General features: G+C 44.3%; 1 long non-coding RNA gene across 1 annotated transcript; it reads left to right on the forward strand.

Moving 5' to 3' along the window:
• Positions 1-19471: 19471 nt before the first annotated feature.
• On the forward strand, positions 19472-27794 carry LOC307221069. Its single transcript, XR_013841310.1, has 2 exons — positions 19472-19781; positions 27200-27794. It is a non-coding gene; the product is annotated as an uncharacterized lncRNA (long non-coding RNA).
• The last annotated feature ends 44295 nt before the right edge of the window (positions 27795-72089 follow it).

The following is a 72089-nucleotide window of genomic DNA, read 5'->3' on the forward strand; positions in this document are numbered from 1 at the left end:
AGCACCTTTACTCAGCTTCTTTTTTATACCAGTAATAATAATAACAACAATAAATCCCAGCCACTCTGGGTGGCTTCCAACAAATTAAAACACAATATGGCATCAAGCATTAAAAACTTCCCTGAACAGGGCTGCCTTCAGATGAATGTTGATTGCAGCATCTGGGTTTGATGAGGCATGTGGCCCTCACCTGTTCTGAGCCTACTCCAGCCGAGGAATCTCACACCTCCTCCCCAAGCTAACAAGCCTCACCTGGGCTGTGGGTCCTTCCTGCCTCAGCCTCCCAGAGTGCCTATGCCTTGTTTGTGGAGACACAGGCATCTCTGGCTCTGAGGAGGGGTCCTGCTCTTCTGGCCCCCATCCCCTCACCACCCTCTATCATCCCATGTGTACTTTCCACAACCCCAACATCTCCTTTCCCATCCCCGTCTTCCCCTGGTGGGTCCCAGTTGTGACTGCACCATTCGCTAGGATCCTCTTCCTCCTTTCCGTTGTCCTTCCAGTTCATGATAGTAGATCAGGCCAATGGCCCCTATAGGCCAGCTTCCTGTTCTCACAGTGGCCAACCAGATGCCCCAAAGGGCAGCCTGTAAGCAGGACCTGAGCACAACAGCCACTGTTCCCTCTTGTGATTATCAGCAGCTGGTATTCAGAAGCATTACTGCCTCCAACTGTGGAAGCCAGTGTTTCCCAGACTTGGGTCTCCAGCTGTTTTGGGACTACATTTCCCATCATCCCTGACCACTAGTCCTGTTAGCTAGGGATCATGGGAGTTGTAGTCTCCAGCTGGAGACCCAAGTTTGGCCAACATTGGTGGAAGCAGAGCAGAGCCATCATGGTTAGTAGCCACTGATAGATTTCTCAACTATGCACTTGTCCAATCTTCTTTTAAAGCCATGCAAGTTGTTGGCCATCACTCCCTCCTGTGGGAGTGAGTTCCATAGTTTAACTATGTGCTGCATGAAGAAGTCCTTTCTTCTATCTAACCTGAATCTTCCAACATTCAGCTTCATTGGAGTTCTAGTGTTATGAGAGAGGGAGAAGAAGTTTTCTCTATTCACTTTCTCCAGTTTCTTGTTCGCTCCCCCACCAAACTTCAACATTTAATCAGTTAATCAGTAAGATAATTTCATTAAAATACTTTTAACCAACTAACCCACACTCTCAATTAATCAGGCAGCAGATTCTTTTAAAAATGGTTTTAAGTAAGACTGCAGGTGACACGTCTTGTCATAAAAGGCTGTCCTTTTCTCTCTTATGAAAGGTTGTGACACAGACATGCATCATCTGAAAGCACAAAAGGGGACGCCTCTTGCTTCAGTACTACTGTTTTGCCCATATGCAAATTTATGCAAATTTAAATGGTTGATTAATTGGAAAGTCAGATCTCTTTTAATTAGGTGGCAGAACTACAAAAAGAGGATTACTGGGTGGGGTGGAGTGGTGAGTAACAAGCAGTGGGAAATTCACAAGGTATGCCTTTTATAGATTGTGGAAGAAGTACAGGAGAGGTGGAGCATGAGAAGTGAGCCAAGTCCTACTCAACGGGGGCAGAATCCATGTCAAAATGGAGCCAGACACTTTGAGTAGGAGGGCATTGCATTATGATTTATTCCCTTGCCCAATTGAAGTCCCTAAACGGCAAATAGGACGCAGGTGGCGCTGTGGGTTAAAGCCTCAGCGCCTAGGACTTGCCGATCGAAAGGTCGGCGGTTCGAATCCCTGCGGCGGGGTGCGCTCCCGCTGCTCGGTCCCAGCGCCTGCCAACCTAGCAGTTCGAAAGCACCTCCGGGTGCAAGTAGATAAATAGGGACCGCTTACCAGCAGGAAGGTAAACGGCGTTTCCGTGTGCGGCTCTGGCTCGCCAGATGCAGCTTTGTCACGCTGGCCACGTGACCCGGAAGTGTCTCCGGACAGCGCTGGCCCCTGGCCTCTTGAGTGAGATGGGCGCACAACCCCAGAGTCTGTCAAGACTGGCCCGTACGGGCAGGGGTACCTTTACCTTTACCTTAAACGGCAAATGGAGAGAGGCCTTTAAGGAGCCAGGTCCTTCTGAGATGAGTCCACACCCTCCAACACTTCATAGAATCAAATAGGAGTGATTTTGTGTGTGAGCCTCCCTACTCTGTACTCCCCAAAATAAACAGGAAATTACATGCAGGTAATCACCGAAAATATTTGCACATCTCCCAGTTTTGAGATGCAGGTGTCCAACTCAAAAAAATGTGCCTATCCCTCGGAGCAGCTCAAGCTGCAATTTTGACCATGCCTACTCAGAAATAAGTCCCGCTGAATTCAGGAAAGTGGGATTAGAATTGCAGCCCTTCCTGAAGAAATACTTGCATTTTCTCCTCTTCCTCATTACCTCCTAATGCTACACTTCACCTTCAAAGCAGAAGTCCAGAGGAAATGAAATCAATAAAAAGGATTTAGCCAGAGCGCAGAGAACATTTCTGAAAAATAGTCAAGAGGACGCAGTACTGGCAGGAAAACAGCAATGAGATTGCAATGAAGGCGGGGGGGGGGTTCTTTTTTCACACTCAAACGTTACTGTTTGGGACACAGAATTCATAAATTGAGCCAGTCTAAACAGGCACATCACTGTGCACCTAAGATCATGGGAAGAGCTCATCAGAATCAGGCCCAAAACTTGCCCACTCAAGCATCCAGATTTCAAGTGCAACCAGCCAGAGGCTTCAAGGAAACTCAAAAAGAAGGTTACTGAGACAACCCACTCCCTTGTTGTGTGACCTCCAGGATATATCCTTCCTTTTAGGATACAAATCCTCCTTCTGACCCCCCCCCCCAATCAGTATGGTGGAATACTACAATTGGGAGGATGAAGAATAGCATAATAATTACATAAGAAAAATAGTATAATAAGTGCATCAAATTGCATAAATAGTTTACAAGTTACTTTGAAAATAAATCCAGAGAGGGAGGGAGGAAGGGAGTGGTTCAACTTTAACTTTAACAAATCCTTTTAAGGCAGCTTACAAGTCACGTAGAGACATATGAATAAAAGAGACATGAGTAAAATCACAATAATGATATTCAGCTTCAACAAATCACAGGGCAGTTGATGTTGTGTGTCTGGAGTCTAGCTAGAGCCAGCTTTGCAACTGGAGGTCATCCTACACACAGTTCATGCTCTGGGCTCTTTGGGCTACAAATGCAAATGTTCGATTTCCACTAGCAGGATGTTTTAACCAAAGAAGCCTAAAAGCCATCCTTGCCCCCCTCTCCTTCCCCCATATACTAAGCAAACTTTTTCACTTAGTAAATGCTTCTGTGTTTCTGGGGGAAGTTTAGAGTGAAAGACAGGAGTCTGTTGCTAAGGATTCTGGGTCCAGAACATCTACATGGCTCTATTAATGTTGTCTAACCAAGTACGTTGCACCTGAGTAGCCCTGTCATTTTCCAATAATACAGACAGAGACAAGCCAATAAATCATCCACATCCTCCAATCAGGAGCCGCCCCTTCCAACAAAAGATAAGGACTAAACAACAGCTGACATTTTAAAAGGTTGATATATTAATGCGGAATTGCAAGAGCTCATCTTTCAGAAGAGGACAGTGAGGTTCTGCTGGTGGCTGGGGCACCAACTCCCCGTGTGACCTTCCTTAGTCTTTTTTCATTCCACCAAAGCTTGCCTGGGCCCCCACCTGCATTACACATTTAAAGCAGTAGCTTAGAATCACGGAGTTGGAAGGGACGCTGAGGAATATGCAGCTGCCCATATGCAGATTGAACCTGCAGCACTGGTGTTATCAACACCATGTTCTAACCAACTGAGCTATCCAGGCTGCCTGCCACTTCCAACCAGCCTGGTTCCACCCCACCACCACCCAAATTCTAAGAACTGTAGCATGTTAAGGGTTCTAAGAGCTGTTAGCCTACTCTCCTTCCAGAGCTAAAATGATCATTAAACCACTCTGCGAACTCTGGGAAGGGGATAGAGATGTCCTAACAATACAGGTTGCCACTGAAATTTGAGAGCCCAATGTCTGCCACTGTTCCTGGGATCCTGCTTAAAATGGTATGATGCTGCTTTAAATGTGTAGTGCAGATGAGGACTTAGTTGCTGACTGGTTTACCAACTGGAGTTGTGCTGAATGGTCTCCAGTTTGACGCCAGGCTGAAACTAATGATATTGAATGGGATGGAAGCTTCTACTCTCCAAAAATGCCAAAATTCCCCCCGATTCTCTTTGCTACCACCTGGCTAACCCAATCTGCTTATAAGCCTTGCCCCTTTTGTGGCTTGTTCACATGAGAGATTTCTACCACTTCACGCACTTGGGAAGGGCTCTTACATATTTAAACACTGCCTGCCCCCCCCCCAATAAAACTCTATGTATTAGAAAACTGGCATGCCAGACATCTCACCTTCTCTCTGACATACTAGTTTTCTGTGTGCAGGGGTGCTGTTTGTCCATAGAAAGGGGGCAAATGTGCAGAACACCAACAGCTAGTTGAGTTTAAGGTGGGGGGAAACTTCACTGTTTGATTCTGTTGGTTGCATAAAGTGGATGGATAGATCCTTGGAAACTGAGGCAAAATGCTACCCATCCATATGTGCTGTATACCAAAATAAGAGTACCAGTTGGCCTTCTGAATTTGGACCAATGACCTTCTGGATACAGACACAACATAGCTTTGGAATGAAAGCCACACTTTCCTGTTGTAGAATTATCCCAGGGAGAGTCCAGATGGGTGGCCAATATGAGATGGGTCTCAGGAGTTGGTTTTTTCATGTCCAGTCTTCTGGAAACCCAGGATCTGGAAACCCATGCAGAGGATTTCTTTTTTTTTTAAAGGCCTTGCAGTTTTAAAATCGAGATTTCAAATAAGGAGCAAAGCAAACCCACTGAGCCAGGGCAGAGAAGCTCTCACTGTAGCTGCACTGGGATGGAGGAGGCTTGTGTCTCCTTATCAATCAAGCAGGAGAGTCAAAAGACATGTTTGCACATCACCAGCAGAGTCATTATCATTGTTAGAGGTCATAGGAAGGGGAGGTGCAGCGGTGAGTGGCTGAGAGCTTAATAAACTTGGGGAACAAGGAAAGAAGAAGCCCTTGTTTATCAGGATGCAAGAGGGAAGGATGTTTCTGGAGAGGAAGGGAGGGCAGCCGTCAATTGTCTTGAGCAGAACATCTCTCTCTCTCTCTCTCTCTCTCTCTCTCTCTCTCTCTGTGTGTGTGTGTGTGTGTGTGTGTGGATTCTGCGTGTCTGGTTTATGTTGATTAATCTGACTGGGTCTTTGCTCAGGGAGCCTCAGCCCTACATAAGATTCCCTTCAATTTTGAGGAAGTGGAAAATTTCCACTTAGCTCTAATGAAGAAGGGGCTGAGTACTGCTTTAGAGGGAACTTAAACTTTTATTTATTTATTTTTAAAACTCTTTGCTGGTGTGCCATTTCATATGTGCTGCACATGTGTAGGTGTGCGGTGGACAGAATTCAACCATATCTGTCAAGTATTTAATCTGACCCCAAGTGGAAGCAGGTTCACATGGTGAAGTAAACTGCCATGGCATTCACACATGTGTGTGTCTACTCTGAGAAGGGCTAGCATTGGATTCAACCCATTGTCTGTAGTTTGGGGGTCTTCCTGGATCCACCCAGCTGCATCTTTAAATGCCCCATCCCTAAAATCATGTATTATAATAGGTGTAGGTAGGGATGGGGGATTTGGTTCAGTTCTCATTTATTGGCAAACTTATCTAAGTCACACTTCCTGAAATAACATGTAACCCAAAACTCAGCCATCCTTCAAAATTCACACTTATAAGAATTTTGCTAGGGAGTTCCCCAACTAACTCATGCACATGAAAACACATATATATGGGGAAAGTGTGCATAAAAATGCATATTTTAGTGAAAATAAGATAAAGAAATGTATTATAATAGGGGGAATTGATTTGTCTAAATGTGTAAGCAAAACTGAATACAAAAATAAGTGCTGGGGAGAAATTCACACTATAATACTGATTAATTTCCATGAGGACTTTAACAAATTATATTGCAGACTGATGTGGAAATGTAGAGACTGGGGAAAGGAGAAACAGAGAGAGAGACAGAGAGCGCATTTGAGCCCTTGTCTTCAGTCAAAAAGGCTTCCAGAGCAGTTTGCATATGATCAAAAACAAGGCATTTCCTATCCACATGCTTACAATCTAAAAAACGCAACACACAAGGGGAAAGGAACCAGGAGGGAAGAGGAAAACCAAAACCAAAACTCAGACACCAATTTCTACACAGTTGTTCTTATGACCATCTGGCACAGTTCAGGGGCATGAGGTGCCTCTTCCCCATTGCTGGAATGGCTGCTCCAGATGACAGTGGAGGGATTTGGCCTGCTTGATTCTCCAGGCCTTGGTTATAGGGTGGGCTGGCGCAGTGGAGCTGGCTTGGCCAAAATATGTGAGGATGCCTGCCTGATCCCTCCCCCCACCCCCACTCACCCCATTCTAAGGTGATGTCTACCGGAACCAGTGCTGTATTTATGTATAAGCTAAACAAGCTATAGTTTAGGGCCCCACTTTGTTGGGGGCCCCCCAAAAAATTAAAAGGGGGAAAAACTGGATGTACATTTCCAAAATATAAGATAAAAAACAAATAAAACAAAACCTACATACAGCAACAGTGTTTTGTGTTGTGTAGGTCCACAAATTACCATATAGCATATATTCAACACAAAAAACAGCAACAATTTGTTGTTGACAAAGGACAGCTGGACCTATAAAGGGCCCCATTACCTTCAGTAGCTTAGGGCCTCATCAAACCTAATTCCAGCCCTGACTGCAATGCAGACACACGCAGCAAAGGACATGTACTTCTTAGGTCATAACACTTTTTCTTTTACTCCTCTGCAAATTTATGCAAATTTAATCACTTATGTAAGGACTCAAACTCTTCAGATTAATCAGGTAAGGTTCCTTTGACTGAGTGATCTCTCTAGTTGAGAAGCATCTGACAAATGACAAAGGGAGCAGGTGGGTGGGAAGAGATTTGATGCAACCAGGACTTGATGCTCCCCAGAACCCCCCAGGCATTCCTAGTCCTAGACCTTTCTCCTCCTAGAAATCCAGCTCTTGGCATGAGCTCCTGGTCTGCCTCCCCTCCCTTCTCTCCCCCCCCCCTTTCTTGGAGCTCTTTGATCTGCTTTTAGTTGCTGCCGATTCTGCTGCCACATTTGCTTTAGCCTTCAGAATAAATGTCCAATTTGGGGCTTCCGCAGGGCTCATAAATCTCTGGGCTCTCGTTAATTTCAGCCGACTTCTCAGCCATCCGGGTACTTTGGCGACAGGCCTGCCAGAACTCTCCACTGCCACAGTGACTTCCTCCCCAATTCCCAGCTCATTTTAAGGCCATTTTTAAAAGCTGTACTTTCCTCTCTCTATAGCCATGACAGATGTGGGCATGTCTCTTTTGACAACCCTGAAAAGCCCCAACTCATAATTTCTCACTCTCTCAATCAGTTTGAGGTCATTTGTCAGATCTGGGCTGAAAGCAAAAAATAACAAGAAAAAAGAGTTGAGATGTTGAGAAACTGGAAACTGGAAATCTTTGGGAGCCATTGTCAGCCAATTAGGCAAGGGATCCCAGCCCTCAGGCGTGGCAAAGCAGGGCTTGGGAGCCCAGGAATTGTTGGACTCCAACTCCCATCAGCCTCAACCTGTTTGGCCAGTGGTCAGGGATGATGGGAGCTGAAGCCATTACCTTGCTAAAGTTAAGCAGGACTCAGTCTAATGAGTTCCTGGATGGGTGTTAGCCTGGGTACCACACATAAGTCACCTTAGGTTCCATGATGGAAGAGAGGCAGAATATACATTTGAAGAAATAAGCATGGACATGCACCCCTTCTTTGTTGGCTTTTATTGAACATTCTTGCTGATACATTTGCACAAAACTTGGCATCAGCTGTTTATTGAGCAGTCATCCTGAAATGTTTGCACAGAGATTATAGGACATTGCCAGGTAGTGGTCATTTATCCCCTTCTTTCAGCGCAATTTTCCATCGCGTTTTCTTATCAGACTTTCTGCAGCCAGAAAAGGGACAGAATAATTGCACTAGAAAGGGCAACCAAATTTTGTGCAAACAAACAGGCCACCAAGAAGCTTCCTTAGCAGAGCCCTGAAAGCCTTTTGTTGTTATTACTGATGTTGCTCCAGTATGTTTTGGGGTGATCTTATGGTGTGGTATTTTAATCATTGTTTTATTTATTTCTATTGTTTTAGCTTTACTAAACATTTGCTGTTTTATTGTTTTTGTTAGCTCATAAGTTTATTCTTTTATTTTATTTTTCCTGACTGCTTTGTAAGTCACCTTAGGAGGGTTAGACAACTTTGTGGAGGAGAGGTCCATCAATGCCTACTAGCCAAAGTGGCTGTGCTCTGTTCTCCCTACTTTCTCTGATCTAGCACCAACTGCCCCATCAGACTTTAGTAGAGGAAGAGACAGGACTATAGCATTCCAGGGTTGCCATATGTCCTCTTTTTCCATCCTCTTTTTCATGGATATGTAAAATGAGAGTTGTCATAGCGATCCATAGTTAAAAGTAGAAGTTGGCAATTGTGTCCCTTTTTTTGTTGTTGTTCTTCAAAATATGGCAACCCTAGCATTGGCTAAGCTGTGAGAGATCAGCCACTTTGGTCTCCCCCCTACCCAAAACTATTTCCATCCAAGTGGCTTATTCCAATAACTCTGTAACTATGATCTGGTGCCTGAGTTTGCCTTTTCCCTCCTCCCTCCTGATCCCTTTTCCTTTAGTGTTGTATCATTTAGCCTGCAGACAGGCAGTCTTTTGCAGTGGAAAAGCAGAGTAAAAAGAAAGGAACAAGCAAAACAGTACCAAGAGGTGCTTCACAGCAGTGGGTACCCTTTTGTTCTAAGAAAGAATTTTTGGTGGCAGTGGGGAGGGTGATGCTAGCCCTGAGGAACAGCACCACGGTTTTCAGGCAGGTCTTCTTTTTTCTCCTCCTACTCCCTCTCTGCAAAATGACTGAAATCTCCCCCCGCTGCCAGCTTTACTACCTGTAAAGAAGGCAGTGAAAGGTGGGCATTTTGGCACAATCTTACAAAACACACAATAATAATGTATTTTCAGAGGAGACTCTGCCTTCCCAGAGAAATTGAAAAGAAATGTCTATATTTCACTTGAGCTGAAGCACCCTTCTTTCTTGCAACTTGAAAGGAATGTGCTCTACTTCCTCATCAGGCAGGAATTGGTGTCTGAAAAAGGAGGGGAACATCTTTTCCTTTGGGGTGACTATTTGGAAAAAGGTTACAGAACAGGAAGGAAAGCCAAGTGGGGGGAGTTCAGGATCTTTCCTGCTTCTCAGCATCTGTCTGGAAATAATAATCATGTATAATTCTTGCTATTTAAAATGAGAGGTGCAGCCAGTCCAGAGCAGGGATGGGAGAGCCATTTGATGCAGTTCCCATTTAAAAACAAATCTATCCAATACACATTTTCCAAAGTAATATGTGAACCAAAATATATCCATCCATTGAAATTTACACGCCTCTGAAGTTTGCAAGGTAATGTGCACAAAAATGCATATACAGTATGAAGGTAAACGGTGCGCAATAACACCTATGCTAGAGAAATAAATAAATAAATAAATAAAGGGACACAGGTGGCACTATGGTCTAAACCACTGAGCCTAGGGCTTGCCGATCAGAAGGTCAGCGGTTCGAATCCCGACGACGGGGTGAGCTCCCATTGCTCGGTCCCAGCTCCTGCCAACCTAGCAGTTTGAACGCACGAAGTGCAAGTAGATAAATAGGTACAGCTCCAGCAGGAAGGTAAACAGCATTTCCGTGCACTACTCTGGTTTCGCCAGAAGCGGCTTAGTCATGCTGGCCACATGACCTGGAAAAACTGTCTGCGGAAAAACGTCGGGTCCCTCGGCCAGTAAAGCGAGATGAGCGGCACAACCCCTTAGTCATTTGCGTCTGGACTTAACGATCAGGGGTCCTTTACCTTTACCTTTAGCGAAAATAACATACAAAAATGCATTATGTGGAGGGAAGTTTATTTGCACAAATGTGTGAATTAGGGAAAACTGTGTGCAACAATGGAAACATTAGGATAAATTTTCAATAAAATATTGATGAATTTTAATCAGGACATGGAAAAACAAACTGATGTGGAAATGTGGAGAACCTCAGCGTCCCTTCCAACTCCGTGATTCTAAGCTACTGCTTTAAATGTGTAATGTGGCAAATAAGAGAGAGGAGGAAACAAAATACGATCTGTAAGATAAAGGATGGAGATAGAATCGTAGAGCAACCAAAAGAAATAAAAAAGATATTCCAGAACTACTACAAGAATTTATATAAAAGAGGAAAGGAAACGGACGACGAAATAAATAACTTTCTCCAAAAACAACATCTACCACAAATCGCAAAGGAAGAAAAAGAGCTCTTAGACCAGATGATTACACAAGAAGAGATTAAAAAGGCCATAAAAAAGATGAAAATCGGGAAAGCACCGGGGCCGGATGGCCTACCAGCCAAATATTACAAAACATTAAATGAACAAATATCCCCAATATTGTGTGAAGTGATGAACAATATTCTAAAAGAGGGGAAAATCCCCAACTCCTGGAAGGAAGCATATATTACATTAATTCCTAAAAAAGATGTAGATGCTTTAGAAGTAAAGAACTACAGACCGATTTCGTTATTAAATAACGATTATAAGCTGTTCGCAGATGTGATGGCAGAAAGATTAAAAAAGGTCTTGAACAACAGAATTCACAAAGATCAAACGGGCTTCCTTCCAGGGAGACAACTGAGGGATAACGTAAGAAACGTAATAGACATTATTGAATACTTAGATACCAGAATAGATGTTCAGGGCGCCCTGGTATTCATAGATGCCGAAAAGGCATTCGATAATGTTTCATGGGACTTCCTGAAGAAAAGTCTGACAGCGATGGGGATGGGAGAAAGATTTAGAAAAGGTATAGAAGCTATTTACTACGAACAAAAGGCAAAACTTGTAATAAATAATACAACATCAGAATTTTTTGAGATACACAAAGGAACTAGACAAGGCTGTCCTTTATCTCCCCTACTATTTATAACAGTACTGGAAATATTTAATAAAAGACTGAGGGAAACAACAGAAGTTAAAGGAATTAAGGTAGGATTGAATGAATATAAAATCAAAGCCTTCGCCGATGATATTGTACTAACTCTTCAAGACCCAAAGCATAGTGTAAAAGAAGCTCTACAAAAATTTGAAGAATTTGGCACCGTATCAGGACTTAAGGTTAATAAGAATAAAACTAAGATGTTGGTCAAAAATCTAACCAAGGAAGAAACGGTAGAACTAGAGCAAAGGGTGGGAATAATGACGGTAAAAAAGGTAAAATACCTAGGGGTATGGATTACGGCTAAAAATATTAACCTATTTAAAGATAATTACGAGGTCACCTGGAAAAATATTAAGAGAGATTTGGAAATTTGGGACAGAATGAGACTATCCTTCTTAGGAAGGATAGCAGTTGTAAAAATGAATGTTCTACCCAGAATGTTGTTCCTATTTCAAACTATCCCGGTGCTCAAAGGTCTAAAGCAATGCCAAGAATGGCAGAGAACCTTGGCGAAATACATCTGGCAGGGAAAAAGACCACGAATTAAAATGAAAATATTAGTAGATAAAAAGGAAAGAGGGGGCTTTTCCCTACCAGATTTGAGTTTATACTATGAAGCGGCATGTTTATTGTGGCTAAAAGATTGGATAAGATTGGAAAATAGAGAATTATTAGATCTGGAGGGCTTCGATAATAGGTTCGGGTGGCACTCGTACCTGTGGTACGGAAAGGTGAAGGCACACAGGGGCTTCCTAAACCATATTTTTAGGGGTCCAATATTCCAGGTATGGGAGAGGAACAAAAATCTCTTGGAAAGGAAAACCCCTTGGTGGATCTCTCCAATAGAGGTGTTGACTATTAAGAAAACTAATATGGAAGAGAAGAATGCCACTTATGAAGAACTTATAACTAAATCGGAATACGGCTTGAAACTTAGACCTTATGAGGAGATAAAATCTCTTTTTACAAGTTGGTTACAATATTACCAGGTGAATGGTCTGCTAACTGAAGATAAAAAGAAATTAGGATTTGAAGATAAAAAATCTAGGTTTAATGTGGAGGTAATACAGGGAAAGAGTAAAGCACTGTCCAGGATATATGACATACTACTGGAGTGGTACACTAAAGATGAGGAGGTGAAGGAGGCAATGACAAAGTGGGCGATAGATGTGGGCTATAACATCGATTTTGAAAGGTGGTTAGAATTATGGAATAATAATATAAAGTTTACGGCGTGTATGGCATTGAGGGAAAATATGTGGAAGATGATATATAGGTGGTATCATACACCGGTGAAATTAGCTAAGATTTATAGGTTAAAGAACAAACGATGTTGGAAATGTGGGGAAGCAGAAGGCGATTTCTACCACATGTGGTGGCTATGTAACAAAGTGAAAAAATTTTGGGAACTAATATATAATGAACTTAAAAAAATCCTTAAATATACTTTCCCCAAAAAACCTGAAGCCTTTCTGCTAGGAATGCTGGGTAAAGAGATTAAAAAAGAAGATAAGAATATATTCCTCTACGCCACCACAGCCGCAAGAATCATGCTGGCACAAAACTGGAAAACGGAAATTATACCTAATATAAGTGACTGGCAAGTTAAAATGGTGGAATACGCCGAACTTGCTAGACTAACGGCTAGAATACGAGACCAAGATGAGCAAATATCTCATAAAAATTGGAGTAAATACTGGAAATATACTGAAAATAAATTGTAGATGACACTGGTGGGCTTCGATTAACTCTAACAGAGAATAACTAATATTTAAATTTAAGAGAAAATACGTGAATGTAGGATTATTTGATACTTACCAATAGGGTGGAGGGAAGTCCAGGACTAACTAAAGTCCAAAGGTTTTTTTTTTTTCCTTTCTTTCTTTTTTTTCTTCTTTTTTTTCTTTCTTTCTTTTTTGTATATCTACATGTATGCTTGTATATCTACATGTATGCTTTTGTATATCTATATGTATGCTTGTAAGTTGGGTGATATGATGATCTGTATAGCGTATATTTGTATAGACATGTGTATTTTCAAAACTTGAATAAAAAGTACTTAAAAAAAAAAAAAAAAAAAAAGGAAATGTGGAGAACCAAACTTAAGATTGGAAAAATGAGAAACAGAGACAAACCATAGCTCAGTTGATAAAGCCTGAGATTCTTAATGTCAGGCTTGTGGGTTCAAGCCCCACACTGGGCAAAAGAGATTCCTGCATTGTAGGGGGTTGGACTAGATGACCCTCGTGGTTCCTTCCAACTCTACAATTCTATGGTTCTATGAACCAAAACTGACATATTCACCCATCTGTAATCCCGAGATGGTATCCTAAGGCAGCAGCACAGAGAGAAGCAGCAGCATGTGGCATAGCCTGGTCCACAGACTTCAGCTTCCTAAGGGCAGCACCCTCAGGCAGCCTTGTGGGGGAGAGGAGCTCCTCCTTCCCTTAGAGCCAAGGATGGCTGAACATTTCCAGGCCAAGAGCTGCACTGACTCCAACCATCTGAGGATCACATGTCAAAACAGGTGTGGTGTGTATGGCACCAGAAAATGCAGTTCTCGGTCAAGATTGCCTTCCAAAAGACTTCCCCATCAGCTTTTTGACACTTTTAAAATAATAATAATAATAATAATAATAATAATAATAATAATAATAATGTTTTACTATTCATCATTCGTTATTAAATTCACCCCTCTCACCCACCCTGTTCTCCAAAACCCAAGCTCCAAAATGACATAGAAAGGCCCTAGTGTTTGCAGCCAGAGGCTGTGGGAAATTGCAGACCTCCATAAACTTTGGCTGCAAATGACAGCTTTCTGCAGCCAGGAGGTGGCTGTTTCTGGCCACCTGAACCCTCTCATTTGCAGAGGTTTAAAGGTAAGTGGCTTGTGAGGATGTGTGCAGGTGGGTATCATTCAAATTGGCTCTGAAAGGAGCCAAGCTGTCGAGCAGATCAGTTTATTTCTGAGTCAATCCAAAACACAAATTGCCTGCCCATCTTTACTCTGCACTGTTCTTGGGCTCAGTAGTCACTTCTTTTGGCCTGAGCTTCCCTCATATACACAGGACAGAACTGGCCAGTTCCAAGTACATTCAAGAGAAGAAGATACATTGGAAGTGGAACAGTCTAAAGGTTCAGCTGTGGCAGAGCATTGCATCCTGTCCCTATTATTTGCAGTCTTTCACTGAGGTAGGGGGAAGCATTTTTGTCCAATCCTTTCTTTTTTTTTAATAATATTTATTAAGTTTTGTTTAAACAATAAAAAACATACAAAATAACATAATATTTTCCAATATCCACATTTCCTTCTCATCCTTGGACTTCCTCACAACTCTTGTTCCTGCATTCTAAACTCATAGATTTTACTAGCAAATTATTGACTTGATTCCATTCATATACATATAATATAATTTTCCAATATTAAATCTCAAATTTTGAAATTTAAAATCACTCTTTTAGGGACTTGATTATAAGATACCATTTATCCAAAATTTGTCTTTTCTTCCAATTACATTTAAATTTATATTCTTTATAACTAATTTGTTGAAGCCATGCTATTACTAATCTTACATCTTTCTTAACATTCATACAATTTACAATGTTTTTGTAAATAGTCCTTAAATTTCTTCCAGTCCTCCTCCACCAGTTCTTCTCCCAGGTCTCCATTTTTGTCCAATCCTATGGTGGACGAGGCCAGAGGCAAAAGTAGGGGGAGAGTTTGTGTGACTCTTACCTGTGTACACAAGCCTACATTCCAGCTGCACAAAATGAGAAGTTTCTACACTTTTATGCAAACAAATATATACTGCAAGAAGCAGGGTCTAGACAGCAGTGGCCCCAGAGTCATGGAACTGCCTCCTTTTGGAACTAAGCAATTGTTCTCCTTTGTTTTTGTTTTGTTTTGTTGGAAGGGTTGCAAAACTTCCTGTTCCTACCTGCACAATGCCCATAATACACTGTAAAAAAAGCATGAAAGGCTCGGTTTAAGATTCTGTTCAGATGGCATATATGATTCATAGAATTATAGAGTTGGAAGGGATCCCAAGAGTCCTCTAATCCAACCCTCTGCCATGCAAGAATCTCAGTTAAAGCATCCATGACATTCAAAGGAACACAGAAACCTGCCTTATACCAAGACAGACCACTGGTCTATGTAGCTCAGCTTTGTCAATGCTAACTGGCATTTGCTCTCCATGGTCCCAGCCAGAGGTTCCTCCCAGTTCTATCAGGAGATGCTGGGGACTCAACCTGAGACTTTCTGCATGCAACACATGTGCCACATTGAGCCACACAGCCCTTGCCCGACGAAGGGGAGGAAAGAATGAATAGGATTGATAAGATAATGAACAAAGAATGAAAAGGATTTATCAAATGAATTGTTTTGGGATGCTGGCAATGTGGTATTTTGGATGAAGGCTTATTTCAGGTGTTGTGGAGTTGCCCCAACATCCAAAGCTATTCGACACACTAGATTTCTCATATAATTAACCAGATAACAAGGATTAGACTAGGCTTTCCGTGCTTTGACTTTACTCTCAAAGTACATACAGAATGTATCAAACAATGGAAGTGAAAATGTGATTGTCAATCTTTTAATTGGGGCAAGGATTGTCCATGCAAGACACTGGGAAAATCCAACTATTGCATCTTTAAAGAATGGCTACTGAAAGCATTAGGAGCTGCATGCATGGTTAACCTAGAAGAAGAAATGGACAAATTATATAAAGCAAATCCCCCGGCTGCCCTGCCACATGGCATTCTTTTGTCTTACATTGGAACATTCGTTTGAGTCTAGGGAGATTAAATATGTCTGTATGTGGGGATTCTTGAACTGGGTGTAAATATTATTATTATTATTATTTGACTCTGGTGCAGTGGTAGAGCAACTTCATTGCATGCAGAAGGCATCTCCAGGTATTATGATTGCGGTTATCATTATTATTACTGATTTATTAATTGCCTTCTAAACAGGGCCAGCCCATCCATGAGGCAAGGTGAGGCAACTGCCTCAGGTGGCAGGATTCACCAGGGCAGCAGATCCCAATGTCGATCTTTCTTCCCCCCTTGTTCCTGATGTAAAACTTTCCTCACCCCTTCTTCCGTGGCAGAGAAAGGGTCCATTCCGGGATCCACCTAAGGGGCCAAAATGTCTTGGGCTGGCTCTGCTTGTAAACAACCATCTTAATCCCCACTCAGCCATGAAGCCCCCTGGGTAACCTTGGGTTGGTCACCGCCTTTCAGTCTAACCTAACTCACAGGGTTATTGTGGGGAATAAATGAGGATCGAGGGAGAATCATGTACACCCCCCTGGAGCTCCTTAGAGAGAGAAAGGGGGATAAAAATGCAATAAATAGATAAAACAAATATACATTGGTATCTCGGGTTAAGAACTTAATTTGTTCTGGAGGTCCGTTCTTAACCTGAAAATGTTCTTAACCTGAGGTACCACTTTAGCTAATGGAGCTTCCTGCTGCTGCTGCGCTGCCGGAGCACGATTTCTGTCCTGAAGCAAAGTTCTTAACCCAAGGTAATATTTCTGGGTTAGTGGAGTCTGTAACCCGAAGTGTTTGTAACCCGAGGTACCACTGTAAACAACAGTAAGAAAGATGAGAAACTGAGAGAAGCTGAAACTGATAGGTTTGTCTATTACTAATCATAACTGCTGTCCCCATTGATTTCAGGCACCTACCTTCCCACTCCCTGCCCCTCCCCATTTCATTTCAAGAAGTACTTCCCCCCCCCCCCACTCAATTGCTGCTCCCATTTGGTAGATATAAACATACCAACAACAGCCATCCGCTTGTGAGCCAAGGAAAGCTGCTGTGTCTGAAACCCTTCAATTTTCTCTCTCCCCTCTTATCTCTCTCTGGGCAGAAGAGAGGCCTCCGACAATGGAAGAGAGCACTTCTACTTTTCAACAAAACATTTGAGAAAGCGATTGAGGATGGCGTGGCGAGGGGGGGATGCGAGGAAAGAGAGAAGCTTTCCTTCACAAAAATAAATGTATTGACCTGGAGATAGACAAGCGAAGCTTGGCTCCTTCCATGCTACTGTCTCCGTTTCCCGGACTTGGCAGAGGATGTCTGATGAATCAGACATTCAAACATCAAATAAATAGAATTTGCCTCTTTGGGTGATTATGACAACTCTGCAAAGCGATAACACTTTGTCAAAGCACACACACACACACACACACACACACACACACATGCCGATTCAGAATCACAGAGCACTGGCCCTCGGTTTTCTCACCCCAGCAGCCTGAGACGGAATCAAGGGATTTAAAACAAAATATGGAATAAATGACCTTTCCTCACCCATCCCCCACCACCTCACCAGTTTAGCTTTTGCCTTTTTAAATTCCCTGGGCCATATCCTCAGCTGGCGTCACCCAGCATTGATCTGCTGACTCTTGCGGAAGAGTGGCATGGAGTAAAGCTTTGGCCAACAGAATCAATATGCAGTAAGGGGGCTTATCTCCTTCCCACATCCCTATCTCTCATTTTCAGCAGGTGCAGAGGGCATTCACGCATTGCAGTCCCAGGGAACACTCTGCACTGCTCCCTCAAAGCCCTTTTCTGCCTGCTGCTTAAATCTCTGTGGACTATTGTTCCTACCCGCCCCTTCGCTTTTAATTGACTTTGTATTGGCTTTACCATAAAAATAATATAACCTTATTACTGAGTGAGACAGGCCATAGAAAGCATTCTCGGGAACATCCATTGCTTCTTTTTTACTGCCAAGTGTCACCTCAGAGAGGGGTGGACTAATGGGAAAGCTGCACAGCCAGAGCCAGCCCTACGGTTAGACAAAGGGAGGCAGTGGCCTCAGGCAGCAGATCCTGGGGAATAGGTGGGCAGACACTGGAGGACACAATTGTTTGTGCCACATATGGGTTGCCCTGTGTTCCCTAAGGTAGACTGCTGTCCTTGGGTGTGGTGGACGGTTCTGCTCAGATTCAACTGCCACTCTGGCTGGCATTTGTATGTGGCACCCTTCACCTCAGGCAAACTGACCCTATACGCAGCCATGACCCAGCAATCCAGAAATCTTGGTAATGTGAGGGTTGGGTGGGCATGAGAGGCTGTGTGTGTGGTCCATCTGACAGAGTGATGCTGTTGGGTTTGGAACCAGGAGATGGCTCACCTCTTAGGTCATCCTTGGAATCACATTCTCTCTGTTTCAATACCCCAGTTATAAGCAGGGAATAGTTTGGGTTACGGAAACCCAACCTCTACAGAATGTTGCTAGGCTTGTTTGTGAAAGCTCTTTCAGGTACCTTCAGATAGTTTGCTTGGCCAGGAACCCCCAAACTTAGATAAAATACAGTGGCTAGATAGGCATTCTGTTGTGCTGCAATTCTTTTAGTTCCTCCCAAAATTCATAGCCCAGGCAGGAATTGGCTATGTTGAAATTATCTGAACATGCTGATGGGAGTTGTAGTCCAAAACCCATGGATGACACTCTACAAAGTTTTCTGCATCTGACTTCCCTGCAGGTCTCAGCAATGAGGCGGCCACTTCAGCTCTTGCTGTTTCTTGGACTCCCTTGGCTTCACCCGATTCAATCTGGGTCCCATTCCCAGCAAATTTGGGAAGAGGGAGGGCAGGCAATTAGTAAACGAATCATTGAGCTTTAGCAGCTCAGAGCTGTCACATGGAGATGGTGATAGGCAGCATTATCATTGCTCTGTGGGGCACCTGGGACCAAGAAGGCTTGAGGAGAGACAGAGGAAGAAAGAGAGGGGATAAATATATAAAAGTGAGGGAGATAGCAGTGAACAAGATAAGTGTTTTTTTTTTCTCAATGGGAGGCTGGCAGAGAGACAGATTCTAAACCATAAAGACAACAATGAAGTGTACTGTAGAGCAGCTTGGAATGCTCTCTTTTAATTAGCTGCTGGTACAAAGAAAACCACTTTCCTCCTTGAAAGAAATACTGCTTCTGGTTGTATGAATATCATATAGCTGCTCCATCAGTAATAGTCAGCAGCAAGTGTTTATGAATCTACTCTGTGGCCAGGAAACTTCGGGTTTCCCCAGCACAGACTAGAATGCTGTGCCACCAATGTCACAACTGTCCACAGAGTTTAAATTTGCAGACTGAAATCTGCAGTCCCCATTAAATTTGCAGACTGCAATCAGCCATGTCCACATTGCAAAGCCCAAGCGTTGCATCCCAGCAAGTCCTGCAGCACTGCAAAGGATCCTGGGTAGCCTCTTCCTGAATTAGGCTCCACAGCCAATTCAGCTTGAGAGCTGCATTCCATTCAGGGCTAAATGTTTTTGGATAGATGTAGCTAAGTGGTAAGTAATCCTCTCTCATCTTATCTCCCCAATATGGCCAAATTCTCTGAGGGCTGGAGGTGACTCGCAAGACAGCGCTCATCTCTCCTGGCAAATCAACTGCCGCTCTTGCTCTCAGAAACCTAGGGGCATTGTCAATATTCTCTATCCAGGAAGGGCCGGTCGTCTTGACAGGGCTGCTGGTAACAAATAAAGGCAAACAAGAGCCCATTGTGAAGAGAGGAAGATCAAGAATGTGTGACCCAAATTTATTCTTACTTCCTCTTCCCAGGAAGCCCCTCCAACAAGGTCAGGACTGAGGTCAGTGGTGGGATCTTCTAGCCCACCAGGACCCCATCGTTGACCTGTGAGGTCATTTCAGGTGAGCCACGCCTACCTGTGTGACACCTGACACCACACATGTTGCCAGGTGCAGGGCAGGTAAAGATGGGGCTTGGCTGAAAGGGGTTTGCATACACAGGTGACCAGCTGCTCAGCATTGCTGCAAAGGCCAGCTCAAAGGGCTTTGCAAGGCTCAACCAACAGCAAGAATCTCTCCTGGGGATTCAACCTTCTACATGCTCTCCCACTAAGCTATGGCCCTTCCCCAAAGCACATACATTTATTCATACACATAACCTAAGAGTAATTCTTTTCTATTAATTCAAATGCCCAGGTGACTTACGACTCAATAATCAAGCAGGCCCATGACAGTGAAAACCCCATTTAAACCAGTTCAGGTTACTGAGCAATATCATTTCCAAAGTGTCTGGTTATAAGTTCTAAGGACGTGGTTTTGAGTTAGCTAGGTCCATGAATTTCAGTGGGTCTACTCTGAGTATGACTAACATTGGATACAACCTTTTCTTTTTTAAAGAGACTCTGGAGTCATCCTAAATATTTTGGCTGCTGTGGCATCTGATACTGTTTTTTCACATCATTGTATTTTATTCTGTCGTTGTAGGTTGTTGGGTTGTTGCTTTTTTACTGTGTTTATTGTACATTGCTCTGATCTCCTGAGGAATGAAGATATAAACAATTTTAAATAAATACATTTTCCAAAACTGCTAGTGTTTGGTATTACAACTGGAGCAGGGCAGCTGAGCCTGAGCAGGAGCTTGGGTCTCATATGAAGGCTCTTCTGGGGCTAGGAGCCTAATATTTATTGTAGGCTTGGCCAATCCAGGGGACAGATACTGCCAGCCAATCACAAATGATGATACTGCTCTTTCTTCTTTAACCCAAAGGCCCATTTCTTCACAATCCCCTTTTCTCAAGATTATTTGAGAGAAGTCGTAATTTCACTCCAAATTTCAAGACTCTAGTCTTAAGGCAGGTCTGCTTGGTCTATTTCAGCTGGGACAGCAATTCCCAATGACATCTTTGCATTGGCAATGAATGCAACTGAAAGAGGGGCTAATGCAAATCATCAGCATTAATGATAATAAGAATAGTTATTATTACTATTATAAAAAATACTTGGTGTTGCTGTCAGTGCCTTTTCAGAAGAGGATCTTAGAGTCTTGTAAACATTAATTAATTAGGCAACAAAAGGAAGCTAATGAGGGAGCTTGTTCAGATCAGTTCTTGACTGTTCAGTGTTGTTCCAGTAAGCATCATGGGGAATTTCACTCAGTTTGCTCCATCCTTGATGACTGGCAGCTGAATGTGTGAACCAACTCCACTGAAAAGCACAGGGAATTTCTGTCTGTAGCATTTGACATGTGTTGGCTTTTTCACACATACAAGTGATCACTTAATGCAGCCCTCAAGTGTTAAGCATGTGTGAATGATGGGTCAACCAAGTATTTGCTTGTGTGCAGGAAACAAGGTTGTTTTTCTGCATGTATGAAACTTAACCCTAAATATCTCTGTGAACATGTGCATAGGAAGCATTGGGTGTCTTGTTGAAGGGCTGGGTGGCTCAGTGATAGAGAAGCTGCTTTGCATGCCCTCCCTGGTTCAGTCCCAACATCTCCAGGGAGAATCCAGGTGAAAACTTGATTAGGTAGGTGAATCATGAATGCTACCCTGGACTACAGAGGATAGTCAAAACAAAATAAAAAAATTCCTTCCAGTAGCACCTTAAAGACCAACTTAGTTAGTTCTTGGTATGAGCTTTAGTGTGCATGCACACTTCTTCAGATACACTGAAACAGAAGTCACCAGACCCTTCTATATAGTGAGAAGGTGGGGAGGGGTATTACTCAGAAGGGTGGTGGGATTGGGTGATTGGCAGATAGCTGTGATGAGCCTAAATAGCTAGTTTTTTGCAAATAAAATCGCTCAGATTCGGGAAGAAGTAGACTCCACCGTGGGAGCAGGGCCGGGGTGGGAGAGTGCTAGAGTCCTGTCTAGTCAAGTTGCGTGGGATCAATTCCAATCTGTTACCTCCTAGGATGTGGACAGGCTGCTTGGACGAGTGAAGCCAACCACCTGTCTCCTGGATCCTTGCCCATCCTGGCTTATAAAAGCTACCCGGGAAGGACTGGGCGATGGGCTTCGTGGGGTGGTGAATGCTGCCCTCCATGAGGGAGCCTTCCCAGACCCGCTGAAAGAGGCGGTTATTAAACCGCTTCTTAAAAAAAAACTTCAGATGCGGCCACGATGGCCAACTACCACCCAGTCTCAAATCTTCCATTCTTGGGCAAGGTGATTGAGTGAGTGGTTGCTGAACAACTCCAGGCACACCTGGAAGAAGCAGACCATTTGGATCCCTTCCAGTCGGGATTCAGGCCTCATCATGGGACTGAAACTGCCTTGGTCGCACTGGTTGATGATCTCCAGCGGGCTAGGGACAAAGGTGAGAGCTGTTTCCTAGTTCTGCTGGATCTCTCAGCGGCGTTTGATACCATCGACTATAACATCCTTCTGGACTGTCTTGAGGGGCTGGGAGCTGGGGGCACTGTCATACAGTGGTTCCGCTCCTTCCTCCTGGGCTGTGTTCAGAAAGTGGGGGGGGGGGATGAGTGTTCAGACCCCTGGACTCTCACTTGTGGGGTGCCTCAGGGTTCTGTCCTCTCCCCCATGCTTTTCAACATTTACATGCAGCCGCTGGGAGAGATCATCAGGAGGTTTGGGCTGGGTGTTCATCAGTATGCAGATGATACCCAGCTCTACCTCTCTTTTAAATCAGAACCAGTGAAGGCGGTGAAGGTCCTGTGTGAGTGTCTGGAGGCGGTTGGAGGATGGATGGCGGCTAACAGATTGAGGTTGAATCCTGACAAGACAGAAGTACTGTTTTGGGGGGACAGGAGGCGGGCAGGTGCGGAGGATTCCCTGGTCCTGAATGGGGTAACTGTGCCCCTGAAGGACCAGGTGCGCAGCCTGGGAGTCATTTTGGACTCACAGCTGTCCATGGAGGCACAGGTCAAATCTGTGTCCAGGGCAGCTGTTTACCAGCTCCATCTGGTACGTAGGCTGAGACCTTATCTGCCTGCGGACTGTCTCGCCAGAGTGGTGCATGCTCTGGTTATCTCCCGCTTGGACTACTGCAATGCGCTCTACGTGGGGCTACCTTTGAAGGTGACTCGGAAACTACAACTAATCCAGAATGCGGCAGCTAGACTGGTGACTGGGGGCAGCCGCTGAGACCATATAACACCGGTCTTGAAAGACCTACATTGGCTCCCAGTACGTTTCCGAGCACAATTCAAAGTGTTGGTGCTGACCTTTAAAGCCCTAAACGGCCTCGGTCCAGGATACCTGAAGGAGCGTCTACACCCCCATCATTCTGCCTGGACGCTGAGGTCCAGCGCCGAGGGCCTTCTGGCGGTTCCCTCATTGCGAGAAGCAAAGCTACAGGGAACCAGGCAGAGGGCCTTCTCGGTAGTGGCGCCTGCCCTGTGGAACGCCCTTCCAGCAGATGTCAAAGAGATAAACAACTACCTAACATTCAGAAGACATCTTAAGGCAGCCCTGTTCAGGGAAGTTTTTAACGTGTGATATTTTAGTGTATTTTTGGTTTCTATGGAAGCCGCCCAGAGTGGCTGGGGAGGCCCAGCCAGATGGGCAGGGTATAAATAAATTATTATTATTATTATTATTATTATTATTATTATTATTCCTCAACCTCAGCCCTCCAGATGTTTTTGGCCTACAACTCCCATGATCCCTAGCTAGTAGGACCAGTGGTCAGGGATGATGAGAATTGTAGTCTCAAAACTTCTGGAGGGCCGAGGTTGAGGAAGCCTGGGGTAGAACTATGGCAGCCAATAGGGTGGAGGCAAATTTCCTCTTCTAAAAGTTCCTATTTTGGCACAGCAGAAATACCTGCCCAAATCAGGTAGACACTGCAGATCTTAGCCTGTGTGATACCTTTGTTTTTATGGGATGGGAAATATATTTGATTCAGTCCACATTTAAAGGTAAACTTACTTAATTCACCCTTCCTGAAACAATGCAAAAATCATTTGAAATTCTCCCTTCTTTGAATTTTGCAATGCTATTCTCAAGTAAGGTCCCCTGTCCCCATCCCCCGCTACACATACCGGGGCAAACTATATATGAAAATGGAAACATTTGAGAAAACATGCATAACATACACTGTATTAGGGGAAATATTTAGGCAAAAATATGTGTATTAGCATAAATTCACATCAAAATGCTGATGAATTTTTATGAGACTGCTTCAGCTTTTCCAAGAACATTTGTGTAAAGCAGTGGGTCCATTTGATTCAGCTTAGATGGGTTTTTGAATGCTCAGAACCACTCTGCACCACTCTGTCCTGCTCCTAGCACAGTGCTGAAACTAAATACCCATGGTAGCACTAGTATATCTGTGTGGAGGTCTATATTGGAACTGACAAGCCAGTTGGAGCAAAGAGCACTGATAAGCCAATGTCAGCATGATCCCATTATCTGAGACTGGTATTGGTGGGAGAGACCAAAGACGTGACATAAATTGCCAGCCTTTACCAGCTTTGTTAATTGCATGAGAGCAGAGTCTGGCACATAAACACCCCGCCAACCATTCATCAGCATTCCCTCCTTGCCACCCCCTAAAGCTCAGAGGCAGATGATAAAGTTTTTCCATTTCATTGCCGGAGAGCTCTGAGATTCCCCGAAGAAACAGTAAATCCCCTTTTAGCTTGGAACTGATTACACACCTCACTTTTGTAAGAGCGTGATAAAGGCTTTGGCGGAAACCCAGTCGGCAGTATATCCCCCCCCCTCCCCTCCAATCAAAGCATTGCGGTTCCTGCCAACAGATCCAGAGACCTTAATTCATGACAAACACCCCAACCCTCATGAGGGCTCCAAGAGTTACCCATCCCTGCTCTTTCTGTTTTCTTTGTCCACACTCTCCAAGCCCCTGACCATTATAGTTCCCACCCCTGGTCCTTCCCAGGCCCATTTCCTCTATTACTGAGAACCAGAGTTGGGTCTGCCCCAAGTGGACACTTGGGAGGGATCTCCAGTGAATGGAAGCTCTTTGACAGGCAACCTGCACAGAATTTTGCTTAATCGGTTGCCATTAATTTGATTTTAATTAATTTTTATAATGAAATATTTTTAGAATGTGTGATTATTTGATTGTTTGATTATTTGATTATTGTTAGCCGCCCTGAGCCCGGCTTCGGCTGAGGAGGGCGGGATATAAATAAAAATTATTATTATTATTATTATTATTATTAGTTGTGTCTGTTTGCAAACCCACTTTTGTTTTATGTACATTAAGAGTTTTAAGTGCATACATAAGGAATCAGTGTGAAGAAAGAAAGAAAGAAAGAGAGAGAGAGAGAGAGAGAGAGAGAGAGAGAAGAAAGAAAGAAAGAGAGAGAGAGAGAGAGAGAGAGAGAGAGAGAGAGAGAGAGAGACCCATGAGGAAAGAAAACCCAAGAAACCCAGGTCCGCTGCAAGTAAACACTTTGAGCTGTTTTACAAACATACTTTAATATACCACACCACTGAAATACAAGTCACACCTTAGCTAGGAGTCATATGGCTATTTGCATTTGGTCAGAGAAAGTTGAAGTTTGAGTTTCTTGGAGCTGATGGGGAAGAAGTAGAAATTTGATGGGGCTGCCCGCCCACTTGCCCCTGCTCAGTGTAAATATTTGTAAATAGTGGAAGGGATATTACAAAAAACTTCCATTATACCTCCTCACAAGGAAGTTGATTCTGTAAAAGTCCCAGCCACTGGAACTTCCTATCACAAGGAGTTGCTACTATATCTATACTTTTCTAGTGATCAGCAGGTACAGGGCTATGTGTGTGCCGGTTTTCACCTTCTTGAAAAACTGGAAGTACTTTAAGCATTTGGGAATATAACTCATGCCCCCTATTCCTAGGGAGAGGTTTACAAATGGCAAATTCTCATTTCATGCTTTGTTAGCAATTAGTGTGTCTTCAACTATACACATAATAAATACAAGCTTTCTAGGGTGCCTAGAAATATAGTATTATTATTTACAAATTTCTTAACCACAGTTCATCGTAAGGTCCCAGGGTGGGTTATAGCAATTTAAAACTCAATATAAAAAACAGTTTAAAACAAATTATTGTCACAGACCGATTATGTATGTTCTGTTAAACATTTTCGAGTAGTAAAAATGTCCCATATTCATAGGAAAATAATTGCTAATGTGTCTCTTTCAGATTAGGATTATATGTGTACGAAATTCAACACCCCCATCTCTCTCTCTCTCTCTCTCTCTCTCTCTCTCTCTCACACACACACACACACACACACACACACACGGACTTAAACTATTTGTGATATAATTCGAGTTCCCCCACTTTGAGAGAATTGTGTATAAATGTCCATTTTTCATTGCTGCGAGTAATCCAGTTATCTCTTGCATGTGCCATGTAGAACCAGCTGCTCAGTCCTCTAGCACATGGCACTGTATCTTGGGAATTTCAGTTCCCCACTTCCCCCATGAGTAAGTGGGGCCCAAGTGCCACCATCTATGCACAGGGGACAGATGCAGCTCTCCTGTTCCCATGATCTACAGCAGTTCCTTTCCCTTCTCTCTTGCGACCTTTATTTTTAAGCAAAGAAAACAACCTGGATAGTTGCAATCTGGAGTACATACATTCTAACGAGGCAGGTAACAGTTGGGATCCATTAAATTTAGATTTGAAAAAGAACAAAAATGAAAAGAATTGTAGCTCAGCACAATATATATTTTCCTTCCTTCCTTCCAGGAGAAAAAGAAAGACTATTTCAAAAATTGCTGTCATGCTCCCAGACTGATCCAGAGATGGAAAGAAAGAGGCAGAATTAAGTGCTTTGGAAAGCTGTCAAGGATTCCTCTGGGAGCTTTTTCTAAAAATCTCTTTTCCAACTCTCCCTCCCATCAAATATTAAAAATGAGATTATTGTCGTTCTGCTGACAATTCAGTCTTTTTTGTTTTTCCCCAGCCAGGTGTTCCTGCCTTCATAACATGAATCACTGGCCCCAGGCTTTTGGGGGGCCATCCTTCCTGTTCAAATGAGGGGCACTTGAGGCTTCATGTCCTGCTCTTAGCCAACTTTGGACCTCTTGTCTGGGTGGGAGTAACAATAGATCTACCTGGCAGTGCAACACATGGGGGTGGGGCTTTTGATCTGATTCTCATATGGCAAGAAAATGTTGATGAGCTAAAAATAATTGCTAGGCCACATTGTGTCAGCAGGTTGCATTGTCTCACTGCACACAGAGGCATCTGCTGGCACGCATGCGTGCAGGCAGGAAGATTTGCAAGTACACTCTGCAAACAATAGCACTAGCTCCCACATCGGCTCCCGTTGCTTAGATACTTAACACACCTTACACATCTGAACTCTTGTGCTTGCTTTGTCTTCCTCTCCAGAGCCAGCTTCGTCAAGAGAGGGGGCTGGGGAAGAGGCCATCGCTACTCCACCCCCTTCATCAGTAGTGGGCAGGGAGCAGCTAAACCGAGTCTGTGTGCCAAAGCTGACATGAGATGACTCATCTAAGCAAGCCAAGCCGCATGTAGGGATGAGATGTTTGATTTGAATTTTTATGAGAATCGACCAAAGTCATGCTTCCTGAAGCAACACATGAACTGAGACGTGGATATATTTCAAGATTCACACTCCTCTGGACTTTGCAATACAGTTGTTCGATCAAAGACCCCATGCCAAAATGCATATACTATGGAGACACTGTGCTAAAAAATTGCATATGCTAGAGAAAATAGCATAAAGCATCCGCTTAGGAAATATGACTTGTAAAAATGCATGCAAGGCCAAATGACATTCAAATATACATATCTCAGACCTTCTGGATACTGACACCAAACAGTTACTGCTGTTGGGCGAGAGCTGTTGCCCAACTCTGCAGCCGCTGTCTCCTGTGCTCTGAGGGATAATGATGTCTTCTGAGTCTGAGGAATCTGGTAAAGCAACGTCTTCTACCTAATAAAGTCTAGTAACAGGAAACAATGCCTGCATACCATCAATGCCTTCTTTTGAGCTTGGGGTGAGGGAGCTGAGGAGAATATGAAACCTTCAGCCTGATTATCAGACTCTCATCATTCTTCAAGATGAGAGCACCATTAAGCAGATTCCTGTCCCTTCCCCCACCCACTAGCACACAGCCACCATCATCAGGAGGTTGGCTGAGACAAAGGAAACTTTCAGGCTTTTTGATCCAGGGCCAACCTGAGACAAATCCTTATCCCGAGTGGCTGTACCCTACAAGGTAGGTGTGCCCCAAGTTCCAGTACAACATCACAGAGGGTCCTGGCCTCAACCTCTCAGATCTCTGAGTGTGGGTCCATTTATTCTACTCATCAGGATATAGGACCCTTCCTACCTCAGCAAGTTATGGGAGTTGTAGTTCAACAACATCAGGAGGGCCATAGCCCCTACCATCTCTGGTATAATCAAAATTCTTTTTGCCCCAAATATTTTGTCTGACCAGAGGTGAGGTGCTCTAGAAGTCTAGGTACGTCCTGTGGGCCATGAATTAGCTTCCCCTGCACTCAAAAAATTTCACAAATCCTACTGAAGTCAGCTTTGCTATGCTAGAAAAGCCCCAAAGTGTTTCTGTCAAGTAAGAGCCCCAGGGTCCACTTTGAATTTTGATTTAGGAGACTGTGTGGCCACATGTTAGTCTGTCCCCAGCTTACAGATAGGTAGCCGTGTTGGTCTGCCATAGTCAAAACAAAACAGCTTAGGCATTCCACAGGACCTGAAATCCTCCCTTCTCCCCTCTCTCCACTCTTTATCAGCTTCCCTCCATTTGCTTCCCTTCAGCTTGGCAAGCTGCCACCCCAGTGAGCAAAAGAAATCTGCACTTAAGCACGGATATTTAAAGCAAATGTTGGGGGGAGAATTCAATCTGTAAGTGGGAGGGCAATATGCTGGTTTATATATTAGCAGCAGCCAGGATGATATCAGCAGGCTCGGCAAAATGCAGAGGATCTCAAGAGTTGCAGTCGGGGGCGAAAGGGGACCGGCAGCAATAATGACAAATAATGACGCCTTTCCTCCTTCGTGTCTAAGCAAGGGCTCCAGATGCATTTCTGGAAAACAACCTGCCTCTCTCTTCTACTCAGCCCCCAAATAGTCCCTCCCGGAGCTCCAGGAAGCTCTGAGCCGCCGGTTGCAAGAAGGCGTCTCTCCAACAGAGAAGTTGATGCTATAAATTCCTTTCCTCCCTCCTGCTTATAATAATAATTATTACTTGAGGAGTAAAATGAGCAAGTTGCAGCTTTTGGGTGATTATATACTATATATATAATATAAAAGGGGGGCTGCAATATATCTCAGATTCCATTACATAATGGAATTCTCCCTAAAATACATATATTTTAAAGAACTCTTGGCATAATAGGCAGCCCTGCTTAACCTTGGGTGCAACTGCATTTGCTCGCAAGCCTCTCTGGACAGATTGGAATTTCACCAGCCAGCCTTTGCCCATCTGTAGCCACAAAGCCCAACTCATTTTGTGAATACATGAAACAAAAAAAAGGAAAACAAAATCCCATTGATTTTGACAATGGAAAATCTGGACTCTTTGTTGGGAACTGATGGGAGCCAGCCACAAGCCAAGATTACAACCTCTTCTGGGAACTAGCAAATCATGGATGTCCCAACCAGCCAGCTGAGCCTGGTAGCTAATAAATCACCAAGCCACAGTGTTGCCCTGTCCTTTGCTCTCTACTTTGTTGGCAGAGATCTACACCAGTTGCCTTTCTGCAGCCAATATATCCTTCACAGGACAAAACTATAAGGAGAGGGAACCCTCCTGGAGGCTGTATGGTCAGCTCAGGCTCACGTTAAGGCATCCAGCTTGTCGGCTGTATTTTCAAACTCCCCTCTGGCTCCATTTTTACAACATCTGTATGGTGGAAGTTTTGCTGGAAAATGTGAAGGCACAGCTAAGGTTTTGCAACAAAGGCTGACATTCACACTGTGAGGCAGCAGGATATTGATCTATTTCACTATTTGTTCTTACAGCCTACTCTTCACCAAACGGCCCCTTGGAGAGTTACAAAAAGATCATATTTAAAATATGTGCAAATTATCATTGTTATAAAATAAAACCACAAAACTAACCAGTGACAAAGTCAACCAAACAGCAGGCCAGAAGGAGGGAAGACTAAATGCAGGGGTAAAAAGATGCATCCTGACAAATGCACATATTTATGCCATTGTATGCCTCAGAGGGGAAGACATTCCATGACCTGGGGGCCACCACAGAGAAGACCCTCTCTCACACCACTGCCCTTTGAACCACAGAGGGCTATAGCTATTGTGATGCAAGTCCTCACCTCTTCCAAGATGAAGCCTTGTGCAGGGTTCAGGAGGAGTACGATTTGCGAGCAGAGCTCAGATGCTGTTCCAGCACCAGTCAGCTTGTAAATGAGCCATTTAACGGAGAAGCAGTTGCAAGCTCTGATGTCACTGAAATGTGCCTCTTAAGCGGAAGGGGCCTAGCCGACCCTAGAGCAACAGGGCATTGGAACCATGAGACTCATTTGACGGACTTACTTCTGGAGCCTCACTCTCATCTCTTGAAGAAGAGGAATCAGATTCCATTTCATTGCCCTTGCATTGCCAAGAGGGCCTCCTCAGCTTTCCTTAACACCTGGACAGGTCAATGTGGGAGGGTCTGCTCCTTCAGTTAGTGAGAGGGGACTCCACAGGCCACCTGTTTGGCTTCAGCTTGGAAGAAAGAGGAGGGTTCAGATTTAATGCCTTAGCATAGAGGTTTAATGTGTCTCTATATTCTTATGGGGGGACGCAGGTGGCGCTGTGGGTAAAAAGCCTCAGCGCCTAGGGCTTGCCGATTGAAAGGTCGGCGGTTCGAATCCCTGCGGCGGGGTGCGCTCCCGTTGCTCGGTCCCAGCGCCTGCCAACCTAGCAGTTCGAAAGCACCCCTGGGTGCAAGTAGATAAATAGGGACCGCTTACTGTCGGGAAGGTAAACGGCGTTTCCGTGTGCTGCGCTGGCTCGCCAGATGCAGCTTTGTCACGCTGGCCACGTGACCCGGAAGTGTCTCCGGACAGCGCTGGCCCCCGGCCTCTTGAGTGAGATGGGCGCACAACCCCAGAGTCTGTCAAGACTGGCCCGTACGGGCAAGGGTACCTTTACCTTTTTATATTCTTATGGGTGCTAAGAGACTCTGGGGGATTTCTCAAGCTTCTGCTTCATTCCTTAAGGAAGTCAGACACGCCTGTTTCTTCCCCTCCCAAGCTCCTATCATCCAAGCTGCCATATTGGCCCTGGAGCAGGTGAGCATCTCTGCTATAGAAGCTCTCTCTCTCTACATCCCCCCTACCCCCACCAACACCTTACCTGCTTCCCATGAGCCAGGTCTTTTGCCATGCTTTGTCACACATCAGGCAGCACCACCAAATAGGCAGATATGCCCTAGTGACAAATGCTACAGCAACCAAGCACCTGTGGTGTAGTGGGTAGAGTGTCAGGCTAGGACCTGGAAGACCAGGATTCAAATCCCCACTCAAATTTGAAGCTCACTGGGGGAGCTTGGGGCAGTCTAGCCTACCTCACAAGGTTGTTGTGGGAAATGAGGAGGGGGAGAGCCTTCATCTCCTTGGGGAAAATACAGTGTGTGTGTGTGTGTGTGTGTGTGTGTGTGTGTGTGTGTCAGTGTCCCTAATCTGTTGGAGGGTGGGGGTGATTCCCAGCTGCTGGCCAGCTTCCTAAAAGGTGGTTGTCAGTAGCTTGCATCAGATAGCAAAGGAATTGGTTGGTAGCCTGTGTGTTTGGGGCTGTGAATTTAATTTTCCACTCTTGGCATGGTATTAATTCATTCAGAGGGCGAGAGTATATTGTTTTGACCACTCTGTTTTATCTTCTTCATAATCTGATTTAGAAGAAGGAATGGAGGAACTCAATGAAAAGAGACACAGTTAATAAGCTTGAGGGTCACAGGCTTGTTACTCATGTAGGTGGATGAAGCTGTGGTAGAAAATCACAGAAGATTAGCTGCTGGGGCAAGATGTATTTATAGCCGGCCAATTACATTTTGCCTGCTTGCTCAGCCTGTTCCCTGCTTGTTTCTGTCACTTCTTGAAACCACCCTTGACAATATAGGGCTACTCCAGCCATTGTGGGTGGGAAATGAGGTGGCCACCTCAGGCAGCTGTTCTGGGTGTCATGAAAAGGCAGAAAATTGTGTGTTATTTATTATGTTTACTATTAAGTATGGAGAGAGACTTGTGGGACTTTCTGCCTCAGGTGCCAAAGAATGTGGCCAGCTTTGGGTATTATGCACCTTGATTGTTGTTGATAATGGGGGTGGCATTTTTTGCTCTGTCTCGGGCAGCAAAAATGCCTGGTTCCAGTCTTGCCTTGATGGTGTGGTGTTGTGGATAGTGAACCTGGACATGGCATCAGTCAACCATCAGATGAGCAGCAGTCTTCTTCTTTTTCTTTTTAAACATATTTTTATTAAAGATTTCTTGGTTTACAAAAGAATGTGCAATGTCTCTTTTTACAAGTTACATTTTCTACATATCCGTTTCATTTGTTGAGACATTACTGTTAAATTAGGAAGAAAAGGGGGACAGAGGTGGAGGGGGCCATGGTGAGTGGGGGTGGAGTCGGGTGGCAATGCTTCTATTTTACTTAGTGTATGTGTGGGGTTTTGTGTCAGCGTCGCTTGTGCAGGTTCTCTTTACTATTCGCTTGTGTTCCTTTGGTGGTGAGAGAGGTTGGAGTTGGCCTAGGCTGTGGTTGTTTGTGATTGGCTGTGGTGAACTTTGTTTTCATGTGTGAGTGGGGTGGGTGAGTGTTTTTGAATCAGGTTAGCCATATCGATTTGTATGCTGTTGGTGGATTCTTGTCATCTTGTTGGGCTGTGTATGTGATAAAGGGGAGCCATACTGGGGTGAAGGCGTCTTCTTCAGTTTGTCCCCATGTCAGTTTCAGTTTAATGGTCAGTTTTTCTAATAAGGCTGTTTCTCATATTAATTGGTACCATTGGTCCATGCTTACTCCTGACAGGTCTCTCCAGTGTCTGGCTATGATGTTTCTGGCTGCTGAGAGTAGGTGGGTTATGAACTCTTTATGATGTGAGTGGGCATTATTATCTTGGAAGATGTTTCAGCAGTCTTCTACCAGTTGCAAACTCCACCATTACTGAAAAGGTGCCTCTGCAGTTGAAGGGACCCAGCAAATTCCCAGGAGTCTTTTACTCTTATGGCATAGGAAATACCCTGTAGTGAGTCCTCTGAGTCAGAGGGCAGCAATGCAACATCCTCAGGCCAGAAAGGCATTGGTACCAAGGGTTCATCTTGAAGATGTGCTTCTGGGACTGGCCCTGCATGCAATGCCCCCTCTGACTCAGAGTCCTTGATCTCATCATTGAAGAAGGGAAATCTGATCCTGGGCTTATGACACCCCACTTCTTCTATCCCCCATAATGGTGTGATGTGTCATCTCTAGTCTCCTCACCCTACTTTATTTCATTGCCTGCTGTAAGGCTGTGGCAGCTTGAAAGCAGAGGCAACACACTCGTCCAAACTTGGCTGAATAACAGTGCCACCACTACAGCTGGCCAGAAAGTGTACTGATGTTTTCATCCCAGCAGAGAAGTCAGCAAGCCTCGCTCAGTTCAGGCTGAGATGTTTGCAGGCTACTTGGAATGCTGCTGAACCACAAGGTTACCTCAGGCTGGCAGCCTCACAGTATGAGGTCATCACATCACACATTTTAGATTAGTAGACATTACCAGGGAAGAGAGGGGTGAAGATGCAGAGCTGATATTTGGGTCATTGGTTCCATGATCTCCACAACATTTGTGTTTAGCCTGATCTAGAACTCAGTCCTCTTGATCCCAGGGAGACTGAGTAAACATGCATTGGATTGGGCTGCTCAACCATCACTTCTTGAGTTTTGGAGGTTGCCCAATTGATATTATACGAAGATCAAGAAAAAGAATCAGGGTAAGAAACCAAGGAGATACAAGGAAGGGGAGAAAGATATGAAGAAAGCATCGTAAAACATCCAAAGCCCCATGTTTATGCCAGAAAACATCCCAGGAATCCAAATAACAGATGTCACAGGAAGATGTACAGATCTTGTAAGAAAGATGAGAAACTGGCATGCTGCACCAAGCAGATGCAGAAAGATGGAAGGATGTGCAGGAGGGTTCCTCACCCCTTGCTCTGTATGTGCTCAAAGTCTTAAGGAGCCACACTGAGAGCTGAGGATGCTGGTCCCACTGACATCCCGCTCCCCGCCATCCTGAAGACCTTGCATTTCTGCAGCATAGTGGGAGATGATTTTTCTTTTAAGGAAGTGATAGTGTGTGCAATCTAAGTCAGCCAGTGTGTAGACTACAAATTTTCATGCCTCGGCAGTGGCTGCTTGGGTCAGAGGCCTGGGTTATTGCTCTCGCTGCCTGGACTGATACTCTAGCTGCCAGACACTGGCTGCCTTCGCTTGAGAAGAGAAAAAGAGAATCTGGGCATCAGACCTCAGCTCCCAGTGAGCTTGGGGAAGGGCTGTAACTCAGCAACTGAGCATCTGCTTTGCACACAGAAAGCCTCAGGTAGGGAAGTCAGAGAATTCCAATGGAAACAGAAATGGGAGCAGAAATCGCTGATGTTTGCTTATTCGTCCCATGTCCGGAGCGGAAATCAATCCAGCAAATGCAACCAGTATTTGCTGTTGTTGTTTTCAGTCCAAAAACAATGCATAATTGATGGCTTTTCCCCCATCCCCATTTGCATTGTGTTTCCTTTGCAGTGAAATTAATTGATTAATTATGTAAAACTCCACCCCAGCGGACAGCAAGACAAATAAAGTGGCTTTTGTAAGAAGCCAAAGTGCAGAGGAATGGGTTGAAACAGAAATGGATGCCTTGCACCCCCTGTTTCCAGGTTCGATCTCCAAAGGGCGGGGCTGGAAAAAGACCCTGGAGGAGAGGGATGGACAGATAAATCCACCCATTTTGGTTTCTCCTTGCTTCCCTTTTTTCTCATCTTTAATTCAGTTTACACAATTTCCACATCATCAGTCTCTGTGTGTTCTTTTTCAGAAGAAGATGAAGAAGAAGAAGAAGAAGAAGAAGAAGAAGAAGAAGAAGAAGAAGATACTTCCATGCACATTTCTTTCAATATGAATATTTTTACACAATTTTGCTGAAGATGCATATTTATTGCAGGCTATCTTCCCTATTATAGTGCCTCTTTGTACATTATTTTACATGTGTGTGTGCATCTATCTATAATTTCTGCCCTTCCCCTCTACATTTGTTGCTGTTGGAGCCCTGCATCACAAAATTCGGAGAGCCCCAAGAGAGCCCCTGCCAGTCTGTGAGCAGACAAGTCTGAGCCACACTGGTCAATGGAAAGGCAGAGCTGCTGGCATCTTAACCTCCTCACTTTTCTCTCCTCCTGCCATGGGACCACAGCATTGGGAAGGAATTTGTAGGCCACCTGGGACACAAACATGGGCAGCATTTAAGTAAAAAAATGGGGTGGGATCATGAGCAGGGGGCCAACTGCCCCCTTAGATCAAGTAAATAAATAAAAATACTTAACTAACTGACCAATCTTGTCACAGATAGCAAGGTTCTGCCCCGTGCAATAAAAGTCCTGGCCCCCAACAAAAATCCTGGCTACGCCCATGGGTGGAATGAGTATGTTTTGAAAGAAGTTCCTATGTCAGTACTGCTGCCGGTTCCTGGGGTGGCTACAGTGCTGAAACGGGATCTGTCTGGACTTGCAATGGAAGTCCCCACTATGCATACCTCTGTCCTTTGTGGGGCACCAGCAGAGGCTGAACATGGAGGTAAAGTGGTCTGTTTTCTAGCACAGGCCCTCCTCCCATCTCCAGGTTGGTTCCTTCTGTATTGGCTTAGCTATAAAATGTTTCCAGTTCAGGCCTTGGTCATTGACTGGGCAACACTCAGATTTTGATGATGTCTGGGTGGCTCCCCCAGTCTTGCTCAATGTTGTCTCTTTTTGTGTGAGAGAGAACTTGGGTAAGCGTCTCTCCACAGGCCCCCCCTCTGCTGTGAGTCCATGGCCTTTTGTCAGTTGGGGGCTGTACCATACCAAGATGCTCTACCATACCAAACCTGGGCACCATCCCTGCTCTTGCCGCAGGTGTTGCAGCCTATTCCTTTTCTTCTGTCTCTCCCCCTGCCCATAATCCCACTTTCCCATTCACCTACCTGCTCCCTTGCCTTCATCCTTTCCTGTTCATAGTGGCTTCTTGCCCAAAATGCTGGTGTGCAATTGGTCCTCCCTCTGGATTTGATCATTCTGTAGATCTGCTAGAGACATTTCTGGTGCCAATCCTGCCAGGACTCACAAAGCGCCTGCCTGCCTGCCTGCCTGCCTGCCTGCCTGCTCAGCTGCCAATGGCCTGCCAGCAACAGCGACTTTCCAGGTAAATGGCTTGCCCATCTTGCCCATGGTCCTGAGATGGTTAATCCCCCCAAAGCATGTCAAATGTAGGATTGGTTGCAGCCCAATGACAGAATCTGAGGACTGTGCACCAGCCCTCTTATGACCACATAATTATTTAGGTGTTGTTTTTAAGAGCTGCTGGGCCACTGCTCTGTGCTAGGCATGGGAAGTTGCCCCGACAGAGAAAGGAAGGGAAGAAGAGGCTTTACTGGCTGAGCTGTGTTTTTGGCTGGCTGATTTAAAGCCTCTCTAAGCTATTGTTGTTTGAACCGTTGCTAATGAGATTAAACTGGGTGTGAAAGGCATCTCACACAATAGATTTATCTGAGTGCTTTTTAACAGGCAGGGAAAGTTGCCCACTGCCACTGCCTCCCCCCTCCCCTCACAACAGACATCTGCTCTTCCTTTTGTTTCAAGTTGCCTTCTTTGATGTCATTGTCAATGACTGTGCAAGAGTCTCAGGGTAGTCTGGCTTGAGGTCGCTGTGGTGGGGGCAACTGAAGGCATGCAGAGCATTAAAGAAAAACAGGAGGGGGTCATTTCTGCAAATCCATGCAAGCTGGAGACGTCAGTGTGGTATTTACAAAGAAAAGCAATCGATTCTGGGCACGCTCAGAATGGACGGAAACAATCCACAGTGGCTATTATTAATTACTAACTTAATTTAGCATTATTAATAATAATTGCTTTGGGCAAGCTACAAAGACATGCACTGCCAGCCCCTGTGGAACTGGGTGAATGGAAGGCTTGGCTGGGGTTCAAAAGTAGCATGGCAGGGGCACCATGGTGACACTGCAGCCACCCTGAGGAACTGGGGACTGAAATTTGCTCTACTGTCAGGAATTTGAGGAGATGACCTTCTTTTCCTGTAAACCTTCAGTAAGGAAACAAGGAGGGATTGTTAAGTTATTCTCTACCAGGGCCTCATCTCTGCTGCCAGTTGCCTGTCTACTATGTGCCTGGGTGAAAGGAGAGTTGAAGCAGTTACTTAAACATGTATTGGGAGGGATCCCATGAACACCGCATCCCATGAACACCGTTGTGCCAACTCCTCTCCTCTTTGAGCCACAATAGGAGAAAACAAACCAGAGTGCTAACTTAGCACTGCACATGAAGCAGCCCCATCTCTTCCTCTCCTGAAGCTGGATGGAATATGGGCTGCAGAGAGATGGCTTGAGGGTGGTCCTGTTGGAGCTAGACTTTCAGCAGAGCCAAAGGAAAGGCCTTGCAGCTCCATTTCTTCCTCTCCTGCAGCCTGATGGAATATGGGCTGTGGAGAGATGGCATGAGGGAAGGGCCTGTTAGAGCTGGGCTTTTAGCATGTGAATTCTGCTTGAAAACAACAGTAGCAAATGAAAGATCTGTACCAAGAGATCCCTGATTGAACCCAAAGCCATAGTGACCTGCCCAAACCATGTGAATGTGTGGCACACAATGTTTTCACAGGACGTGGCAAGGAGGTGTGTCTGCTGAGCACTGAAGTTCCACCATCCCCGACACCAGGCACCACTGTTCTGATTTATGAGATGCCCATTCTGGACCACAACTGCTAATCTAAATTTTATGATCAAGTTATCTCAAATTTTATTCTAAGATGCTGTGATCAGAAAGCCCACACACCTGTGACAGGAAAATGTTAAGCACATTTCCATATTCTCTTGTTCACATTTGCAAGTAGGCGACATTTAGCTAACGAATTTCCCAGACAGGCCAAAACACACAAGGAGGGTGCAAAGCAGAGCTACTGGGCGGGGGTGGCCTGGGGAAATAATCCAAGGGCCAGAGAAAGGGGGTTGGAGGAAACAAAGTTCCTTCGACCTGTTTTAAAATAAACACATACAGACAGATAAAGGTGTGCTGATGCTTCTTCTTGGCTCCATTTTGAATTGGTGATCCAACTGGGGAGATTTGGGGCATAGCAGTCTAAGACCAATTATGACTCTGCAGGCACCACCACCAAAGGATCTGCCCCACTTCATGTCAGCTTTATTTTTGATATTAGAGGGAACACAGCGTAGAATTAAAAGGCAATGAGGTAATAGAAAGTGAAAGGAAAATTAAGGCCTGTATTACAAGGAACCAATCAATATAGGACTTTATAGGACTTAACAAAATAAAAGAAAAAATATTCCTTCCAGTAGCACCTTAAAGACCAACTAAGTTAGTTCTAGGTATGAGCTTTCGTGTGCATGCACACTTCTTCAGATACAACAGGGATTTATAGGACTTGTTCCATAAAGTCTTCTAGTCTCAGAAAAAGATGTTTTGAGACTACTCCAGTTAACAGATGTTGCTATTCCAAGTTTTGAAGATATAAATTCATTCTGAGTTTTATATCTCCTATTAGTTTCCAGTTCTGTTTTGTGTTTTTTAAAACAAAAACAAAAAACAAATACAGTATCAAATTTTCTCTTAGGAAATTTTTTTATATGGAATTTAAAATGTATTTTATTTTGTTTAAATGGCCTTTAGTTTTGACCTCATTCTCAGAACAATTGATCATTTCTTTGTAACTTTGGATGGTTGATCTTAATTTATCATTACGAGATGCCCAAGTATGGGGTGTGTGCCTGTTTTAATTCGCAATAAACATTTCTCCGGTGCTTCGCAGCCCCCCTGGCTACCCACACTTCCTGATCTGAAAAAGCCCCATGGGAGAAATTACCTCATGATGTCTTCCTCTAGGTTCTTTGATTGAAGTGTGGCCCTCTGGGAAGGCTGCAGAGTTCAGATCACTAGTGAGATGGTTTGTAGAATGAAGGAAAAGACCCCCCCACAAGCAACCCTTGGCCACCTCAAAAGTAAAGCAAGCAGAACAAAAATCCTGTACCCCACCACAAGAATTTCAATGACATTTCCTCTCCCCTTTGATACCAACATAAAATCACCAGAGGAGCTTGCTGGATCAAGCCTGTGGCCCATCTAGTCCACTAGACTTCCAGAGATGGGAATTTCTTTCCGACTTGTTTTCTAGATAATTGATGGAGAATGGTGGAGCGAGGAGGGGAAACCACAGGAGAAAATTCAAGCACAAGTCAATCTATTCTATTCCGGTCCTGATAAAGGTCAATTGGAGGTGTGTGTGTGTGTGTTCACACATCTTAGCCACAGTAACAAGCAGAGGATTTTGTCGATCATGCGAGGCCTATGTGCTCCGTCTGCCGCTGCAACTGTGTTTGCTAATTAATGGCGCTTCCCCCAACCGCTGGGGTGCTTTGCTACTGATGCCTGCTTGTGTACAGACAAGGCCCAGGAGGTTGCACAGACAAGACACACCAAGGCTCGGAGGACAAATGTTTCCCCACTAATAGGCAAGGTGGCCGACTCCCAGCATTCTCCCAACATCCTTTCCCCTCTGGGCAGCTTAAATTCTCTTGCTGCTGCGGAGATCTAAAGGGAGAGAGGTTCGCAGAGCAGGGAAGCGAGTGAGCAGAGCCATCTTGCCAGGGAAGCTGTTGTGGGGCTGCCACGTGGAGTTGCCAGACCTCCAGGTTTGCCCAGCCCTCTCCAGGTGGGTGAGACTGCATAATACACACATACACTATGCAACTACCTTGCAAGTTTCAGACTGGCAGGAGCTGGCTGCAAATTAATGCATATACTCTCAGGGTGGGGGATACTCAGAGTCGAGAGAGGATTTCATGCTCTTTATTCAGCTCTTGGTGATGAGGAGGAATGGAAGTTCCCCCACAATATCTGCTTTATATACATTATTTACACAATGGGCTGCATGTGATTGGCTAATTCTGGGATTCTCCTGTAGGCCAATCAGGTTGTGGATTCACTTCCACCTGGAGCTGGATTGGGTGGCTCCTGCAGACCAATCATACTGCTGCATTGTTCTAGGACCAATCAGACTGCTGCATTTTGGATCCTATTGTTCTAGGACCAATCAGACTGCTGCATTTTGGATCCTATTGTTCTAGGACCAATCAGACTGCTGCATTTTGGATCCTATTGTTCTAGGACCAATCAGTCTGCTGCATTTTGGATCCTATTCAACTCAGTACATAACAGGGAAGTATCCCTGGGGAAGCTCTTAGGTCTCAGGTTTGGGGCCTGGCATTTCAGGATTTGGGATGCTCCTGACCAGGCAACTTTATTGCCCTGTTCTGTGTACCTCTTTGCCGCTCCTTTGGTGATTAGGTGGGGAAATAGAATAAATTACAGCTGGGAGAAAGCTGCAGATTGATCTACTAGTGAAGTCAGAGGACATTATGCACAGATCTCCTTGCTACAGAACCCAGCTTTATCCTCTTTATTTATTTGTGGCACTTGTAGCTGAGATCAGGATTCTAAATGGACTCCAGCCTCCCCATTTCACCCTCACAATAACCATAACTTTGTGAAGTATGTTGGGTGAGAGAGTGACTGCCTGAGAGTTGTCCTGTGAGCCTTGTGCCTGAGTGGGGAATTTGAGCTTGTTTAGAGGCCAAACTGCACAAATCTCTCCCCGTCTCTAGATGGGACCGCAACTCGAGTCTTCCATCTGCAAGAAGAGCTTGCTGTTGGCTTCACCACAGACAGGCAACTTAAGAGTCTAGGTGTCCTTGGCAAGTGAACCCAGGGCAGATTGCTTCATTAAAGGAGGGGGGCTTGAGGCGCCAGACAGGGAGGACCCCTTCCCCCAAGCAAATATACCTTTAAGAACAGGCTGATCCACAAAGCAGACAGCAGGCACTCTGTCTTAATAGAAGCTCCTTGATTTTGCTTCTGCTTCTTTTTTTAAATGTTAATACCGCAGGCCCTGCATTTCCGCATAATAGAAATAATCATTATTCATTACCTAGCTCACTTTAAGCATGGGAACTGCCTATTGCTAATAGCCAGGCAGGTGGCCTGTTAGTGACTAATTAATTTCTCTAGTACACTTTGCTGCACACATAGAAAACAGCTTTTGAAGTCATAAAATTTCATGCTGTGGCCTGGGAGGTTCTGGAAAGAGGGGCCTGAAGATGGAGGGGGTTTGGAGAGGGCTTTGAAGGAGGAGAGGAAGGAAGATGCTTTGTGGACAGGGAGGGCTGCCCCAGTGCCAGGGAGGAGCGGGACTAAAGGGGCTGACAGTAAGGGTAGACCAAGGCATGGAGGTGTTGTAAAAAGGGTACAAAAGGGAGGCAAGGCAGAATGATAGATAGCTTTAAATGGCAGGGCTGGGAAAATCTGATGTTTGGCGCTTAGCATTAGGGATTAAATAAAATCTATCTAATTAAATTTGCATTTAAAGGCAAATCTACCTGATTTGCACTTCCCTGAAACAACATGTGAACCAAAACACAGCCACCCATCAAATTTCACATTATTTTGCAATGCGGCTCTCCAGCCAGGTAATGAGAACAAAAATGCATACACCAGGGCAAGGTTTCCCAAACTTGGGTCTCCAGCTGTTTCTGAACTACAGTTCCTGCCATCCCTGACCACTGATCCTGCTAGCTAGGAATGATGGGAGTGGTAGTCCAAAAACAGCTGGAGCTATTCTGTGCAGGTCCTTGACGTGCTGATGGAGGAGTGGGACTCTGCTTTTAGCTATGTGGCCACATTTCTGCTCCTGCAGAGAAATATGCCCACACAAGTATCTGCTCATGAGTAGAAGCGCCACACAGTCAGGGCACCCAGTTGCTCAGCTGTGCTACTCATGGCATGAAGGTGGAGCTACATCCCTGGCCTGGGCTGGCAGCGACTCAGGCTGTCTCCTTTTTTGCTCATCAAGATATGGCAACCCTACATGCACTTTGTGACAGGCAACTGCAAGCAACACACGGTTGTTGCAGAATGGAGTTGTGGCATCTATCCAAAGCAAGGCAAGAAGAAGAAGAAGAAGAAGAAGAAGAAGAAGAAGAAGAAGAAGAAGAAGAAGAAGAAGGGTTTGCATTTGATATCCCACTTTATCACTACCCAAAGAAGTCTCAAAGCAGCTACCAATCTCCTTTCCCTTCCTCCCCCACAACAAACACCCTGTGAGGTGAGTGAGGCTGAGAAACTTCAGAGAAGTGTGACTAGCCCAAGGCCACCCAGCAGCTGCATGTGGAGGAGCAGAGACGCAAACCCGGTTCACCAGATTACGAGTCTACCGCTCTTAACCACTACACCACACTCCCCCTCCATCAAGACAGCTAGGCCCTACAGCATATGAACAACGTTTCAGAGGCATGCAAATTTGATCCCAGAGAGACAGCAGAATCTGACATCAGAGCCCTGCCTAGCTAAGGGAAGCCTCTAGCCTTGTTGGGCTGGTGTAGCACTGGGTTCCTCTGAAGCTTTCAGGTTCTTAGATAGACTGGAGTTCTTAGCTAGAAATCAGATGCAGGGGCCGCCATCTATATAGTAAGAGTTGTCCACCATGCCAATGGGCTTACTGCCATCAAGTCACTGCCATGATACACAGCTCCACTCCCTGCCTTTGGTGCCATGGCAACCACAGGCAACCTGTTTAATTACAAAGATGGAGCTTATCCACTACAAGCATTTCTTCATCTCCCAGGAATTTTCCAGCAGGGAGGAAGTGCAGGAGGGAGGCCTCATGATCTCTGTAGCAAAAAATTGGATCATCAGGGAGCCAGGAACCAGTAATCCCCCCCCCCTCCTACAATAGGACTGAGAACTTGTCCTCATAAGCATAAAGTTTAATAGCAAATAGAGGGAGAAAAGGTGTTTGAGGAAGCAAAGAAAGGATCCTAAATCGGATCCTGAAAATCAAAATGTGAACATTTCAAAATCTGAGAACTAAATTTTAAAATTTAGCAGAAAGCTTTGGATTTGTGCAAGATTTCACATTGGCTAATGGTGTTCTTGTTTGAATTTTTATTATGTATTTTGTGGTTTTATATTGTGGTTTTATCTAGCAGTGGCAGCAGTAACAGGCAATGCCATAGGCGCTGACTCCCCAGGGCCCTGGGTGCCCGAGTACCCATAACATTTCCCATGAAGGGACCAGGCACTCACAAATTGTGCAACATCAGCACGCCCTGTAGCAGCCACGTGCGACACCAGCAGCATGTTATCTAATCAAATAAATAACAACGAAAATACAAACACTGTCACATGTCAAAATATTGGTGTTGAACATAAAATGATTGCCAAACGCTAGAATATTGAGAGGATATTTAGCATCAAAATAGAGTAGAATTTTGCTACGCAAATGCAAAGAAAAATGACATGTACAGTTCTTATCGCCTGCATTATAATTTTCATTAGTTGGGAAATTACCAGCCTCTTAGAAAAAGGCAACCAACAGGTTTCAGCCGACTAGTCTCCCGAGGACAATGAGCATTACGAGTTAATGGGGATCCCATCGTCTATGCACAGCCAAGGTCTCTTGCCAAAATCAATGGTTACTTCCAGATTTACAACTTGGGCAGAGGCTGTCAGGGCACGATGGAGAAATTTTAATGTGTTTTAACATTGCCAGCTGTTAATCCTGTCAATTGTTGTATTTCTGCTCAATTATTATAGGGCATATTTAAAGAACAAGAAATTGTTTCAAGGGTCACATGCCCAGGACATGCTCCTTAATCCAGTTGTGCTATGCAGATGGGGAATATATTCCATCACAGACAGTTGATTCCAAAGAAACCCAGAGGGGACCCTCAAGTTCTCCCTTTCCCCAAACGCCAGTTTTTGCTCATACCTGCACTCCTGCTACCTTCCAATGGATGGCAGGTAAGAGGAGGGGAGAGACCTCTGCTAGAGATTGTGAGTCTACAGCATCCAAGAATTCCTGCAATAAGCACTTCTATTTGGTACCTAAAGAGAAGATCTCGCTCACCTGCCTTGCCTTTCTCCCCATTTCCCTCTTGCCTCCACCCATCTGCTTTTCCCAGATGCTTCACGACTGATACCATTCCAGAAACAGGAGGCAGACATTGTCCACTAGAGGCTCCCGTGTCTCATCATTTAAGCACCTGCTCTTTCTTGCAGGACCCCTACAGTTGTAGCACGCTTCCAAACATGCTTGAGAACTCATGGCCCAGTGGCAATAAAGCTGCTTCCAATGTTGCAGCTGCTGGCTGATAGCTACTTACCACACATCCCATGGGAAGTTGCCTTATAGCAAATGAGACCAATGGTCCATCTAACTCAGTATTATCAACACTGACTGGCAACAGCTCCACAGGGTTTCAGGTAGGGGTTTCTACCTCAAGATATATGGAGACACCAGGGATTGGACTTGGGACCTGCTTGGCAGGGGGTTGGACTCGATGGCCCCTGTGGTCTCTTCCAACTCTATGATTCTATGATTCTATGATTCTATGATTCTATGACCTTTGGCATGCAAAGCATGTACTCTACTCTTAAGCTAACTGCCTTTCCCCAACTGCTGTAGCCATTCAACACAGTGTCAGTGGTCACGATCAGACCTCTAGATGAGATACTACAATGGTTCCCTGGAAACTCCAGATTATTCCAGGTCTGAAATGCCATTGTCCTGATATAACATCCTCTCTAGTGCCATGTGCATTCTAGATTGCATCCACCCAACCTAGATTCTACTATGCACAGGTAGTTCCTGATCCAGTTGAAGGAAGCTGCATGTGACATTTTGTTTCACATGCATCCGACAAGCATGCATTCAACAAGAGCGATGGTGCATGCATGCAAGAAACTTCAGCATACAGCTTCCTTTGGCTTAATCAGGAACTCTGAACCCATGGCCCTCCTCTAGATGTTGCTGGACTACAGCTCCCATCACCCCTGTAATGAAACTAGTTTTCATATTAAGAGCTTCTAGAGTTCAGCACAGGCACAGTTGGAAGTCTGCCTGGAGATTTATCCCAGTCCTGTGGAATCTGGCATGATTTTCCAGCACTGAGAGTAAGGCCTGCCATATGTTCTAGAGCTGACCTGTGGCAATGAGCATGCATGTTCCAAGTCACATCTGTGTGCTTGCAGAAGGCCGATTCCTTGCAGATGAGAGGCTTCATTAAGGATCGGGCCCATTAGGTGTACTGAAAGAAGGAAGAGGAAACAGGAGTTGTCAGGAGCTATCATGAGACCAGCTGATGGATGTCAGTATTAAAGCTGTAAAGCAGAAGGTTTTATAAAACTATGTGGGACTGAAAAGGGAAATTAAAATATCTACATATAAATTATCTGAAGTTGAAATTATCCCAGTTGTACTTTCCATAAATGGATTAGTGTCAAAGAATTGTAAAAGATATCTCGAAGAAACTGGTACACAAACCACAAATCACAGTGCCCTATCAAATACTGAAAGCTATTATCTTTGAAACAATGAAAATTGTCTGACTCACACGCAGTCTTTGATGTTCACCGTCTTGGCAATTTTCTCTCTCTTTTAGTTTTAACTCACATTGGTGATTCAGCTGAGAAACTGGGGTGGCTGCAGTTATTCATTATTATCACTCATTAATATTATCATTAACGTTAGTAGGCAAAGATGAAAATTACAATAGGCAATTAAGCACTTAAGGCAGCAATTGTACTCACCCTGGAATAAGCCTTAATGAACTCAATAGGGTTTACTTCTGAGTAGACATGCATAGATTTAAGCCCTTCCATTTAAGCACATACAGTGGTACCTCAGGTTAAGTACTTAATTTGTTCTGGAGGTCTGTTCTTAACCTGAAACTGTTCTTAACCTGAAGCACCACTTTAGCTAATGGGGCCTCCTGCTGCTGCCGCGCCACCAGAGCAAAATTTCTGTTCTTATCCTGAAGCAAAGTTCTTAACCTGAGGTAATATTTCTGGTTTAGCAGAGTCTGTAACCTGAAGCGTATGTAACCTGAAGCGTATGTAACCCAAGGTACCACTGTACTTAAATATTGGGGTTTTGCTGAAACAAAGCACTGCTTTATGCCTCCCATTTCCAATGATTTTCCAGCAGTCTTTGCAAAAATATGGCTTGTTTCATTCGCTCTCAATTGCCCTCATTTGTCCTCAGTATCTCCCTCAAGCAGTGAAATCAGATTACTATATAACACCATGATGTCATCCAATTTACTGTGTGATCCCTAATAGTGACATCTAATTTACTACATGATCTCTGATTGGGTGGGATGACCCATATGACTGATGCAGGAAGGAGAAAGAAGGAACAGCTTAGGAGAAAATGACTGTGTAGCAGCAACTAATGAAAGGATGGCACCAAATAGGATTTGGGGAGGAAATGATGATGAATACTCTAAGTGGTTTGAGGATAAACATTTCTTGTCCACCATAACTGCTATTTTGAACCCCCAAATTGAAACCAGATATTACTGCCCAGGCTATTGCTCTACACATCCAGATGTTATTATCTTGATAGCAACCCCTGCCCAATGACACTCTGCCAAAGGAAACAGCTGCTGGTTTATGAGCTGGCCATAAACATATTCCCTTTATGTCCGCCTTCATAGCTCCTACCTGAGTTATGCATTTGATATACGCTGTTATGGCTTCATGCCTATCTTTGACGGCTTTGTGCTGGAATTATTTCAACAGAGCGGGTCGCTATGATGTGTTGTCACAATTATGACCAATTGTATTTGCATCTAAGCTGTGCAAGAGAGGTGAGAGGTCTATAGATTTACCAGGGGCACCATCAGGAGGTGGCATCACTGGGCACTTGCTGACCACCTGAGCCCTCCGGCCTGCAGCTGCTCCTCTTGCTTTTGCCACTTGCTCACTTAGTCTGGCCCAAAGGCAAAGCACCAGCAAGCAGTGGGTATGAGCAGAAGCTCACATGCCTGCCCACTCACCCCACCCCCCATGACAGATGTGGAGATTGGGCTTGAAGCAGAGAGGGTGCAAGTGAGCAAGTGCAGGGAGGAGGAGATGGGCCCACTGAGGACCACCTGCCTTAAAGCCCTCAAACAAGTATGGAGTTGGCCCTGTGATTTACAGTATCTATCAGTCTCCTATTCAAGGGGAAAATGCCTAAGGAATTAATTATAGTATAAAACCAAGCATCAAAATAATCAAAACAGCATCCATAGGAAATAGTAAACAGCAACTGCCAACTATAATCAACGAGTGAGTAAAAATAGATTTAATGAAGCAATGGAAGGCAGACAATGAAATTGCTTGGCAATCTTCTCAGGGGAGGCCGTTCCTGAAAACAGGCACCACCTCTGGACGGGCTGCTTTCAGCACCAGAACAGCTCCTGCTTTTTGAATGGGTGACGATGGACCTGAGGATCTTCTCCCATGGTAGCAACAATCCATTGGAAGTTCACTTGTGGGATTCAAAAGACTGGTTGAAGAGCCAAGGATGGCCCTCTGACTTGGAGGCTCTGGCCATGTACCGGAAATGTGTAAGTGCTAAGAGTGGGCATTCTACAGGCTCTTAGGGGGAGCTTCTTCAGCTATAGGTCTTGCCCCACAGTGGAAATTCTGATTCCAGGGCCCAACTCTAGCATTTCAAACACACACACACACACACACACACACACACACACACACCCCTGCAAATAAGCCTTTGCCAACTGGTGCTTTCTAGATGTTTTGGACTACAACTCCCATCATATCCAGGCAGCATGGTTGTGCTAGCTGGGGCTGATGGGAGTTATAGTCCCAAACATATGGTTGGTGGATGCTGTTGCAATGAATGTAATCATTGCTGCTGAACAATTTCTGTTGCAAAGACTAAAAAGAGTAGGGCTTTTTAGTTTTGCAAAGAAATGGCTAAGGGGGCGGGAATGAGAGGTTTATAAAATCGCTGATTGTTTTGGGGAAAATGTTAAGTGGGAACAGCTGTTTAATCTATTTCATAATATAAGAGCGACAGTTTCCCTGCGGAAATAAACACACAAAATGTGGTTTAGGGTTTGGGTGGAAAACTGAATGTGCTCCAGAAAAACTAGGATTGAACTCCCAGGCTCCCACCCACCATCCCCTGATATAGCTGTCAGCCTATTTATTGGGCAAATGCTCCCAGCTGCCACAGAGCAAGCTGACGATGTGCCTTGCATTTGAACCCAGGTGAGCTGGAAGGGTGGGATCTGTAGAATCATAGAGTCAGGAGGGACCTTGGAAGTAATCTAGTCCAGCCTCCATTGCTCAATGCAGGGATCTTGCAACTGCAGCTTCCTTGATTGATGGTCAACTGCAAAGGAGAGCTCATGACCTCACAAGTCTGCCCCACTCATTCTCTTAGGATGTCTCCCCTACTGTTCAGCTTAAAACAGCTTCCCTGCAATTTATATTGGCAGAGTATTCCATAGGACTGGGCCAATGATGTTAAAGATTCATTTTGTTGTTGTTGCCAAATGAGCCTCACCAACTCAGAGAGTGACCGATGGTGCTCCTGCAGGTGATCCCAGTGATGAAGCTGGGCTATAAGGGTTCTGGTGAGTCAAGTTGTTCAGGTCTTTGTAAATTAATACAAGAGCCTTCAGCCTGACTTGGTAGTAAGTGGGCAGCCAGTGCAGGTGTTTTGACAAAGATGCCATATGTTCTTAACCAGAAGCTCCTGCTAGCAGTGTGGCCACTCATTCTGCACCAGCTGAGCTTCTGAACCAGGCCCAAGGGCAGCCACACATACAGTGCACTACAGTAATCCAGCCTTGAGGATGTTCTCTCTCATGTCATCACCAACCATGCCTCTGATGTGAACGGGATTGACAGAAGGTGCTCATCTGAGGATCTTAATGCCTGGGCAGGTTCATATATGGAGATACAATCTTCCAGGTAGCCTAGACTGAATCCATATGGGGTTTCATGGGTCATGGCCAGCACTTTGAACTTTTGTATGGCTTGGGCATTGCAGACTGTACAAAGCTATGATTCACATCCATTGGTCCACTCGCTTTTGCCTTTGATTCCACTCATCACAGGCATGTGCCACTGGAAGGTTCCCCATGAGGGAGTTTGGTTCTACGGCTGCAAAAGCTCCTACACAGCTGCCTTGCAAACGTATTTACCTGCAAATTACTGGACACCACTTCCTGAGATCTTCCTCCTGAGATCATCTTCCTTCTTTGTCACACATGTTCTTTTGAGCAATACTCGGCTCCATACATAGCTCTGGGGTATTATTATTATTATACTGCTGAGTGCCCAGTTGACTTCTAAGCAGTTGCAAAACATAAAAACTAATTGAAGAACATTGTTAAAATACAGAATAATTAAAAATGCACCATGATTAAAACACACTATAAAACAATCCCATTAAAACATTAAAATATAAACTTCCACAATTTAATATATGCAATAAAGCAATTCCATTAAAACAATGCAGTAATTAAAACAGGAGACTCGGGTCAAGAGATCAAGGGAATGCTTCTGTAAACAGGTGCATCTTCAAAACTTAGAAGAATGCCAGTACAGATGGTATTTTGGCAGGAAGTGAATTCCACAACACCAGTGATACCAGTGAAAAGGCCCAGCTCCACATCACCATAAACAAATGATCATCAAGCCGTGGAAAGACTTAACAAGTTTCATCTGTTGATAGTAATGCCCTTAGCGATGACTCCATCACATCTTGAGTACATTCTCTAAATGATCCTTAGCGATGACTCCATCACATCTTGAGTACATTCTCTAAATGACCCATGATAACTCTCCGTAAGAAGATGTGCAGTTCCAATGGCACAGTATGCCTCCTGATTTTCCTGCTCTGATGTGTCATGTTCTTCCTTGCACCTGCCCCCACTCTTTGCTGCCTTCCTTCTCCTAGGAAATTTTCTCTGGAACCATCTCAGGAGTGCTTCTTGACTTTTATCTAAAAACTGCCCCCAAAGCTGGCGTGGAGAGAGAGAGAGAGGCCTGCTGAACCCCCTTCACTGCCCATATAGTATAAAGATAGGGAAGAACTCTTGTTTTGTCCACATTTTAATGCTAATGTACACTCCCTGAAACAGTATGTGAATCATATGTGAAATTAGAAATTCACACTTGTCAGAGTGACCTGATGCAGGTCTCCAACCTCAACATGTATTTCAGGAAAATGCACACAACAATGCTCATATTCTTGAAAGTAACATGCAAAAATGAAATAGGTAAAAAATGTGCATATTAGGAGAAACATGCACTAAAAAGCTGATGAAGATGTTTTAAAAATTGCAGGCTGGTATGGAAAGATGGCAGACTAAATACAGGATGGGAACTGAGAAAATGAAACCAACCCTGAAGTTATACTATGAGGCATCATGTCTTTGCTGGCTAAAAGAATGGATAAAACTTAAAAATACAAAGCTCCTGGATTTGGAAGGATTTGATAACAGATTTGGGTGGCATGCGTATCTTTGGAAAGGAAAGAAAAAAGGTTACAAATCGTTTGAAAACCATATCTTCTGGAGATCCCTAATGGAAATTTGGGACAGATACAAAAATATATTAGAAATGGGGGGTCCCACATTGGTTATCCCCATTAGAGGTTATAGGTGTCAAAAAAATTAACATGAGAAGCGAATGGATCACTTATGGAGATTTGGTGGTGAAAGAAGGAGGGAAATGGAGATTGAAACCATATGAACAAGTAAAAGAATATGTATTTGATTGGTTGCACTACTATCAGATAAGTGAAATGTTTAAAAAGGATGTGAAAGAAAAAGGGTATAAAGAAAAAGATTCAAAATTTCAAACAGAAATAGTTAATAATGATTGTAAGATAATTTCAAAAATGTACAAAATTTTGTTGGAATGGCACACAATAGACGAGGAAGCAAAAGCGGTAATGACTCAATGGGCCAGAGATTTAGGATACAACATAGATATGGATGATTGGCAAAAAATATGGAATGAAAACTTGAAGTTTACAGCATGCATTACATTAAAAGAAAATGTTATGAAAATGGTATATAGGTGGTATATGACACCAGTAAAATTAGCAAAAATGTACAAAACTTGTAACAAATGTTGGAAATGTAAAGAGAAAGAAGGTACATTTATGCATATGTGGTGGGACTGTAAGAAAGTAAGGAGGTTCTGGGAGATGATATATAATGAACTAAAGAAAATGCTGAAATATAACTTTGCTAAGAAACCAGAAACCTTTTTGCTGGGAATAACAAGAATGGATATAAATAGGAGGGACTGTAAACTTTTTCAGTATGCAATAACAGCAGCAAGAACACTGATGGCCCAGAAATGGAAACAAGAGGAAGTACCGACTTTGGAAGAATGGAGAACAAAATTAACAGAGTACGCAGAACTGGACAAATTAACTGGTAAAATTAGATTCCAAAAGGACCACAAGTTCTTTGAGGACTGGGGAAAATTTACAGAGTATTTGAAAACTGTATGTGAGGATTATACAACGCTAGTGTGTTTTAAAGAAGCTTTGTGAAAAGATAAGGAATATTGTAAGAAAGTAAATAAGGATAGAAATATAGCATTTAAAGGCAATACTAAAATTAAGGAATGTGAAGATAGGATTTTAATTACGAATGATTGTCAGAGAAGTTGAGGGAGGTCAAATAAGTCAAAATATGTGATGTGGTATGATTGGAGTTTTTATGGAAAAGTTTTAATAAAAAATTTGGAAAAATAAGAGAAAATGAAACCAACAGTTTTGTTCATCTCTGGTATTGTTCATCATACTGTTGTGCACAACCCAATCTTTAAGTGGCGTAAGACTGCAGGGGTTACTGTGCTTTTCTCAAGGTTTGGTCTCCTTGGAATGAAGGTCAATGGAGACTGTGGTGTCTTTAAGTTATACGGTTTTATTTGCATACATACAACCTGAGCATAAAATGGAGGGGCTCACTGCATCAACACCCCAACAGACCTTGCTTCTCCATCAGAGTTCTAGGGAAGCCCCAAGCTTACAGCTCTTGGATCCAGCAAAGAGGAGACATGCTGTGTTTCTTCCGCATCCAGAATCAGCTAACATGCACACACACATATATACATACACAGCCTCTTGGCTAATTTCTCTCCATCCTAGGATGACAGGGCATTCAGCCAGGTGAGGTAGGGAAAGCCCCACCCATTTCTCTCTATGCGCTTACATCAGGTTGTGCAGGAGTTCTGTTATGAGAGAGGATGGAAAAGCTCCTCCCCTTCTGGACTCTCCCCAGCCTGAATTTAGGCCAAAGCTTTTAGGTCGCAGCTGGTTGTCCTTCCCAGTTTTACAGAAACAAATAAAATGCTTTTGAACCTAGTTTAAAGATTGGCTAATTCGCCCCATACATACTGCCAAAAGAAAAGAGGCAAGCTGAGAAATTTCATTTCATGAATTTGCTGAAAATTATGTTAGGCAATTCTAGCCACTCCTTCATATTGATGTTTCTGATTGGGTGCCATGATAAGCTAAGCAGGTTTAACACCAATTTAGCATTTGTTTGTTTGTTTGCCTGCTTGTTTGCTTTAGTGTAGACATGCCCTTGATATTTACTCATTTCCCATATTCTAGCCCTTTGCAAATCAAACAAGACTTCCTCAGGAAGGTATTGGGAAAAGGCACCACCAGGAAATGTCTTGTTCGGTTTTGATGGATTGTCAATTACCAGCAAGCCCTGCTTGAGGATTAAGAAAGGCGGAGAGTCGGTTCCTTTTAAGTCATCGGCACTTTAGCAAACAATAAATAAATGCCTCCACTTTGTTGTAGGGAATGGGTGCTCAGCTTTTGAAAAATGGCTTCTTAAAGGATTGGTTAAAAATTAAAGCATAAGGTTAAACCCTCTGGGAACACAATTAACTTTTCAAATTAAATCTGATTTCGGAGCCGGTAGCTCTTCCCTCACCAGCCACTGTAAGGATGGCTTGCAAACAGAAAGAAACCATGGAGAAGCCCCTGATGGATTTGGAATGCTGCAAAGACCTCATGAAATGAGCAGACGAGCTAACGGCTAATGATTTCATGCAATTAACTTTCCAGAGATGCTAAGCTCTTTCCCCCTGTTCCTTCACACACACACACACACACACACACACACACACACACTGGCATAGAGGTAGACGGTGAGAACCAGACATAGCTGGGCCATGTATTCTTGGTGGGTAATTTAATATCCGTATTGATCCAGTAAGGCAATCCCAAGCAATGTAGTGTATCTTGCTAAACCCAACAGGTAATTAAGTGTTTACCGTCTGAGTTTGTTGCCTCTCTCTCCTCTAACCCAAGCAACGGGTGAAAGAAATTTGTTTTCTCATTCAACACCACGTAAGGTTCACTCTCACATTGATTATTCTCTAGCATCTCTGAAGCAATTTCAGATGTTCAACCACTCTCTTCTCACTTAAAATCCCAGAACACCATCTACCTATGTGGAGTCAGTATTCCTGCTGAATCCTGGGTCAGCAACTACCTCCCTCCTCCCTTGGTGACTATTGTCAGGAATACAAGCCTTTACTTCGAACAAAATCTAAGCATTTTTTAAAAAATAAAAAATTAAGCAATGATGTAATAGAATTTGCTCATATCCGCTCCTTGTTTTTCTACTGTCCCCCCCTCCCTCTAGGGAGGTTTACACAATGCCACCCCCCTACATTGAAAGAGCATGTGGAAGTTGTGAAAGATCATCTCACACTCTGCACCAGTTATGGGCTTCCCCAGTGGCCAACATGGGGAAACTCCACGGGCATGACATCAGGATCAGCAGTGGAGAACCTCTGGCTGGCAGCTTCTAAATTAGACCCACCAGGTCTCCCCATTTGGACCACAGGGTCATTTTGGCTAAGCAATACCCATAAATCTGATGCCAGGTGTATGGCAGTTAAAGACATGGCCTGGGCAATAGCAGGTTGCTGGCACCACCAATCAGCTGATGGGTGGTACCTGCAAAGCCCTCTGCACCATCAGTTGATTTTGGGGGCAAGCAAAGTGCTAGGCACAAAGTTCAGCAAATGCTGACCATCAGTTGTGATGCCAGTTGATTGACAGGTGGGTCACCTGGCCTGTAGTGGGTAGGAGAGAGAAGTATCCAGTTATGCACCCCTGATCAACCTGCCCATGGAACTCCTCCATATGAGGACCCTGACTGGACCAGAGTCCTTCCTGGGATGTTGGAAATCTTATTGTTGAGTTTATCCACACATATACCATATTTTTCCGTGTATGAGACTAGGGTTTTTTCATTAAAAATGGAGCCAGTGTGGTTAAGAGCGGTAGTCTCGTAATCTGGGGAACTGGGTTCGTGTCTCCGCTCCTCCACATGCAGCTGCTGGGTGACCTTGGGCTAGTCACACTTCTCTGAAGTCTCTCAGCCCCACTCACCTCACAGAGTGTTTGTTGTGGGGGAGGAAGGGAAAGGAGATTGTCAGCCGCTTTGAGACTCCTTTGGGTAGTGATAAAGTGGGATATCAAATCCAAACTCCTCCTCCTCCTCCTCCTCCTCCTCCTCCTCCTCCTCCTCCTTCTCCTTCTCCTCCGCTGCTGCTGCCTCTTCTTCTTCTTCTGCTTTAAAATTTGCCCTCGTCTTATATATGGGTAGTGCAGAGAGGGGTTGGGCGACTGGTTGCAGCCACGAGCAAGAGATTTTCTGTGGCAACAGAACTGGTGACTGGTGGCTATGTGAAGGGCTGCTTGCAATTGGCTGTCTCTGTGGCAATGCGCGGTCAATTGGTGGCTGCGGGTCTTTGGCAACGCACACAATTGTCAGTGGCTGGTGAGTGATTTTTGGCAATTCCACCACCCAAAAGAGTTCAACAACTCTGTGGCAGCCCCCCCCCCCCATTTTCTTAAATCAGAGTTCCTAAAAATAAGGAGCATCTTATACATAGGGGTGTCCTATAGACAGAAAACTATGGTATGTTTTTCTAGTTCCTGTTCTGCACCTTAATCTCAATAAAAAGAAAGGTTTTTACCCACCCTCATTCTACTAAAAATATGAACACTTTTCTTGTATTATATGTTATACATCTCTTATTATATGCATATACATTCTAGGTTTCCTATAGTCATCAGCAGATAAACAGATATGCAAAACAATGCATATAACTATACAAAAATACACTTAATGTGCTGCAGAAATATAGCACGGCATGGGGCTTGAATATTGTGTGTATATATATATATTACTCCGAATATACACACACATGCAATTAGATAGGATTTTCCTTTTTTAAAAACCCACCATATGTGAGTGACTCAGATGTAAGTGGGTGCTCAATGCAGGATGTGGTCATAACTGCTAATTCCCAACAAATTCCTTGTATAAGTCAGTTTTAAACTGATCCCTCCTCCATCCCTAGCAGAGAGGAGGTTTTTGTTCCCCTCTGTCGTCTACCAGCAGTCTCAAAGGGCCTCCTGTTGTGGCCTGTAGTCCTTCAGGCACTGACAGTAATCCTTTTATTGACAAATACTCTCTAGAAACCTCCCCCTGAGAGTCTTTTCACAAGATGTTCAGTTTGTTTCAAGGAATTTTTTTTTTAAAAAAAACAACCCTCATGTGTGCACTCTCTTCCCTTTGCACTCCATTAGTTCCGCCATTTGTTCGTTTGCACTTCATTAATCTGTAATTCGTTAATGCGCCTGCTGTCTGTCCATTACCAGCCATTTAGGTGTTACTAACAGAGGTTAAACAAAGTTCAGCAAAATGAGACAGAGTTGCTGATGGCTCAGCACCTCAGGGCAGCAGATGGAATGAAAGGCAGCCCTCAGGTCTGACTCTGAAACACCTGCTTGTGTGAAGGCTTACTTGCCGATTGCACTCTGGGGTGCCAGCACCAGATCATCACCAAAACTTCTCTGAATAGCAAAGGCTGAAATATTGAGGCACCACCAAGTGATTATTCAGCATCAGTTAGAGTGAGGGTTGAAGCTCAGTCATCTGAAAGCACACTAGTGCGAATAGATAAATAGGTACCACTGCGATGGAAAGGTAAATTGTGTTTCCGTGAGCTCTGGCACTCATCACGGTGTCCCGTTGCACCAGAAGCAGTTTAGGCATTCTGGTCACATGACCCAGAAAGCTGTTTGTGGACAAACGCTGGCTCCCTCAGCCTGAAGCGAGACGAGTACCACACCCCATAGTCACCTTTGTCTGGACTTAACCATCCAGGGGTCCTTTACCTTTCACCTTTACCTTAGATTCAAAGCCCTGCAAGTTCAGAGTGGTGCATGCTCTGGTTATCTCCCGCTTGGACTACTGCAATGCGCTCTACGTGGGGCTACCTTTGAAGGTGACCCGGAAACTACAACTAATACAGAACGCGGCAGCTAGACTGGTGACTGGGAGCGGCCGCCGAGACCATATAACACCAGTCTTGAAAGACCTACATTGGCTCCCAGTGCGTTTCCGAGCACAATTCAAAGTGTTGGTGCTGACCTTTAAAGCCCTAAATGGCCTTGGTCCAGTATATCTGAAGGAGTGTCTCCTCCCCCATCATTCTGCCCGGACACTGAGGTCCAGCTCCGAGGGCCTTCTGGCGGTTCCCTCACTGCGAGAGGCCAAGTTACAGGGAACCAGGCAGAGGGCCTTCTCGGTAGTGGCGCCCGCCCTGTGGAACGCCCTCCCATCAGATGTCAAAGTGATAAACAACTACCTGACATTCAGAAGACATCTTAAGGCAGCCCTGTTCAGGGAAGTTTTTAATATGTGACATTTTAGTGTACTTTTCATCTTTGTTGGAAGCCGCCCAGAGTGGCTGGGGAAACCCAGCCAGATGGGCAGGGTACAAATAATAAAATTATTATTATTATTATTATTATTATTATTATTATTATTATTATTATTATTATTCAGGTAGCTCTAGGATTGACTCCTGCTTGAAATCCTGGACAGCTGTTGCAATCAACAATATTGAGCTTTATGGATCTATGGTTTGACTTCATAGAAGGCAGCTTCCATTGTTCCAATGTTCTTGTCCTTTGCAGAAGCACCAAAGCTCAATGGTGGCGCATCTGCTTTGCCTGCAGAAGGTCCTAAATTCAATCCCTGCCATCTCCAGGTAAGGCTTGGGAAGATTGCTGCCTGAAACCCTGGCAAGCCAGTGCCAGTCATTATAGACAATAATGAGCTAAATGGACCAATGGTCTAACTTGTTATAAGGCAGCTTGCTATGTTCCACACCCATACAACTAGGTGTGAGTTGTTGACATCAGTAAGATTCACTGGCCAATCAACAACAGTGAATTTGTATGCTGTGGACTGAGGAGCACCCTTCCTCCACTCTCATTGATTTCGGGTAGATTTTTTCAGTTACTGACTCAGAGTGACCTGCTAATCAGCCACAGCAAAAGGGAGTAATGCAACATTTATATGGAAAATACAGAGAGTGTCTCATTGCTTCATTTATTTCCTAATGAGCTGTTAACAAAATGTTTTCAGTCTATTGTGATTAAAGTTTGATAGGGCTTCTAGAGAACCAGATGCCTCCCTCTTTGGTCTGTGAACTACCAGTTGGTCATCAAACTAGAACTGAAATGGTTGGCAATCAAATTAGAAGTGACCATGTCTGAAAATTGCATCCACTTCTTGTGGAATTATTATTATTTTTTAATGCAAAGACTTCTTTCTTTCTGCTTACCTACTTTAAAAGTTGCCTGCATAAGAACCCCTAGATGGAGGTGCTTGAATTTTGGCAGGCTTAAACCACTCTGGCTGGGCTCCTTTGCCTGCAAATTCCACCCACTTATGTGAACAAGACCAAAAAGTTATACCAATTTGTTTGATAGAGCTCTCTCATGCCCCATCTTCATAATCTGATTTCAAAATCTAAAAGCTACAAATTAACAACAAATGATTTTCACTGACCCCATTGCAGAATGGGCCTTACTTCAAGAGCTCAACCAGGACGTGCTTCAGATAAGACTTGAATTAACTAATTCCAATCATGCCTTGTTGTCTCACCCACTTCCGGCAGCCTCTGCTCTGGTTCGAGCTATTGGCAGCAAGATCTTCTGCACATTCTGAGGTCCCTTCTGCTTTACAGGGATGATTGATGTGCTGAACTAAGTGCTTTTCAAATTTCCCTGAACTTCCAAGAGGCCGCTCTTCAGTTGCCCCAGGCAAAAAGAAAAGAAAACTCCAAGATTCATCACTGTATCACTGCCATACAGATACTGTGCTGTTCCTCATAGGATTTCAAGGAGGTACAATTACAGATGCAGCTGTAGGAGAGGAAGGAATGGAGTTTGAAGCTGAACAGGGAAAGAAGGAGTTGCAGGTAGAGTCCCAGCTGGGAATCCAATAGATACCGAATCAGATGCACAAGGTGTTTTGGTCTCCCCCAGGCCAAAACTAGATGCCTCTGGAGCATGATCATTTCTTCAAATCACAATTGGAGATGCTTGCCTAAATAAGTTTTCCCCTTAGAAAAGCTGTTTGGAAGAAGGAATCGTAAAGTCATAAACACGCCTGATGCACACAAGCAAGAGCTTCAAAGGTCATCTCTGGCTGTGAATTTTAAATTGTGCTCACAGGCGTTAGGTTCATTTGTTAATTACTGTTGCATAAAAAAGGAGATATTTCAGGAGCAAATGGGGAGGGGGAAAGATGGGGCCTATTTGAATTTCAAAGGCAAGCTGTTTTCTGAATCAACAGAAGGGGAAACTGGTGTCAAGGGAAGAGCAAGAGTCTGCGCTCAACCGTTGGCTAGCCTTTCCCATCTCCTTCATGGGGTGGTGAAGCAGCAGGATCCATTGAGCAGGTGGAATCTACAACACATCCTTTTCCCCAGAGGAAAGCAGTTCATTTGCATTAAAGTAAATGGCATCATTATATCAGGAGTTGTAACTCATTGATTGGTTGCTCCATGGGGAAAATAAAACATCTAGAGAGATGGAAAACTCTCTTGACGGATTTACTAGTCTTACTGAAATGGTTTTGAAGTCCTGTAGATGTTTTGCCTCAGCAGGGACCTCCAAATTTAATTTGAATGTTGCTATATGTGAAATCTCATGGCACCTGTAGCCATCAAACTGTCTAAAGTATGAAGGACTGAGCAACTAAGGCTTAGCTTAGACATCTAGGGAACACAGAAGCCCATGAGAAATGTTCTTATAGGAAACTCTACAGGCTTAATTCCTTAGATGTTTGGCTTGCTGAAAAGGGACCCACCAATTCAATTTGAGCTTTGTTTTTGGTGAAATTTCCATAGCTACATATGTTTTGGAAAGTCCTCAAACAGAACCATCTTTAAATCAAACTACAGTGGTATCTTGGGTTACATATGCTTCAGGTTACATACGCTTCAGGTTACAGACTCTGCTAACCCAGAAATAGTACCTTGGGTTAAGAACTTTGCTTCAGGGTGAGAACAGAAATCGTGCTCCAGCGGCGCAGTGGCAGCAGGAGGCTCCATTAGCTAAAGCGGTGCTTCAGGTTAAGAACAGTTTCAGGTTAAGAACAGACCTCCAGAATGAATTAAGTATTTAACCCGAGGTACCAATGTATATGTTGAAATACCATCCAGTGTTGCCCTTCCTACAAGGCAGGTTCCTAAAAACATCCCAGTTTATGGAAAGCTAGCTTATCAGGGAGAAGAATCCCAGTGTAGACATTTTGTTGCTGCTGTGCTTAAACAGTTGGGAGTCAGAAACCCTTACTGCTCTACTGCAAATCATCCAGTGATCTAACAGTAGATTCTGAACTAATTTCTACCCATCCCTGTGTTAAGTGATTTGCAACAATGCCCAGTTTGCCCCAGGAGTCCATTATCCAATCAGACCCTGCAAAATGACACAATCTAAGTCCAGACCAAAACCTCCAGTTCCAAAGGATTCTTATAACATCCACAGCCAATGCGAGTAGTACGTTTGCAATGCCTTCATGCCCTCTCCCCAGCTTAATTTTTCCAATCTGCATTTCTTTCGCTGCTAAATCCTATTTATCTTCTCTCCGATAATCAATACATAGCATCTAAAACATTCTTGCTTATTCTCCTTCATCTATTGGTATTGATTTTTGTCACAGTTTCATTTGGGGGAGAGGAACTCACAAATCTGCTCTGAATTTCATAATTTCAGTTTTGGTCACAGCTGGAAAACCTGCCTCTCTGTACCTGGGAACAGACATTTGCCCACCTTCACTTTGATCCTTGCCTCTGCTCGTCCCTCCCCTCCCTTCTGCATCTCCTACCTGTGGCTCCAGCTCTCCATTTGCCCATCTAAGCATCCCTGTCTCTTCAGGATTACCCAGCTTGTCTCTGCAGGCCTTACTTATTCATTCCAATCCGCTCTCTCCTCCTTGATGGACCGAAGGGCTTGGTGCTGTTTGCTTCTCTGTGCACTGCTTCAAACACTTCCCCCATGACACCTTCCCCACCCCAACTGCCAGTGGGTCTTAAGTTACTCCCACTCATCAAGGCATCAAGGGTCAGCAAACCGCCCCCTCCCTGCATTGCTCTAATTAAGCGTTCAAGTCATGCCAGCCAGCAGCTCGGAGTTGAAGAACTGAAGCCTGTTAAAAAGACAGTGTCTCCATTCTGAGTCATCATTAATAGAATAATAGAACTGTACAGTTGGAAGGGACCCCAAGGGTCACCTAATCCAACCCCCGGCAATGCGGGAAACACAGCTAAAGAATGTCTGGCAGATGTCCATCCAACCTCTGTTTAAAAACCTCCCATGAAGGAGAGTCCATCACCGCCTGAGGGAGTCTGTTTCACCATCAAATAGCTCTTACCACCAGAAAGTTCTTCCTAATGTTTAGTTTGAATCTCCTTTCTTTTTAATTGAAATCCATTGGCATGGGACCTGCCTGTAGAGCAGCAGCAAACAAGCTTGCCCCCATCTTCCATGTGACAGCCCTTCAGATATTTAAAGATTGTGCTCATACCGCCTCTCAGTCTTCTCTTCTCTAGGCTAAATGTACCCAACTCCCTCAACTATTCCCATAGCTGTCAACCTTCCCTTTTTTGGTGGGAAATTCCCTTATTCCAGCGCCATTTCCCACTGCTATCCCAGATTGTTAGATATCCCATAGACTGTCCCCGGGACAGGTGAGGCTGCTGATCCCTTATTTTCAAGGCTGCTGATCCCTTATTTTCAAATCTGAAAGTTGACAGCTATGACTATTCCTCATAAGGCTTGGCTTGCTCTGGAAAAGGGGAGCTTTGTATAATGGGAACATATCAGTAAACTCCATCAAGGAACATAGGAAGCTACCTTTTATTGAGTCAGACCACTGATCCATCTAGTTCAGCATTGTCTACCATTGCCTGGTAGATAACTGAAGTTTCAGACTGAGGACATTCCCAGCCCTACCTGTAGATGTCAGAGAATGAACTCTGGGTGCAAGGCAGCTACTCTACCACTGAGCTGTGGCCCTTCTTCAAAGAGGGATAACATAGGAAGCTGCCCATCACTGAATCAAAGCACTGGTCCATCTGGCTTGGTATTGTCTATACATACTGGCAGTGGCTCTCTGGGACTCAGACTGCAGACATTCCTGGCCCTACCTGAAGATGCTGATGATTGAACCTGGGATTTTCTGCATGCAAAGCTGATGCTCAACCCCTGAGTGAGGGTTCATGTTTCCATATGGGAAGCATTCCCACAGCTATGCCTGAGTCATTGTCTCCAGCTGGGCCCCTCAGCTCAAGTAGCAATGGAGCTGCTAAATGCCAGCCCACAATCTAGCAAATTGTTCCCCTCTAGACAGTCTTGTTCAGATTACAAAGCAGCTGGAAATCATATGCCATTCAGAAACCCAGGCTAGCAAGCTCATGTGGAAGGCAAGTGGTATCTGTTTCAAGCCATGTATTCTCTCCAGACTAGGCAATCCATTGTAGCCCTATGCAAATGTTTACTTGTACATTGTCCAAATGCTTCTTCCTATACAATCTTCTTTTTGTTTAATCATTTGCAGCTATTTTTGTGAATGCAATTGGTTTTATCACACTGGAAAAATCTGTGGACCCCAGATTAAGAGCCCCTGCTCTTGCACAACCACACGTCAAGGAAAACTGTTGAAGAGCTCTTCGTTCAGTAAAATTGCCCACTTAATCAACCTGAAGGGCTCCCTTCCTTCGCAAGCTACCTTTATACATTGCTCTCCTGCTACCTCACAGTAGGAGCCCCCTTCACCCACCCGGTTAAAGAATACTCTCCTCTTTGTTTGATGAATGCTGCATAATGAGGATCAGGGGCTCTGGTGATATATCTCATGCAGCTGATGACAACTGAACATGAAGCTAGTTTGGAAGGGGTCTGTTTTTAGAGGAGGAGAAGTGGTGGGGAGGGATGGGGTGCTTCACCCTTTCCCTGCATGCTTGTTTCTTTGCTCCAAATCACCTCCCTTTAGCAGTTTCCCCTTCGCCTCCTGAAGATTGCCCTTGCAAATCTCCTATGTAGCACAGCAGGAAGTCTCAGTGCAGTTTACTCCCAAGTATTGTGTGTAGAACTACAGCCATAGCAGATAATCTACACCTCTCCCTGCCCCAGCCACATTCTCTGCCTTGCTTTGTTGGGCTGTCTAGTTGTGCTAGCCTAACAGTTAGCAAACAACAAGCTCTCTTTCTCTTGTGAGACCCAGATGTGGGGAAGGAGCTCGGGATGCATTTTCAGTTCTGTTGCCCTGGGGATCCATGCCCATCTTAAGCATCAGGAGCATGAAGGCAATATGCAAATCGCTCCGCACATCCCAGGCCTTAATCATTCATAGTGCTAAAAGCCAAGAGCTGCAGAGGGTGGGAGCTCTTGGTAGGGCAGTGAGGGAAGACAGAGCACTTTGGAGGCCAATGTAGAGTTGCCATACATCTGGAATTTCCTGGATATATCCTGAATACTGCAGTCGGCAGCAGTGTCTGGGCAGAAATCGGTAAAAATCTCCAGGGAAATCCTGACGTATTGCAGCCCATGTCGGCAGTGCCATTTTTGCCAATTTTCCATAAAAATAACTCCAAAATGGCAATTTTGTTCACTATTTTGCAAAAAAAGCCCAATAATTTTCCCTGTTTGAAATATGTCAGCCCTAGACCAGTGTGCCCTCCTTGCCACAAGGACATAGGCAGGTGTAAATGAAACAGAGGTGCATGTGCTGCCAGTGAGCCAGCGTTTTGGTCTGGCCCATACATCTAGGTAAGTCTAGGCAAGTATCATAGCTCTGAGTCTTATCCAAGCAGGTCTGCCCCGCCTCTGCTGTTTGACCTTTCCAGCTGCACAAATGCAACTCAGACTCTTTTGTGCTGATGCAAGAGGATGGTGATGCTGCTATCCTAAACTCGTAGCACACCAGGGTGCATATTACTGGGGGAAAGAGAGGAGTGCCTTAGTGAAGCCCATAACCCCCTCAGCTTCCCCCACGCTTATGGCTGTCATGTTAACTTCTAAAAAGAAAGGAATTGGATAAAGCAAATGATAATTAAGGGGGAACATTACATCAGGTAAGAGGCCAGGCTTCCCATACCCAACCCACATTGAAGCATTGCAGCCCTTCTTTTCCACTGTACTTTATGGTCTAGTAATAATAGTAATCATATAGTGCCTTGGGGTATTCAACACTTGATGGACGCTTGCTAGGATGCCCAGTTGAAATTTCTGCCAGTTCCTTCTTGAGAAGCACACTCACAAATGCCATCTTCCAACCCATTCCCAGGATATCTGGATGGTGCTGAGGGCTGCAGAAGTGTTGTGGGAGGCAGAAAAGCCTTGTTCCCATTCCACGAGCTCTGTTTTGTAGATGAGCTTTTGGCCTGATCCACCAGGGCTCTTCGTATCTTCACGTAATGTCTCTAGCAATTCATGTGAAAATCAAGGTGCATGTGATGAACCAACATGGCACCATTGAGAAACATTTTGGCCCCCTCCAGATGAGAAGAATCACTGCAGCAACAGGACCAAATTTATTGATCCTTAGCTCTTATTTGATCTAGTCATGCTTCAGAATGATGAGACAGAGTCCTGAAGCGGATGAAATACTGTACCACTTTCACCCGGGAAGAATGGCAGATGAAGGTGATGGAATACATGGAACTGGCTGAGATGACTGGCAGAATCCGGGACCAAGGAGAAGAGTCGGTGGAAGAAGATTTGAAAAAATTTAAAGTTTATCTTCAAATATATTATAAAATTAAGGATTGCTAGAAAGATGTTGGGAAAAGAAAATTATGTGGTTTTGGCAGAAATGACATAAAGGATTAAGTGAAAATGAATTGGTGAAAGAGAGAACGTAAAATTATAGTATATTAAGATAAATTATTAAGATAAAAACAAGGTTGGAAGGATTTGCTGAAATAATAATTTGAATTAGAATACAAAAATGGGAGGTGTGAGGAGGTCAAGGAAATAAGTAAAGGAAAGAAAGCCATGTAAAGGTTCGATTTGTTCTTTTTTAATTGATTGTATTTTTTCTGTCTTTTTTATTTTTCTTTTTTCTCTTTTTTCTTTTTGTAACCTTTAAAATTTGAATAAATATTATTTTTTTAAAAACGGAATACTGTACCACTTCCAAGTGCAGGTGGAAGATTACATGATCAACAATAACAACAAGCTCCTTGAAAGCAGAAAGATAGTATAGCAGGGAGCAAGCTAGGTTAGGACCTTTCTCCTGGATGCACTAGGTCAGCTCAGGTGTGGTGGTGGTGGTGTGTGTGTTTACTTGTAGGGAGTTGTACATGTGTCAAAAATATGGGAGAGCATTCAAAAATGGTTCCTCTTAACCGCAGTCCACTCTGCCACCTCATTACTCTGCCACCTCCTCCTGCTTGCATAAATTGAGGCCAAGTGCTGTGTCCAACAGCATTAAAGATCGTTTCTTGGAGAACAAGGCATCCTTTCAGTCAACCAACGATACCCACGGCGGTGTTAAAATACATTTCTCACTGGTCTTTTTCAATTACATTCGTGATGCATCTGAATATCCTGTTTGTTTTTCCAACCAAGCTGCACATAGAGCAAAGGTCTGGCAAGAGATTTTCACAGCCATGCCCAATCATTTTGCCAGCATCCATTCTGTGCTCCATTAGGTTTTTGCTCCAAATGACACCTGTCAATGTGTACATTCTGCGGCAGTTTTTGTCAGTTTGGTGTCCTCCGGATGTTTTGGACCACAACTCTCTTCACCTGGGAGTTGTAGTGCAAAATGCCTTGAGGGCACCTGGTTGGGGAATGTTGTTCTGTAGACACAAGAAATATTATACCTGAGATGGGAGTAGCACCAATCCTGCCCCAAATTGGTTTAACTTCCCTTGACATTCCTGCAAACCTTCTACAGGAGCATCAGAGTTTGACTTGAAATTTAGCTTGGTGGAAATTTGAGGCAACTCTGCTTGCCCTCTGACTAGGGAGATGCAGGCATTTTTCGAGTTTTAAATTCTAAGAAGAATCTTGCCACTTTCCCATATCCTTCTCAAGATGCAGAAATCAGGCTACCAGTTTCAAGTGAGTCTCTCTTTGTCTTGGGTTTTAAATTGGTTTAAATTGGTTTAAAACTTGGAAGCTGAATCTGCCCAGTCCCACTACCACTTGTTCTGTCTCATTCACACATGACTAGCATTACTTAAAGGAATAAACACACACACACAGGTCCCATTCATAAATTTTTTAAAAAACAGGTCATTTACATACAGTTTCTCCATATTTACAAGGGTGGCTTTGGATTCTAAGCACTCATGGTGGGAACTAGTTTTAGTGGCTTCATCGTGCAGAAGAGGTGGGGGAGAGGGAGAGAGACTAAGGAGCTTGGGAGTTTGGTAGGAAACTACAACTGTCTGTTAGTCTCAACCCTGCCCTCTGCTGACTGGAGACATGCAAGGATGCTTATACTGTATCGAACAGTTTATTCCTTTGTGGTTTGGCATGGAAGCAGCAGCTTCCCACTCAATCCTGAAGGTGAGAAGGGAAACACAGCCCTCAACTGATGGGGAGCTGGAGCTCTTGCCTCTCTGAAAGCTGCCTTAGCTGCTGTTTTCAGGAGCTCCTAAGCTGTCTCCAAAAACAAATGCCCTGGGGCTCAAACTAGGGAGATGGCTTCCATGGTCTCCCTGCATCATCACCCTCCTCCCCAGGCCGTGTCCTTCACCAGCCCTGCCTCACATTCTCTTCCTCCTCCTCCAGTGTTTTTGGCTGTCAGAAATTTGCCCAAAAACTATGATAATGCCTCTTGCTTCCCTGTATGGAGGAGACAGTAGGGCGAGTTTGTGTATGTGGAAATGTGCCACTGGGGAGGGGAACTTTTCCATTTATTGCTCCACTTACTTTTGCCTCTGCTACCACCATGTGGCCCCCCTGAAGGTCACTTTGAAGGGAATGTGGCCCTCGGGCTGAAAAAAGTCCTCTGTTCTGACATTTACACTAGTAAACTGAGCAAGGGGACAGAGGGCCAGTTTCCCTCTGGCTACAGAAGAGGGATGGCAGAGGGCAGAATGGAAAGCCAACACAGCCCCTTCCTGTTGGACCAGAGAGCAGGACTGGAAGAAACCACAGAGGCAGCCTTAAAGGGGGGAAGATCCATGCTTCTGAGAAATGGCATGCCTGAGGCCACATCCTAAGCCCCTTTCTCATGGAGCAGATCCACTGAGGGATTCACTTTTTAATAAACACGGTCAGGATTGCACGGCACATCTCTCCCACTGAAATTAAGCACGGGTGAAGTGGGGTGGAGACCGTTTTAAATGGCTGCCACAGAGTAGCCTGAGGGGCAGAGATATATCATGGCGGTCATAATTTCAAAACAAAAAGAATAAACATTCCAGTGGGCTGGAACAGATTGTTTCCCCTCATAACCGCATTTCCAGTCAGAATCAGTAGCAGTCTTTGGAGAATACAAAGTCAAACAAAAGCCTCTTAAGTGATACTTTTGTTATGTCTTTAAAAACAAAAACAAAAATGAGAAGCCAACATAAGCTATAAAATAGCACAAAATAAGCCCCCTGGAAGTGCTGTGATACATATGCCATCTCGCCAATTGCACCTGAATGGCTCTACTATAATGCAACCTATAAATATTTATACCATCACATGCTTGCTGAAATAAATAGTGTTATTTTTCCACCATTGAAATACATCTTCCCCTCCTTCATATAAATTTTGCTGAATTCTCTTGACATGAGGAGAAGGACGGGGAGGGGGGCATTCAATTGGGGCTGTGAAGGAAGGATGGAGAAGGAAGGGGGGGGACCCAACGTTTTATTGGCTCTAAGGGCTTCTTGGCAAGAGACCTCCAGCCAATAACAAAATGGATTCCTAACAACAGCGGAGCAGCTGCATGAATGACAGAGCAGGCGAGTTAACACTTGAACTGAAGTCGCTGAATTACAGCTAAATGAGTGCAGAGCAAATACAGCAAAGGGCTCTGTCTATTTGTCCTTTAATCAGGTTCTCTGGCTCACTTGCTCTCTCTCCTATTATCACTGGAACAGAATCTGCATTCAAAATCCATGAGATATATTGCAGGGGTGAATATTTCAGACCAAGCTGAACAAGGGTCCTCTTTCTGGAAGCATCTCCTGGCCCTGAATAAGTTGAGGGGAGGAGAAGAAAGGGACCACCACTGGGGTTGCAAGGAGTTGTCGGAAAGGCCATGCTGAAGTTGGCCTTGTCCAACTTGGTGCTCACCAGATATTTCAGACTACCACTCCTATTAGTTCGTATGGCTGTGCTAGGAGGTGAATTCTGAAACATCCAGAGGGCACCAGGTTGGCAAAGGCTATGCTGCAAATAGTGCAAGAGACATTACCTGAAGATAAGAAGAGCCCTGGTGGATCAGGCCGAAAGCTCATCTAGACTTGCAGATTATTCTCACAGTGGCCAACCAGATGCCTATGGAAAGCCTGCAAGCAGGACCTGGGTGCAACAGCAATTTCCCTACTCTATTGTGTACATTAAGGTAAAGATAAAGGGACCCCTGACCATTAAGTCCAGTCGCGAATGACTCTGGGGTTGCGGCGCTCATCTCGCTTTACTGGCTGAGGGAGCCAGCGTTTGTCCGCAGACAGCTTCCAGGTCATGTGGCCAGCATGACTAAGCTGCTTCTGGCAAACCACAGCAGCGCACAGAAATGCCGTTTACCTTCACACCAGGGGTAAAAAGGTAAAGGGACCCCTGACCATTAGGTCCAGTCGTGACCGACTCTGGGTTGCGGCACTCATCTTGCTTTATTGGCCAAGGAAGCCAGCGTACAGCTTCCGGGTCATGTGGCCAGCATGACTAAGCCGCTTCTGGTGAACCAGAGCAGCATAGGGAAACGCTGTTTGCCTTCCCGCCAGAGCGGTACCTTTTTATCTACTTGCACTTTGACGTGCTTTCGAACTGCTAGGTTGGCAGGAGCAGGGACTGAGCAACGGGAGCTCACCCCGTTGTTGGGATACAAACCGCTGACCTTCTGATCTGCAAGCCCTAGGTTCAGTGGTTTAGACCACAGTGCCACCCACGTCCCTTTGTGTACATAGGTGTACACAAAGGTACATTGCCTCTGACATTGGAGATGCAACATAGACACGATAGCTAATAGCCACTGATAACCTTTGCAAGTGCTACATCCACTGGGCTCTCCATCCCTCATGCCCTGGAACATGATTCCCTGAAATACAGATTATTCCTTTTCAAAATCCAACAAGATCCAAGCCGTGGGTGCGATGTCGGAAGCTCCAAGCTTTATACCATCGTGGACAGAAGACAATATTAGATAGCGCAGTCTCATTTTCTCAAATGGCCTTGGAAATAGACTTTAGAAGTGGTATTTACATAAGGCGCGATTGAAATGAAGTGGCATCAGGAGTTCCAGAGAGCTGAAAATCCAAACAATGAGATGCTCGTTCTCTGTGTGTGCATGTTTTCAAACTTCTGGCACTCTATGGAAATGTATTGTCTGAATTAAAGGCAGGGGTTACTGGTACAACCCCGAATTCTTGCTTTTAGAATGTGAAAGAATAAGAATTGCCCACATCCAGAGGAGCCTGTCCACTGTATCCTGCATGAGGCACAGATCAGGATGGTGGGTCTATTCACAGGATGAAGGGAAATCCTGAGCAGGTACTCACCTCAAGATGCAGCAGGCACTGTCTTCTGAAGCCCCCAGGGCTGGCCAGAGCCCATGAGTACCGCTCCCCTAATAGAGTGAGAGTGGGTGGCATGGCAAATGATGCACTTCCACTTCCATGCACTGCACTCTGCTGCTGGCTGTGGGCACCCTGGCTGGCTCACTGGTGGCAATTTCAAGGGGTGGGGCGGGGTGGGCACAGGAGCCACTCTCAGGCTTCGGGGAATCAGCTTCCTCCCCCCATGGCAGTTGATAAGAAGATCAAAGAAAGGAATATCTTACCAGTCAGAAACTTTAATAATCACAGCAAGAGAACAAAGAATACACCTCCTAGAAATGGCAGTGCTCCCAATTAAGGATCACCCCCTCCATCCCTATTAATCTACATCACTCCTACTTCTTGTAATCTAAGTTTGTGTTTTCTGTTCTGAGACTTTCTGAGCTCTTCTTGACCTTAGGCTGAGTGGAGGAATGCTGTACAGAGACAGTGAATCTGTTGACCCTCTCTCTTCCAGTGTTTCTTCTCCTAGCTGTTCCCCATCCAGTATTTCCCAGCTTCTGCCTTCTGAACTATGCCCCTCTGCAAACCACTGTTCCAAATCTATACTGTCCTCCTGCTCCTGGGAAGATTCAGGAGCAGGGGGAGGGGGTGGCTCCCACCATTCCTCCTCAGCACAGTCCCTGACAGCCGCCAGTGAATACTGGTACCTTTTTTCTAGAAAAAAACACTGTTTGTAGTGTGTTAAAAAGGCAAGTAAGAAGTGACAGAAATTTATAAAATTATGCATAGCATGGTGAAAGTGCATACAGTTGGTCCTCTCCAGCTGAGCTGATAGAGAGGGCTTTGCTGTCTTAAATCTTCCGCTATTGCAATTTTTAAAGAGCATTAGAAAACTTTAAAAACATTTAGAAATGGTTGAATACAATCATATGTCCTTACAGCTCATAACAAGGTTGTCAGGAACAGCATCATTCAGCCACTGAATCCTTGGCTCAACAGGAATGTTTTACAATTCCTCCTAGATATTAATAACGAGGGAGACAGCCTCATCTCAACCAGGGAAGGCATTCCATAAGTGAGCAAACTGCTACTGAGAAGATCCGGTCATGGGCCAATGCCAACCAGGAAGAACCCTATTTTTATACCACTATTCATTAACATCAGTAGTGTGTGGCATAAAACAAAATTACAATAAAAGCAGCTCGCATACAAAAATCCTCATAAAAGCAGCAAATCAACACAACAAATAAAGAGGAAGCTGGTATTAACTGCCAGCTGTATTTTACAATGGTTCCATGACCATATAAATACATCTGACCTGATCTGCACGCAAAGGCTTGGGAAGATAAATGGATTTTCAGCAAGCACCAAAATGCTATTAATATCAGGGCTTGTCACAGCTCAGAGGGGAGCTGGTTTCACAGAGCACCCAGCAAGAGAGAGAAAGCCCTCTAGGCTCTGTTACTGCAAGATGGACCCCTCCAGGCAATGGCATAGCCTCACCCACTGGCCTCGGGAACTGAGACAGAATGAGATGGGAGAAGGAGCTCCCTGAGGAAAGCTGCCACAAAGTTGTTTAGCGCCTTGTGAATCAGTAAAAGAACCTTCAGCCTGGCTCAGTAGCATGTTGGCCCATTTAACACCAAAACTATTGACCTGCAAATAAAGGAGCGGAATTAGAGAAACCATTTCAGCTCCATTTAGGTTCTGAAAAGAGCTTTGGTCGGAAGTGCTGGAAGTGCAACAGTGGAGATCATTCAGTGTGTGACTTTAGAGTTAATTCTGTTGTCAGTAAGTCAGATAACCAAGTTGGGGGGAGGTGTTGCTTAGCAACAAGGCTGAGTGGCATGATCTTTGCTGAGGTAGCACATGGCCTGCTTGGCTGCATACTTCTGAGGGAGTTGTTTCTCTGTATGTTTGGGTGAATGTTTTCCTGCAATGTACAAGGCCTGAAATAAGAAATACATAACCTCTCTGTTTATATCTTCTCAAATTGTACAGTGTCAATAGAAATACAAGCAATTAAATCTTTTTTTTAAAAAAACTCAGCAGAGAAGAAATAAAGAACCATCACTATGTACAGAGAAGATTGTCATATACTGGATCCATCTAGCTCAATATTGTCTATATGGGCCACCCCCAACTTTGTGCCCTCCATATCTTTGGAATAAAACTCTCATCACCTCTGACCATTAACCATGATTGCTGGGGCTGATGAGAGTTGTAATCTTTAACTTCTGGGGGGCACCATGTTGGTGAGCAGTGGATTTTCACATGCTATCTCTTAATTGGTTAATGATGTGGCTCCGTTTTTATAATGTTCTTGATGAGTTTTTGTCCTGCAAGAACCCCTGGAGTTAATCAGCGGGATAGAAAATCTTAGAAATGAACGAATAAACTAACTGCTCACATTCACCTTACCAAGACCCCAGGTACAGACAAAGTGCGGAAATCATCTGTGCAACTCTCCACACCCCCCCCAAAAAAAAAAATATCACCACCATTTAGCATGGCATCCAGAAATAAAAGGATTAGACATCAACACGACTAATGAGAGAATTGTCTACTGTTAACACTGGCGAGAATAAAAATTTACAAGGTGCATAAAACCTTCCACTCTTACCACTGTAAGCCCAGCCGCTTGGAAGAAATTTGACATGGGCAAGTTAACACAAGCTTGCTTGCTGTGGAGATTAGAGGTGTAGCCTGTTCAGTGCTGCCAGGAGGGATTATCATGAGACATTTTACAACTACTGACTCAGTGGTGTGAGAGAGGGAGTAAGGCACTGATGGACACAACTCAATGGAAAAGGGGTCTTCATTAAGTCTGGACCTATGGGCAGGGCTCAGATCCAAAGTGGCTTTGAGTCTTAGATCCAAATCCCACATTTAAGAATTTATAAGGGAGATTTCAATATCTGCTTGCTTCTCATCCAGCTTGAACCCCTAGCAGTAAGGGGCAACTTTCCCCAGCTCACCTCATCCTGACCTTGGTTTCCCTAGAGCTTTCTCAGAAGTGTTTGCTTGTTTACGAAGAGTTATTCTGTAAAAGCTCTGAAATGTTGGCACATTGGAGGGGGAGCATCCTATTAACCCT

Source organism: Podarcis cretensis, assembly GCF_951804945.1.
Source record: "Podarcis cretensis genome assembly, chromosome: 8".
Classification (NCBI taxonomy): domain Eukaryota; kingdom Metazoa; phylum Chordata; class Lepidosauria; order Squamata; family Lacertidae; genus Podarcis; species Podarcis cretensis.